Here is a 72089-nt window from a genome sequence, read left to right as displayed (position 1 = left end):
CCTATCTTGGATCTGAAATCTTAAGCACATAACATTGAACTTTGCTCAACTTTATGTTTCTTTTGTCCATGTAGGTGCCTTGTGAAGTTCCACATTGCTTTTAAGGCATAGATGTTGCTTCAGGACTAGTTTTGAATTCAGCTAATTCAGCTTATTTTCTAACAAGTTTCTTAATTTTTAAAATTTTCTTTTTCATTCAAAACCACTCAAAATGTTTGAGATCTGTGAAAACACTGCCTTTTGATGTTAAATAAGAATGTTAAAACCTGATAAATGTTTTAATTAGGTCTTTTCAGAGCTTGAAGGATTAAGCTGGCTGAATTATCCAGGGTAGATCAATTATTCCCACATATATTGCCATTTTATTTTAAAAGAAAGAAAAAAGAAAGCACTGACTTAAAACTAGCTGACTTGAAAAAGTCAAAAATCAAAACATCTCCCAAGTCTCAGCATTAAGTGCTTCTCTGTAGCATGTGGCTGTAAGGGAATTTCTTTGTGGCTGTAAGGGAATTTCCTGTGTTCAGGTTGACTCAGCCTTCATTATCACCCAAGATAACCATCTTCTTTGGGTGCTTCCATGTAAACAGAAATCACTGAGGTCATGCTGCTGCACTGTCCCCACTGACTTGGCCCCCCTGCTCTGAGCCAAAAGGCAAAGGCAAAAGGTAACTAATCCCTGTTGGGCTCAGTTCCTGTGCTCTTGTAGATGTTAAGGCAATAATAACAATATTGCTCTGAGTATGTTCACATTTAGAAATGCAGAAATGTCCAAGCTGGCTGTAAATGAACCATTGTGGATACTGGACACAGTCAAGATGAGCTAGAAGAGAACACCAAGAGGACTAATTTACCCTGCTTTTTGCCAGTGGCAGCTCCATATAGGCAAATTTATCCTGTCAGAAAGCAGGCTCATTTATGGTTAGCTCATTTACAGCTAGTCTGACTACTGGAATTTACAATATCGACATACATTCTATTAAGATGACAAGTGTGTGATTGCTTTAAACACTGTGGAGGTTGAGATTTTGGAGGTATCTAAGGGCTTCCATTGAAGTTGGTTTAAGAAGTTGCTACCACCAGTGATCTCTTTTGCAACTTCTGCTGAAGATGGTGTAGTATATGATGTAGATAATTCATGCTTTGGAGATTGTATAAAAATTATAAAGATCCAACCATGCATCTGACCCCCATGGCCAGAAGCAGGGCTTTTCATTTCCAAAAGATTTCCCAGACTCGCCCAGATAAAATCATGACCATTAATGAGTGAATGAGTCTTCTCCTGGGTGATCAGCGACCATTGCCCAAGAATGTCCAGAGCATTCACTGAACAACACCTGGGAGAGATGAAATCGAAAAAGCTGCAAGGACTGACTTTTGTCCAGGACTGCATCTGTATAGTTCCTGTTTTACATATGTAGGAACTTACAGAAATCTTAAGTCATTTCTGATCCAGGCAGAATAAACTGTATATCAGCTGGCTACTTGGGGCAGTTGGTGTGACACTCTGGGGAGACACTGACACTACGTTGGTCTGTCCCAAGTTCACCCAGTGTCAAAGTCCGGGGTTGACGCTGCCTTGGCTGTGGTGGTTTTATATTTTATTTTTTTGGTTGTTGATCTAATAAATTTATAAAATATTTTTTATAAATTTGGCTGCAGAATTGATCATTTATAACAATGTTATGCCCTACGAATCAGCGCATGAGATCACATGCCCACCTAAGAGCCTCAGGTGTTTACAACACAATATTTCAGCTTTAATCACTGAAGAGGATGTGCTTGCATTTAGAGTCTTACTCTAAATGATGAACTGAATCAGAGCAATTGTATCTCTTGATGTGGCTGAAGCAGGCAAACAGTTTTGTGATAATCCTCCATATCTCTCCTTTTAAAGAGCCCAGAGAGACCTGGGTGCCAGGGCCCATGGAAATGTCCTTCTGCTTTACAGCCCATTAGTGGTTGAGCACCTCATTCTCCTCATATCCTGTCAAGAATATTTGTCCTTTTAGGGTTGTGGCACTATCTAGTCTCCTACTGTAAAGTTTGATCCTGGTAAAGAAGGCAAAGCACAAACCCAGATTTCTAGCCTTATGACAGTGAGATTTCTCAGGGGCTTAAATCAAAACATAAAATTCCCTTATTCAAGTTATATTGCCTTTAACTTCAGAGAAGTTTATACATGTGAACATTCCTGGTACAAATGGATGTTGGCATGCAGAGGAGGATTTGACATTAAGAAAGTAAACAAGTACCAGTAGCCATTCTTCCTTCTATTGCTGCACTCATTCATGATGAACTCCAGGTATTGCTTCCCTAGTCCTGATGCTGCCCAGCTGTGATCTAGTGTGCTGACCTTAATAGCCAAGTAATGGCTTTCATGCTACCAAATCTCTTCAGGAACTTCATGTTTCTTGTGGCAGTCTTCATCTATTGCTAACTTGTATTATCATTGGCACACATAAAATTGTGATGTTATGTTTCAAAAGTTTTTAAAGTTGAAACACACAAGCTCTTTTATTTCTCTTCTGCCTCATAGGATTATTTTAGCTCTACACATGCAAAACCTCATATTAAGCAAGAAATTAATCATATCAGGATAAAGTAGCTACTGAAAAATTGCCAAGCACCATAAACATTGGTCAAAATGCAGGCCAACCATTTGCACAGCTATTGAAGATAGAGACTCACTGGAGCGGCACGTAACTTCTCATTTTGAATTAGAAAGCTTTTCAAACATTAAATGATAACTGAGAAGACTGCACTACCTAAAAGGTTTCAGTAAACACTGAAAACCATAAAATGATAACTGAGAAGACTGCACTACCTAAAAGGTTTCAGTAAACACTGAGAAAAAAAAAAGTGTTAAAATATGCTGGAGAGATCAATCATGCCTTGTGGTTACTTGCTCCATGTAGTTTCACACACATTCTCTGATAAACAATGTCCTGCATACTCTGCCTAGACTCATTTTCTTCAGCACCAAAGCGTCAAGGGCCAGATCCTCATTTGGTTTAAGTCAGCAGAGCTCTGCTGAGGTTGACTGCTTGCCATTGATTTATGCCAGCTGAAGATCTGGCCTGAAGAGTGACAAAAATATAATTTTATGTTTTATTTATGGGTGTAAAACAATAGTCCTAAAGGGAGCAGATGTTCCATGTCAAGGAAGGAGGTTTATTAAATGCAATTCCAGACACAAAAGCTAATCTTTGTGGTCAGGGAAGGCATGAGGCCTGTTTTACATGATGAACTTTAATTGAAATCTTGCTCTTTTGTGTTCATTTATTTCTTCTCTTTGGGAGCTGACAAGCATCATTTAAATTACTTAACAGCTGCCAGACACCTTAAAAAACAATAAATAGTTGTCTTAGACACCTGGAGAAGGTTAGACAGTCTTCATTTGTCTTCCAAGTACCTGCTGAAATGGTATTAATTTGGTACCACATATTTTTAATTAAGCGGTCACTTCACCAAATAAATTTCCATCTGTTTCAGATGGAGCTGTGGGGAGAAAGATCACTCAGCTTATGGTGGGTTTTGCAATTGTAAAATGTCCTTTTTTTGCAGTTTGGATTTAAACCCAAAGGATTTTGAAATAGTCTTGAAAAGAGAAGGGAGTGTCTGCCTCGAAGTCTTAGGCCTCAAACGTCTTATTGTCCCCAGCACCAAAACTATTCCCTTTGTGGATGATCTTCCCTCTGTAGGTCCTGGAGCAGGAATTCTTTGGCTGCCAAAAACTGAAGTTAGGAAACGGAAAGAAAATCAGTGGCAAAAGCCTGCTTGCAGGAATGTCACAATTTTTTTGAAGCTCTCTTCATCATGTTTTCTTTCAGTGAGCCAGCATTTTTGACTCCCATGTCACTGCACCACCCTAAAAAGGAGAGAACATCCAGTGATGTGCCTGTTCCTTGGGTTTAAACGGCCCAGAAACGTACCATGGTGAGATCTGAGCTCTTTAGAGGCACACAGCAATAGTCAGAGAAGCAGTGCTGATTCACATCAGATACGTTTTGGACTGAAATGCACAAGGATGACATTTACTCTCTGACCTTCTGTGCTCCTTCCCACACCCTCACATGGATCGCTAGAGAACAAGCTGTACTTATCAGAGGTCAACAGTGACATGTAAATTGGAGCTTCAGAAAAGACAGTAAGTAGAGGAAAACTGGAGTGAATATTCCCGTATTCTATTAAAAGAGAGGAACAAAAGTAAAGATTGAAGAAGGCTATGTATGGAAAAAGAAATGGAGAGGGAACAGACTCCAGTGTGTCAGCTTGGGTGAAAATCCCACATTTAATGTGAGATTTTGTTCTTATTCAGGCTGAGCATTACAAGTTTGAAATTGTCTATGAACCTAAATTTGAAAAAAGAAACCTGAGGCTAAGCTGACAGTGGGATGCAGGGAATGCTGAAACATTTCATTCATGTTTCAGCATATTTTTTGTTAATTCATGTTAGAAATCTGGTGCATCTTCATTGTAATACTTTTCAACACAAACAGCAGCAGCAACCACAACCTTCTATTCTATAAACATCAAAGGAGAAGCTTCCAAGGTTAAAAAAAGTCTAATACTTTTTAGCTTCCCTGAATAAGAAGTTAACAAAATAAGTTTTTCACAACAGATGTATTTTGTTTGACATAACATTTGTTTCCTTTCAAAGCCACTCTGAATAACATTTCCAGTTGCACATTTCCAAAGGCACGACTCACTTCTTGGGATGGAACATGTCTATGGTAAATGTATTCTAGAGCCACCCTGGGCCTTCTAGACTCCTTTGTAAACTTCCCGTAGAGAAACAGACCCTTTAGGACAGAGTCTCAGCTGTTTTAAACCTCTCCTTTAGGATGATGTAAATTAGAGCCTGGAGCTATCTTTTTCCCCTTATCACAAAAAAGTAGAGTAGGGTGATCAAGGATCAACCTAACTTCACCCAGATATTCTTATTCATGGGGACAATTGCTGTAGTATATTGTGGTAAAGAGTTCACGTCTCCAGATACCATATGCAAGAGAAAAGTTCAGGCATTGGAGTGAAGTCACAGAAGTATAATAAAATGCTCCAAAAATACAAAGGGCTTAGATAGAAAGAAGTATGAAAAGGCCTAAATGTACACAAATGCAAAATGCAGGATGAATATGTTATATGCTTAATGATCACTTCAAATGTGAAGACAAACTGAGGGGCAGTAAAAATTAGGGCTTTCCAGGGAAAGAAAGTAGAGGATGGGTTGTGATAACAGGGGAAACAGCTTTCTTATCAGATGATCTGTTTTGTCTGGGGACCAGCTTTCAGGAGAAGCAGTAGCTCCAGAATTTGAATAATTTCATACCAGAGCTTGGAAATGCACAATAGAGGTTGTTCCTGTCTGGCAAGAGAATGGAAAGAGGGTCTACTGATCTCATCCAACCCTCACTTCATTCAGCAGGAATCTTTTCCACTGACCGAAGCAGGATTTGGATCAGACCCTTTTTTACCTACCATGTTGATGTCTGTCTAAAAAAAAGACTTAGGAAGAGACATGAACGAGAGCCCAAGTATGACATTAAGAATGGCTTTTTTGGGCTGCTGTAAGGAAAAAGGCAAGTCTCAGAAAATTATGAAGCAGACAGCTGGCAAATAAGAGGGACTGTTTTACAGCTGCAAGCTGAGTCAATCTCTAAAATGTCTTTATGGAATTAAATGATATTAAGCTTGGTGTCAGTAATTCCCTTAAAACTGTGAGCAAACACTTCTCGAACAGCAGATCTAAGGGCAGTGTCGTCGCTTGGCAACTTTTGCCACAGCGGGCCTTTGCTCTCTAGCTTACTCTATTTTTACACACAATATTTGAGAGATGTTTTGCTGTGCTTAACAAAACATAGCTACATTTTATATCTGATTCAAAAGAAACCAATAATAGAAGTGGGGTAACATTTTTGTATATGCCTGACTGATTCCCTTTGCCTGTTTTGAACCTACCTAATGGCAAACCTCCCTTAATTCTACACTGCTCTAATTAATTTGACAGGACTAGAAACTTGCTCTTCCTGTTCACACTTATTACTCATTTCTTCAGAATGCCCTGTAGGGAGTATGAAGCACAATAAAGCAGCATTTACCCAATCCCTCAATGCTAAATACACCTTTTAAGCTGACTCTGCACAATGCCAGCTGTGAGAAGATCTGACTAAAAGGGCAGCCAAAGAAAAACAACATGAATTTTCCAGAGCATCATCTCTTTACACATGGCTAGCAGGTCTTAGGCAAGGAAACTATGTCTTTTTACCCCACTTCAAATTTATAGTAGGCCCTGGGGATCCCAGCTTAGTCCTACTGTATCTGAAAGCTTTGCTGTAGCCAAAGCAAATGACAGAGTGATCATACTCAATGAGCTCTGATGTTAGTTCACAAGAGCCACTGAGTAACTCTGTACAGGCGTATCTTATAACCTTTCATCACCCAAATTAGAAACATCATAATACAACATTGTCATGGTTTAAGCCTGGCACAATACCAGTGCCCCCACGAGAACACCTACTTCCCTGGCACCTACTGTGAGATATGATCAGAGACAGAGCAAAGCAGGCTCCAACTTAAGGTTAAAAGGAAAAAAAAAAAAGCATTTATTAACCTACAACTACAAAGGAAGACACACAAAACACAATAGAACATAAGATGAAAACCTTCCAAAATTCTTCCTCCTCCCCCCACCAAATTTCCAATTTCATTGCCACCCTTCAGACAATCGATTCTCAGTCTCTTGAGGAGAGAGAAGTCCCTCTTGCGCCACACGCCTTCCATGTCCAGTGCTCTCACCACTGCACATGGATCAGAGCTGCTTCTGGGGTTTTTCATTTTAAGGATACTTTGACCAGTTCCAAAGGGAGCACAGTCCTTCTCCTTCTGGGACACTTGTCCCCCCCAAATTTCACCCCCTGGGGCCGAGGGGTCTCTTGAACAGAGATCGTCTTCTTCTTCTTCTCTTCTTCGAAGTGGAGGGCACCACCACACCCTCCTCACCCGTCGTCTCTGTTCACTCCTCCACATCACTGCACTCTCTTGGCTCTGAGCCATCGCCTCCCCCTAGAATGCAGTCTCTGTGGCACAGAAACATCCGTGGTTCTGCTGTGGCTACACAAGAAAAGTCCAGCCCAAAGCCACTCCATCATCTCCTCCCACCTAGAATTATCTCAACATCTTCTCAATCTCAACAGCTTCTCAATCTCATCAACTTCAGAAGGACTCAGCTTTTGCAAGGTTCTCATCTTCCTCAGAGGGGTTAAAAGTCCCGAGCTCTCTCTCTCTGCCGGTTTACTTCGTCAACTCCCACACTTGGCTGCCCTGCTGGGCACCCCCCCCTTCTCCTTCACGCCGGGCCACTATCACAGCCGCCACAGGCACCGGCTCTGTCTCTCTCTCCCTCGCAGGGGGGGTGGGGGAATGGAGGACGGCTGCCCGAAGCCCTTGCAATGTTCTCCTCCACCCTTGGGCCCAGGCCTGTCCTACCTCTCTCTCTGGCCACATGGCTCCCCTCCCCCCCTGCCCAGCCAAAGGAGCTGGGCAGGGGGGTCTACTCACTCTCCAGCGGGACTCCAAAAGGAAGTTCCCCTGGGAGATCACAGCTTTTAACCCCTGTGTTCTCAGAGGCGTATCCTGCCCTCAGTGGACAAACCAGGTGCCAATATTAAATCTGAACACTGATTGGATTGCCCACACCATCACAAAAAACTTCATTTCCTTTCAAACCACGACAAACATAAAACACATCTGAAAAATCCATTGGAGACAGGAACTCAGAAAAATGCAAGTAGGAATAAGTGTTTTGAGATTTAGGTGGTTTGAGAAAACACTGACAGTGAATGTTAGATTTCCTTTTTTAAAATTCTCAGTGCAGAAAGGGATCTTTTACAAACACACAAGGTGATCAAGGAATTTAAAAAGTGAAACATGCTTATTTGCATGCACTAGGGAACTAACTCAGACATTTCATATTTTAAAAGTGAAAGATCAATGAAAGAGATTTTCAGCAATAAGTTACCATTGGGTACTTGAATCTAATCATGAGCTCCCTTTGCACTTTTATGCCTCTGTAAATCTCACTTTACATGAAGCTAAAGGTGAAGTTTTCAGAGTACCTGAGAAAATTTCTACATGGCATAGGACAGCACCTTGCACAAATACCAACATCAGCCCTAAATGAACTACTTCAAGTACCAAATGGGACAGAATCACTCTAGCAGAGAAGTTTTTCCAGCTTTCTGCTCTTAACCTCCAAACATTTCTTTTTATGGCATCCACCAGAGTTAGATGCCACAGTGTGCAAATCACTGTTTTTAATGAGGACTAACTTTCAAAGAGGTGTGGAGAAGCAGAGGGCATTCAATGGGATTTTTCAAGGCATGTGTTAAAATGGAAACAAAAGTAACTACACTTAGATGCTTCTGAAAATTAAACACTTTAAACTCCTGAAAAAAATCAGATAACTAAATACTTGACCTGCTTCTGAAAAGTTTATGTTGAGTAATTTTTCCTAGTACCTGAATTTTCTTATTCATATTTCATGGAAAAGCATGGACACAATAACACACAGGCTTTCTTTTTTCCTTTAGTCTTTGCTTTTATTCATTTATCCACTTGTTCACATATGGAAAATTTAAACACTATTCCTTTCACAGTCATCACAATTTTAAGTGGAGCTCTTACACTGATGTTACACTGTTCATCTTTAGGCAAAGCTTAATGAAGACAAACAGGAGACTCCCATCAGATCAGCTTGGTTTTGGATCAGATCCTAATAGAGAGGAGTTGGGTTTGTGTAATTGTATAGAGAATAACAGCTTAACTCCTTCAGGCATAACTCCTTTCTGAATTGTTGTAGAGGAAAACCCACTCTAAACAGATTGAATCTGGGAAAAAACCCTGGATAAGTGGGAGTAGAATGGGTCCATTGACTTCCAGAAGAGCTACTGCATGAATAAAAGGTGGGCTGGCATTGGCTTTTGCCGTGTTACATATGAAAGATGGTTCTTGAAACTAATTAATCCTTGAAAAGATCAGCTGATCCATCTCATTGTTAGCAATACATTTTTAATTATTCATTTTAGTCAAGCATCATTTGAACACAAGTCAATTTGCAATTTCATTAGAGTACAGAAAAGGCCTGGGGTCTATTTCCAGTAAAAAGGAAAAAATCTCTGGCAAAATTTCATAAAAGATGTTAATCCTCTAATTAATTTTATGTATCAAGCAAGAATTAATGTGTCCTGCTATTTAAGCAGAAGTCATCTTGCCAAGAAGTGCATTTTGTCATACCTTCCCCTCCAGGAAAACCTCTTTACAAGCTTTGTGGCAAAACACCCTGGCAACTAATGACTAGCTTTGAAGCAACATTCACAGACCATTTGCTTTGATGACATTTGGAGCTTTTTTCTCCCCCCCACTACTCATTCCAAAGTCTATTGTAAGTGTAGAGCTCTCACTGCACTGCTTTTGAAAACTAATCAATAAAGTAAGATTTGTCAGGTTGCATCTGAGGAGTATCACATCTTTTAACTCCCTTCTTGGTTGAGCTGCTGTACACATTTTTAAATGAAACCTTATGAACAGATTTGAGTATGTTATATGTACTATATTCACAGGCACACCAGTGTAACACCTTTCTTTTTCTCTCTTATATTAACTTCAAAACTTTAAACTTCTGCCAGTCAACCTTCCGTAAAACTGACATTATATGGTCATCATACATAATCAAGTGACGGATTGCATGCCAAGAAGACACAAAGAGCAAATGTTTACACTTGTTATAACTATGACAATTACAGTATTGCAAAAATGGAAAAAAAAATATTGCACTCCATTTTAAAGAACTCCAAAGAAAACATATCCATGTTAGTAAATACTAAAACGAATTTTTAATACCTCACTAGCATCAGCATAAATCCTAGAGTGAGGCAATCTGTACTCACAGAAAAGAATCAAGATCAAAATATGGGCCACAGAGTTTCATCTTTATTCTAACTTTTGACTTTTCTTAATCAATGCTAAAATCTTTAGGTCTGATTTCTCATTTCAATGGCTTTGTGTTATGTGTCTCAACCCTACCTCATCTAATTTAATAAGATTCCAGCTAAGGAAGTACTTAAGTTACTTATCAAGGGTTTCAGATGACACATTATTATTGTACTCAAAAGTCAATATTTGCTAATCATGTTAGTAGAGGAACTGATCCAGGGCTACAATTCTTGCATTACGAAAGCATTTAAGATTAATTAAACCTGTCTTCTCCTCACTCGACATATACACACACATAGCACAACACCCCCAACCCCCACCCCTTCCTCTCTTCTGAATTGGGCAAGTCAGTTTCTTCATAAGGAAAACCTGTATAGTCCACAGCTATAGGATGAAAAACTCTTAATTTTCTCAGCTTTCTACCTCCACTGTTCGGAACCTGACTTCAGGCCAGGGCAGGTCATGTTCAGCACTTTGGGGTTGTGCCCTTTCTCTTTGACACTGGTACGACATCAAACCAGGCCATTGTATTCTACTGTGATCTTTGCACAAGACTGTGGTTGAAATCAGGAGAGAGCTGCATGCTGAGCAAAAGCAGAGCCAATCTGGTAGTGTGATATAGGTTGAAAAAGCCTGAATGTTCATCTTGTTCCAGCTGGTATTGTTCATCCAATGGTCTCACATGCTAAAGGTGTGCTGTACTGAAGTGCTGGTCTCATTCCACATAGTGGAGGTCTTATTCCACATAGTGCAGGTCTTATTCCACATAGTGACAGAAGAGCAGTGAGTTTACACCTTACTTTCTATCCTAATTTTCATTTTATCACGCATAATGGGAACAGTTAAAAACTGATCTATGTCTTTCTTTCTCTCTTTCAAAGCTGTTGTTGAATTTGGTGTGTACAACATGAAAAGATTTAGTGTATTTCCTAGGGCTAGGTGCAGCGTAAGCAAGTAATGTGCAAGCTTCCACATGCAGACTTGTTAGTGCACAACCAGGCTGGATTTCCAACCCTTCTGCTGCAACAGCCTCAGTATCCTCTGAATGTACCATCAGCTGCTCAGAGGCCATGTCAGTGTCTGGACATGTGCATTTGATTAGCAATGTGGTGACTTTCTGATAGGATCATATATTTATTCAGAACCTGGCTTAGAGGGAGGTGCAGACCTGCCTTGAAGCAGGAATCTCTTAGTGGATGAAGTGTGGCTTACCTGCTACCCAGAATATATTACTGTAGTTTGTGTATTATTGTGGTTTTCTCTTGCCTGACTTTAAGCAATTATTATATTGGTCTAAACAGTGTGGATTAAATGTTTATATGAGAATAATAGAGCAGAGTGGAGATTTGCAATCAGACACATTAGGAGAGTTTCTGATCTACATAAAACTTGTGCAAACCAGGAGGACGGGTATATCTATACCAAATTAGCCCAGCTTTATGCTCATAAATGGGATAGTAGTGTTGGAAGACACAGGTATGATTCAACAGAATCACTTGTAAAACTGGTGTTTTGCAAAGACTTATAAAGGGTGAAGTGTTCACTGTTATCAGGAGATTGAACTGATATTGTGAATTAAATTGTACAGTGACTGCATGGGGTTTGATAAAGACATATAGAACATCAATATGCACATTAAAAAAGTAACTGCTTTGAGTACTGTGGTATCCAGCCTGCAAATATTTCAGATCAGCACATTATTAAGTATAATACTCAGATGGACATTTTGCCAAATCAAAACAACACATTCTGTTTAATATTCCAACTACTGTTAAGCTATTAATCTAAATGTGTTAATAGTGGCTGTCATGTAAGCTGAGCATCTGAAAGCCTCCCAACAGTAATGCCTTATCCTCAAGTAATTTCTTTTTTATATTAATTCAGTAAAAAATATAAAAATAATTTACTCTTTAAAGTGGTTCCCCCCTCCCCCATTTTTTAAATTAAACATTATTTTATGCATGCCTTTTAACTTACAGATTTATTAATTTAGCCCTGCCACGCACAGGTTGAGTTACTATTTTCTTTTATTTATTTATCTTTAGATCAAGCATGGTGCTATTTTGAGTGTGCTTTTGACATATGCAAGATCTCAGGTTTTTCTCTGTGTGCGTATCTATTTGCCTTGGGAAATTGTTAGTGAATATCATACTTACCTTTGCTGGTCTATGCAAACTCAATTTGATAATCTTTGCTCACCTTCCAGTAGAGCACATATCTGTATCACAAATATCATCTTTGAAACTGGCACTAATTAGCATTCATGTTGGAATTCTCAATGGAATGGCCACAGACACAAGGTGAAAATTTGGCTCTGTTGAAGGCAACAGGAGTTTTGTCATTGACTTTAATAGGGTCAGGACTTCATCCAGAGACTGAGCTGCCTCTCATACAGATGTTCAGACTGAGATGGGAGATTCAAATCCTCTGTGTTTTCTCATGACTAACAAAATGTCATTTTCCGCTAACCATTGTCCCCCTTCTGCCACGATCTAGTCTTTTATTTTTAAAAGGAGAAAGTGAATAAGTAAGGCTCCCAGGTTCCTTTTGTATTGTCTTCCTCAAATTCCTCTGTTTATACTTGGTATGTCTCCAGGCACAGTGCAAGTTCTCTGTCTCCTGTTATCTCTCGATTCTTCAGTTCTTGTGTATTTTTAACCACTCTGTTTTCTTAGCAACTCTACTTTCAAGGATGCTCTTGCTCTTGAAAAACTGAAATTCCTTTAATTCAGTCTATCTTTCTAACAACCCACTGTTTTCCTTGTGTCTGCCTCCATTTTCTATAAAGCTGTTGTTTCTTGCCATTACTAAGAAGCATCTCAGTCTCTGGTAAGAAAATCTACACTTCTCCAGGTTCTGTACTTGGCTTCATCTGAAGGCAATCTTTGTCCTTTTCTTTACTGATCCTTCCCTCCTAACACCTGGCTTCTGTAATCTGCTCTCATTTCAATTTGCTTTGGATATGCACCTTCACTGACAGCTCCTTTATTTTTTTCTCTCTTTGCCACTTGCTCTCCCCATTGCCTCATGTCAGAATCCTTGAGGCACTTGCCTTTCTCTGACAGTTATTCTCCTCTGTAGGTCTGCACTTTTACAGTCATTTGCCTCCGTACATCCTGCTGTCACTTACATAATGGCTTGACTTCCTAAGGTTAGTTATTTAGCACCTCCTGATTTTCAGATCCTCATCTCCTCTATCAGTCCTGTTACTCTTGCTGTTTCCTGATTTGTCTCCTAGACCATCTTTTTCTCTTATCTTGCTGCCCCTTCTGCCATTGATTGTCTTCTCTATTGCAGCGGCAATCATGATTTTTTTCATGAACACAAGCTAAAAATGTTATGATCGTCTCTGTTATTGATGGATTATATCAGCAAGATCTCCCCACTTCCTCTCCTTCCATCTAAAATACTGCTTGCTAATACTGCCTTGTCTCCACCAACCATCATCTTCCTTGATTTTATACTGCCTGCTATAAGAAATACAAGCCATTAAAAAAATCTGTGAAATCTACTGCTTGAGGTTCTACTGCCATTTATCTTCCACTCAATTTATACCACTGCTTCTCCTATTCCTCTCTTTTACAGACTTCCTCTGTCCCCTTTGTCCTTTCTGTGTTTTCTTCTGTGTTGCTCCATAGAATAGGAAGCTTTTTTTTTTTTTTTTTTTTGTCATTCCTGGGCAATTTTTTTCTTTTGCTTCCTGAAGTCTTTCATTAGAACTCATCTCTCAACTTTGAACTGTGCCTTTCAGTCAAGCAGAGGCTTTAATGCACTGGAAGACAAAAACTGTGATACTGGCCAGAGGCCTGTTACTGTAATGTCTCCTCATGCCCAGGTACTGCCCCAGTGAAGTCACTGTTCCCCACATCACCTGGAGACAGTAAAGAGCACAGATTGGCACTCATGTTTGAAATACATGAACTACATGTTCAGTACTACCTCAGTGTGTTACAATACATCTCTGTTAAGAACATAGAATAGGCAGTATGCTGAAAAATGAAATAACTGCATTTCTCACATGGTGAAAAAAAAAAAAAAAACAAATGGTGAGTGCCTTGAAGCCTAGAGCAAAGCTGAAAGATGTAAATTATACAACTGCTCTTATCTTGAATTGAAACACACTGGCTACTCTTTTGAAAGTTTTCCATTAAAAGTTAGGACAGGAGTTCTTGGTACACCCAATTACTTGTTGGCACTTGGAAAGCATTGCTACACAGAATTTCTACTGGGTGGGTTTTTACAACTAAGGCTATGTAGGAATTAGCATGAGGTTGTCTTGGTTTTACAGAGCAGGGTGATTTTTTTGCATAGGTTTTTATTTTATTCTGCAAAGTTGCCCCTGCCAACATAAAAGGAGTGTTGGAGGAGTGCAACAATTGAACTCCCGATGGCAGAATTAAAAAAATACTGCAGTGTGTGGACCATCAAGTGAAATACCAGAAATATTCCCTCTGATATAGGAAGAGAACGATGCCACATATGCAAAATATCTAATTCTTTAGGGTCATGAACTAGAAGCTCTGTAGGCCTTGACTCAAGAGTCTAGATGTACTGTGGACAAGTGAGTCATTTTCCAGTTCATACAGGGCTACCCTTGATATTATGAACTTCCGACCAATATATTCTGTGTTCTGCAAACTACTCTCTTTTTGTGTCAGGACCATGATACAGTTTGGACAAAGTCCAGAGCAGAAGGTTTTAAGTGGTGAGTTCTAGAAAAATGACTGGAAGAATCCAAAATTCAACCTCCAGATCCACAAGTCATAACCTTTGTGATACTTAAAACTCCTCCAGTATAGGAAATCAGATTAAATTAAATGTTTTGAGCCACTGCAAGACCTCTGTATTCCACCTTCCTTGTAATGCAATCCACATATTTTGCTGAACCATTTTCTTTACAGCGTGATAGGAAAGGTTTTCCTTTGGGAATACTTCAGTTCTGAGCCAGCTTTGACCTCTGACTCAGAGACCAATCCTTCTCCACAGTCTAGAAAATCTGAAGGTGACCACCATCCATTCACTGTGCCCCTGTGGCACAAAATCTTGTCTTCTCTTCCACACCTGTCTGTGTGCTGACAGCAGGACCAGCTGGCTGTCCCTTGGCAGTCAGGCCTAGGCCTGCCCTCTCCATCACAAAATTGATTTGAATACATTTACATGATTTACATGATTCAGTTCAAGTGCCCAGGATTACCTCAGTTGGTCAGAGCATGGTGTTAATAATGCCAAGGTTGTGGGTTTGATCCCTGTATGGGCCCTTCATTTAAGAGTAGGACTTGATGATCCTCATGGGTCCCTTTAAAGTCACAATATTCAGTGATTCTATGAAGGTAATTACTGCAAATTCCTGGCCTCTGAGCCAGTCAGGGCTAATCAAGCCTCATGACCCCTTCAGTGCAGCACTGGATGGCCATGCAGTACTATGCTTACCTAGGAATATTGAAAATCTGTGTGGGTTACCAAATGCTGTGTGAGTTATCCAGCTGCAAGTAAATTTTCTCAGGCATTTAGAATACACCTTAGAAAAAGGAACTTAAAAAGGCATCTCTGTTACCAAGTGAACCATTACAAACAACTATCTTGGCCAGCAAAAGGTGAAGCACACCTGTGGGGCTGGAGTAAGAAGCCACAAGTTTACCACTGAGCTCAAAAAAAGGTTTTCATGTTTCTGTAGTATAAGGACATTTTATGTATCAGAGGTTGACTTTCTGTGCACAAATCTTCTGGTTGTGTAAAGGGTCCCTAGCTCCATGGAGGAGCTGTGACAATTTACAGCGGCTGAGGTGCTGCTCAGCATTTTTGGTTATGGACCTTATTTACTCATGGCTAGATAGAGTTCCTGTGGAGCTGTTAACAGCACTGTGTGCATGTAAATCTTGCTTTAGATGACTTTGAAGCAGTTAGGAGACAGCCTGCCTATCTATAAAGTAGGAGCATCCTCGAGCATATGCCTGGCATAAGGTTAAGATAGAATGGTGCCCCAGCAATACGAAATGTAGCTATTATAACCTAAGTGAAGACCTACAAATAATGTCCACTAAAAAGTTGCCACACAGGATAATTAGGTGGTAAAAAAATCCCCTTGTGTTTTGGCATAGCCTATTTAATTTGTGTCTGTGGTTTTAAGCATTTTCATCCCAGAACACACCTAGCTCCTCATCCTTCTCAGGGTGTTGTGCTAACTTACCGACATTTTCTTCCAGAAATTGTTCAGTCAGGGAATGGCATCAGCCATTTTATTGAATTAAGTTTGCTAAACAGTCAAAGAGCAGCCTAAGGTAGGCAAGGCCTGAGGTACTGACAGGGACTGCAGTTATTACTCTTTGCAGTAAAAAAGGTCAGTGTAAATGAGAATTTAGTTGTCTGGCTAGCTACTTTCTGTGTATTCACACAGGTAATTCACATGTCCCTGTGGTGGGACGCAGCTATGCTGCAAAGGTCAGGTGCAGCTTTGACCTCTGACTCAGAGACCAATCCTTCTCCACAGTCTAGAAAATCTGAAGGTGACCACCATCCCTTCACTGTGTCCCTGTGGCACAAAATCTTGTCTTCTCTTCCACACCTGTCTGTGTGCTGACAGCAGGACCAGCTGTCAGTTCAACTGCCCAGGATTTTCACACCAAGGCCCTGAAACACAGACATTTCAGAACACATTCCTCTCCCTGTAACATTGTGAGTGGTAGCAGCAGAAGAGCCAAGGTAACAGTGAACAAGGAAACCATTACTTTGTAAACCTTCCTTGAGCTCAGTATGCACAAAGCCAGCAGTGAGCAGGAGGAAGGAAAAAGCTCAGTCTTGTGAATCCTTATCAGCTGTCCATTTCTCGGGGGAAGCTGGTTCTGCAGAGCACATGGCATTTCACTGTATTTTCCTGATATTGTGTGTGAATGTAGGGATATAAAACATGTATATCTAAGTAACACCAAAGTGGGAATGTAGGTCCCCTGAAAAAATATTTCCGTAGATTTTTTTAGCTTTAATGATACTAAATTACAGAAAAACTTCTCAAGACTGTTCTTGCAAGTCATTTATACCATAAAACATAAAATTACAGTAAGTCTTCATTTGTACTGTGGCTACTATTGTAATCAGTTTTATAGAATGTTCTCTATTAGTGGAAATATTTTGATTTAAGTTCCAGTTGAGGAGCAGTCTAAAACATACTTTAAATTACACTTTAAAATAAGTCCCGTGATACCTTCCTACAATGTATATAGTACACGGGCTCCGTGTAATAAATTCTTGTCCAATGTTGTAATTAAGGTGCAGTAAATATTGAAGCTACTTCATTTTACAATAATTTACTTCTTGATTTTAGCTGATAGATATTCTTGTATAGAAAATTAATAAAAAACCACATGTGTAAAACAGGGCAGCTGTTATTATCAGCTGTTACTATCAAGCATCCTGGCTTCTATCAGCAGTATGGCAGCTACTGACAACAACATGGAGAAAACAGTCATACAGAGAACTTCTCAGGGTGAGAATGAAAGGAATGAATGTCCCTGGCCCTCTCCTATCTTCTGTCATTTCTAGAACCAAATTAACTATTAATTAATTGAAAGACTTCCTGTGAATAACAAAAAATCAGATCTGAAGGGTAGAAGCAACCATTTCTCATATATGGTCAGGCCATCTTCTGCACAACACCACTATGAAATGAAAAGGATGGAGAAATTCCACTGAGTAGGCTGGGTGAGAAAAAAGTCAGCTCTTTGGAGTCTAAAAAATAATGGTATTTTTCAGAAGTTTGATGAAACTGAGTGTGATGATAGAGAAAAAAGTCTCAAAAAACCCTTGAATCTGCCGAAGAACTCACGTAGGCAATCACTCTTACTAGAGAATCCATGGTAGATTCTCATAATATGGGACTCACCCAGAAAAGGTACAGTTTGAACTTACATCTTTTAGAAACTCCATTAATTAGTCTGTAGGAAATCCAGCTTGATTGCTTTCAGTGCTCACAAAGTACTTGTGTTTTTTCTGGAACACAGGCAAATTGCTGAGATGACAAATACATGTTTTCCAAGAATCTCTCTCTCCCTTTCATGAATGTCTGAATATTTTCATTTCCCAAATGTACAGTTGTTTGACAGTTTTATACCTAACAGATGTTTTATGTAGATTTATTGGTACCTCAGACTTTTCAAGAACATGAAAAAATGGTCTGTCTTTGCCAGGACTACACCGATTGACATTATCTTAAACCATTGTCAAATTTCTTTCCATTCACCTCCATAAGTCGTTCCACCAGCTGTCCTCCAAGTTTTCTTCATATCTCTCTTGTTATCTATTACAGAACTGCCATTTGGTCAGATCGTTTTTATGTGTTACATTATCAAGATTTGAATCTCTGGTGGAGTGTATTCAAAGTTTGCTTTGATTTCTACAAATTTTTCATCTGTGATGTGGAGCTTTTAAAAAATTTCAGGTCTGTGGATTTCTATCTAGTATATATGAACTTGTTCTGACTCCACACACATCCTTTGGAAGCAGTGCAACTGCTCCTCCTCTCCATATCCAGTGATTACAGACTGCACAGTTTTAGCACATCAAACCTGGGATCCCGAAATGTTAGGAGTACATAACTTACGAAGTAGAAAATATCTGAGTTACAGATCTAACTGAAAATAAATGTAAATTTGAAATAGTAGATTGCTCTAGTCTCCCACAAAGGAGCAGGAGTCTGGTTGTTGTGGAAGCCTTAATAGGACAAGATTCCTAGTTAGAACTACACAGCACATCACATCAGATATTTTGGCATTACAGTTACAAAAGGGAAAGAGAAGAAAAGAGCCCCGAGGAGTTTCAAAATAGTCCATATGAGATATGGATAGCAGGCTTCTGTGAAGAGCCTCTGTTGGCCTGGAGAGAAATTGTACAGAAAATAGGTCTGTGAGACTCCACTCCCAGCCCATAAACAAGCAGTTTTCTTCTCCTTTCTTACTATAAATTGGCAATTTGATGTTGCAAAAAAGGAGAAAATCTTGAAATCTTTTGACATTGTATGTTGGATATTAAGGTCTTTGTTGGTTTGACTGTCACTTCTGATATGTGGTGTACATTGAAGTTACAGGTACAAGTAAGCATGCTGCAATTCCAGCAAGATGGAAAATAGAGTAAAATCCAGGGTCATTTATTCATTGTTAACACCTATTCAAGTTCAATAAAGAAATGGCTATTCCAGTTAATGTTGTCTTCTTTTACAGCATTAGAGTTTATAAAAACATCTATCCCTAATGTCCCTACAGTATAGCCTAAAAGAAGCAACCAAAAAGTCAGGAATTCAAATTTGTGAATTTCTAAGCATATTTCAGGATTTTGATGTAGAACATGAGAGAGAAGTTTTTCTAAAAATGATCCTTTGCAAGTCATTATTGGTGAAGCAAGTTGTGCTGCTTTTGGCTGGGGCAGTGGCTGATGTGAGGCTGTTTTGGATTTGTGCTAAACAGAAATGTTTTTGTTTATGCTGAGCAGGGCTTACCTACAGCCAAGGACTTTTCTGCTTCTTGTGCTGCCATGCTGGCAAGGAAGTCGGGGATGCATGAGGAGACACAGCCAGGACAGGTAACCACAACTGACCAAAGGGATATTCCAGGCAATATTGACATCGTGCTCAGTATATAAAGCTGGGGGAAGAAGGAGGAAGTGGTGGAGCATTTGCAGTGATAGCTTTGTCTTCAAAAGTCACTGCTAGGTGTAATGGGAGCCTGCTCTCCTGGAGATGCTGAACACCTGCCTGCCCATGGGAAGTAGTGAATTAATTCTTTGTTTTGCTTTCCTCTCCCTATTAAACTGTCTTTATCTCAACTCAGTTTTCCAGCCTTTACCTTTGTGATTATCTCCCTAACCCTGCTGGTAGGGCAGTGAGGGAGTGGCTGTCTGGGTCCTGGCTGCTGGCTGGGGTGAAACCATGACAGAGGTGTTAACACTTCATTTACTGTTTCTGAACTCTTACTCATGGCTTGGAGAACACATTTTTCTATCCCTCATTATGTCCAATTTTTTTTGCTGTCATACTTCACCTTTCTGAAGGCCTCTAACACCCAAAGTTGCAGCTAAGTAGATATAGTGAATATCTACTGGGATACCCGAAACCAACTGTTCATTGGGCTCTTTATCATACTGCTCTGAACCACCAATGTGACTCCCCATGAGTAACTTCCTAAGGTGCTTAAATATCCTTTGACACTTGGCCCTAGAGCTACAAAACTTGCCTGATGTACGCTCAGCTTGAGGCACGTAAGCAATCCCCCCTGCTCAGCCAAAAGAAAGAATAATACCTCAAACCTAACTTGCTATGATCGGTTAGAATATAATATTTTATTTGGATCTCTTCTGTTCATGGAGTGTGGCAGTATATGCAAAACTTCATTTCCATGTCTAGACAGATCCTAATTTCCCAGGGTTAAAACTTAAATCAAGATTTTCCTTTAGGGAGTACAAGCTGCAAAGAGCAGACAACCTTCATTTAAATATAAATCTACAAATCCTTTAGTCTTCACCTCTTTTAACCACATTGTTTAAAGTGAAAGCTGTTAATTGCGGTCTTTAGAATGTATGTATAAATGCAACCTTTTCCCCAAAAAGCTTTGAAAATGTGCATAATCAATAATATTTTTGATAAATGCTAGTGCTAAAGACAAGAAATACTTGTAATAATGAAATGCATGGGCTTCATTCTTTATTCAACTGAGACACCCCCTTATGTCCACTGCTTTAAGGAATTCACTGCAAGAGCAGGATCAGGCCCTTAATGGTCTGCCAGCTCCATACTGACATTATACCCAGACAACTGTCACTGAAATTTATATTTAGTTCCATAAGAACAGTACATTAGATATCCTTAAATGTTTTAGGACACAGGACTTTTCTGAGTATACTGACAAAGCCACCAGTACATGTAGAAACCAGAGCTGTGAACAAATACTGTAAATCATAACTGCAGTTATGATTTACAGCACAATTGCCAGTCTTCCCAGCTTCATCTCTGATGGCTACTTACTCAGGCTGTCATTTTTAGCTCCACAGATTATATCTGCCTTGGCCTCTTCCACAAACACCGGATTCACTGGAGTGTGTTGCAGACAATACAGCACTCAAACAATGAAGCATTTGTGTTCATTTTCTTCTATTTTATCTTAGGAATTCTACTATTTAGGTCACTATCTGTGGCTGCCAGCTATTCTTTGCTGAAAAATTGTAGCTCTTTTTAGGCTTAAGAAGATAAAATCAATGAATTCATCTATGTTATTCCTCTGGGTATAAAGGTCTAGATGTAATAAGTGGTACACACAGTATAAGATTACATTGCTGTTCCTGAACTGCAGCCCCAATATTAATTGTTTCTTATAGGCCAAAATTTGAAGAGCTGCTAGATGCGGGCCTCTCTGAAAATATGATACAACTAACACAATAAAACCCCAGTATTACCAAATTTCTCAAATGCTTTAAATGTGATCCCTCCCTAGCATGAAGAGGAAAGGTGTGAATGTATGTCTGTGTAGAATTTTAGATACAGATACGGAGAATAATGGAGAATGGATTCTCTTCCTGATTGTATCTGCCTTTCCTAAAAGAAATGAAAAAATCCACTACAAGTTTTACTTGAGAAAGATAATGCTTGGATTTTAGCAAGCAACATCAACTCATCCATCAATATTTGTGGAATCCATCAATATCTGTGGAATAAAAATTATACTTAAATATGGCGGCATACAGGAATTCCATTTACATTACATTTGAGCTCACTGATAGCTCTACTAACATAAATAATTGGTATGCTCTGAATGAAAAGATGAGTGCTTAAGAAAACAGTCATAAATTAATTTATAATGAAACCTGACAGTCATAATTTCATTTAGAATGTATTTAAGATTGTTGTTACTATTTGTATAGGATTTTTTTTGCCTGGAGGAAGATGTGGCTTCATAATGAAATGCCAGCTATTGAAATACTAAACTTCCTAACTATTCTAACTTACTAAGTTTAGTATAAACACGTAATTTTAATATCTACATAGCAAAATTATGTAGATACTTTCCTAATGAAGATCTGTTGTCTACTACAAGCAGTCAAAAGACTCCATGATTGAGGCATACCAGTGGGCCACCAGGAACTCACCAGGAAGCATGAAGGATGCTGAGCACAACCTGTAAAATCTGTGGGGTGATGAGCCTGCTGTTCAACTTTCTTTCTCAGTGGTGAGGGGAGGAAGCAAGTCAAGTGACAAAAAGAAGCAATTCTATTCAGTTTGTTGACTGAGAGATGGTATAGCAGGGCATTTGGGTATAGTCAGGCCATGACCAAAAAACCTTGGCAGTTTGTCTCACCATCAAAAAATAGGCACTTATGAAAAGTAAAATAAATAACAAATGAATAAGAAAGTGTCCATCATGATTAGTTTAAAAGCAGAGGGCAATAAATTGTATTTGCCTCACTATCAAAATTGGTATGTGTCACACTGATCAGCAGATTCTTTAAATATGGTTTAAATAAGCAGCACATAGGAAGTACTTGAGTGAGTAAGAAGTGACAATTGGTTAAAATGGAGTTTGTGTCTTCATTGCATTGTAAAGTTTGCAAGGGGTCTTGCCACACACCCCACGGAAAGAGCATTGCCCTTGTCATACACTGAACTATTATTTTACAGCACTGATGCTCATGATAAAGGATGAGCCAGTATATTCTGGCCAGCATATTCAAGGACAGGTGGCATTTTAGGTGGGCAGCCCCAGGGCCTTTCTATTGTGGATGCTGAGAAAACCAGTTAGCTGGTTTTAAACTTTCTGAGTATGCTCAACAACACACAGTGACAGCATTCAGGCTGTGTCATTTCCATGCAGACCTTGGGGAGCGATAAGGTGGTTAGCCTATATTATTTATCCGTCATTTACCCCAATTTCAAACCTGATTAAAAGTTAGTCCTTTCACATCACAGAATGAAACCTTTCTAAAAAAAATACTCCACATCTACAATAGCTCCTTCCTTTCATCTTCTCAAATCGTAATTAACAAAATTATTCCTGAAAACAAAATTTACCCTGGTTTCTTCACAGAATTGTATCTAGGAAAACATACTGGGAAGGGAATGATGGCTGAGCTGAACACTGTTGTAGCAAAAGCCTCTCTTTTATCTTTTTCAATAATATTTAACACTCATGCATCAGTACCTTAAAAGCCATTTTTATAACTCTCATATTTAATACTGACGGCAGTAGCCTTTTCTCATTGCCTTTTGCTTGGCATCTGGCCTGTTACCTGATTGTGGTGCTCTAGGAGAGTCTAAACCAAGAAAAGCATACCTCAGATACACAGAGAAAATTATATTGTCTGGAAAAATCAAATTTCTCCTATAGCTGCTGTTTAGGGTTTACACTTATTTGTCATATGGACATGCAAATCTTCTTTTAAACAGAAAATTGCAGCAGAGGCTTGAAGATACAAAAAAATCTTGCTATTTCATGGTATGTTAGCTGTTGAGTATATTATTATGATGAACTTTGAAAAGCTGAAAATGTTTTTCTGGGTTAATTTTCAGTCAGATCAGTAAACGAATCCAACTCACTATATATTGTGCTGCAGCCACAGACTCTAACGCTTACTGGGCACCTGCATGGGCTTTGGTGGCCTTAATCTACTGACACTGATCCTACGGTGGTTAATACAAGCAAAAAGACCCCAGTTAAATACTTTAGGACTGCACTGCAGCTGCTTGTGTTTTGGAACAATTTGTCCATCAAGGATTGTTAGCTTAAATGGATCAAAGATCAAAGGAAGCACTTTGTCACCACTATGGGTAGAAAATTGAGGTATCAAGTAATTAGGGAAATTACCAAGTGAGGGCTTCAGGTAAAGCCCATATGGAATCCCCATTTCACTCCCTTTTACCAGTTTCTGTAGTAGAGTATTTTAAAAAACAGACTAGAGAAATGTGAAAAACAGTTTAATGATGACTTACAAATATACAGTACTTACATTTTCAAGAGTTGCAAGAATAGCATACTACAGAAATCAAAAGCTTTCTCCAACCTTTGGAGGAACATTTCCTAGTTATTTATTTACAAAGAAAAATTACAGTCACTTTTCAGAGTGTCACATGTTTACATATAAACATTTCTCAGTTGAAAAATATCTTGCAGCTTACCCAGAGGCAGTTTTTCAGTCTGAGACCTACACCCATCTATCCGATCAAAAATTCTATCAGACCCTTAAGATGACATGACACAGCATTTTTATAATTTAACAGCCTTTGTTTGAAAATATTCACAACGCAGATGGCTAAACTGATGCATAGTTGTTGAGATTTCACCTGGTGTATTATGTTTTGATCACGATTTGGTAAAATTGCATAGGCTACCTTTTTTAATTAGGTTGGTAATGTGCCTTTAGAAAAAGGTGGTCTCATTTCCTTAGGGTATTTCCAATTCTTCCTGAAAGGAATTAAAAATAATATAACATATCCTCTGAAGGACACCTTTTCACATAATGAAACTTCCGTAACAAATTCTTCTATGTACAATTCTTACCCCAGGTAAGAGACAAACTGAGCATACTTTCTGAAGTCTGTTCATTTTCTTCTATTTTATCTTAGGAATTCTACTATTTAGGTCACTATCTGTGGCTGCCAGCTATTCTTTGCTGAAAAATTGTAGCTCTTTTTAGGCTTAAGAAGATAAAATCAATGAATTCATCTATGTTATTCCTCTGGGTATAAAGGTCTAGATGTAATAAGTGGTACACACAGTATAAGATTACATTGCTGTTCCTGAACTGCAGCCCCAATATTAATTGTTTCTTATAGGCCAAAATTTGAAGAGCTGCTAGATGCGGGCCTCTCTGAAAATATGATACAACTAACACAATAAAACCCCAGTATTACCAAATTTCTCAAATGCTTTAAATGTGATCCCTCCCTAGCATGAAGAGGAAAGGTGTGAATGTATGTCTGTGTAGAATTTTAGATACAGATACGGAGAATAATGGAGAATGGATTCTCTTCCTGATTGTATCTGCCTTTCCTAAAAGAAATGAAAAAATCCACTACAAGTTTTACTTGAGAAAGATAATGCTTGGATTTTAGCAAGCAACATCAACTCATCCATCAATATTTGTGGAATCCATCAATATCTGTGGAATAAAAATTATACTTAAATATGGCGGCATACAGGAATTCCATTTACATTACATTTGAGCTCACTGATAGCTCTACTAACATAAATAATTGGTATGCTCTGAATGAAAAGATGAGTGCTTAAGAAAACAGTCATAAATTAATTTATAATGAAACCTGACAGTCATAATTTCATTTAGAATGTATTTAAGATTGTTGTTACTATTTGTATAGGATTTTTTTTGCCTGGAGGAAGATGTGGCTTCATAATGAAATGCCAGCTATTGAAATACTAAACTTCCTAACTATTCTAACTTACTAAGTTTAGTATAAACACGTAATTTTAATATCTACATAGCAAAATTATGTAGATACTTTCCTAATGAAGATCTGTTGTCTACTACAAGCAGTCAAAAGACTCCATGATTGAGGCATACCAGTGGGCCACCAGGAACTCACCAGGAAGCATGAAGGATGCTGAGCACAACCTGTAAAATCTGTGGGGTGATGAGCCTGCTGTTCAACTTTCTTTCTCAGTGGTGAGGGGAGGAAGCAAGTCAAGTGACAAAAAGAAGCAATTCTATTCAGTTTGTTGACTGAGAGATGGTATAGCAGGGCATTTGGGTATAGTCAGGCCATGACCAAAAAACCTTGGCAGTTTGTCTCACCATCAAAAAATAGGCACTTATGAAAAGTAAAATAAATAACAAATGAATAAGAAAGTGTCCATCATGATTAGTTTAAAAGCAGAGGGCAATAAATTGTATTTGCCTCACTATCAAAATTGGTATGTGTCACACTGATCAGCAGATTCTTTAAATATGGTTTAAATAAGCAGCACATAGGAAGTACTTGAGTGAGTAAGAAGTGACAATTGGTTAAAATGGAGTTTGTGTCTTCATTGCATTGTAAAGTTTGCAAGGGGTTCTTGCCACACACCCCACGGAAAGAGCATTGCCCTTGTCATACACTGAACTATTATTTTACAGCACTGATGCTCATGATAAAGGATGAGCCAGTATATTCTGGCCAGCATATTCAAGGACAGGTGGCATTTTAGGTGGGCAGCCCCAGGGCCTTTCTATTGTGGATGCTGAGAAAACCAGTTAGCTGGTTTTAAACTTTCTGAGTATGCTCAACAACACACAGTGACAGCATTCAGGCTGTGTCATTTCCATGCAGACCTTGGGGAGCGATAAGGTGGTTAGCCTATATTATTTATCCGTCATTTACCCCAATTTCAAACCTGATTAAAAGTTAGTCCTTTCACATCACAGAATGAAACCTTTCTAAAAAAAATACTCCACATCTACAATAGCTCCTTCCTTTCATCTTCTCAAATCGTAATTAACAAAATTATTCCTGAAAACAAAATTTACCCTGGTTTCTTCACAGAATTGTATCTAGGAAAACATACTGGGAAGGGAATGATGGCTGAGCTGAACACTGTTGTAGCAAAAGCCTCTCTTTTATCTTTTTCAATAATATTTAACACTCATGCATCAGTACCTTAAAAGCCATTTTTATAACTCTCATATTTAATACTGACGGCAGTAGCCTTTTCTCATTGCCTTTTGCTTGGCATCTGGCCTGTTACCTGATTGTGGTGCTCTAGGAGAGTCTAAACCAAGAAAAGCATACCTCAGATACACAGAGAAAATTATATTGTCTGGAAAAATCAAATTTCTCCTATAGCTGCTGTTTAGGGTTTACACTTATTTGTCATATGGACATGCAAATCTTCTTTTAAACAGAAAATTGCAGCAGAGGCTTGAAGATACAAAAAAATCTTGCTATTTCATGGTATGTTAGCTGTTGAGTATATTATTATGATGAACTTTGAAAAGCTGAAAATGTTTTTCTGGGTTAATTTTCAGTCAGATCAGTAAACGAATCCAACTCACTATATATTGTGCTGCAGCCACAGACTCTAACGCTTACTGGGCACCTGCATGGGCTTTGGTGGCCTTAATCTACTGACACTGATCCTACGGTGGTTAATACAAGCAAAAAGACCCCAGTTAAATACTTTAGGACTGCACTGCAGCTGCTTGTGTTTTGGAACAATTTGTCCATCAAGGATTGTTAGCTTAAATGGATCAAAGATCAAAGGAAGCACTTTGTCACCACTATGGGTAGAAAATTGAGGTATCAAGTAATTAGGGAAATTACCAAGTGAGGGCTTCAGGTAAAGCCCATATGGAATCCCCATTTCACTCCCTTTTACCAGTTTCTGTAGTAGAGTATTTTAAAAAACAGACTAGAGAAATGTGAAAAACAGTTTAATGATGACTTACAAATATACAGTACTTACATTTTCAAGAGTTGCAAGAATAGCATACTACAGAAATCAAAAGCTTTCTCCAACCTTTGGAGGAACATTTCCTAGTTATTTATTTACAAAGAAAAATTACAGTCACTTTTCAGAGTGTCACATGTTTACATATAAACATTTCTCAGTTGAAAAATATCTTGCAGCTTACCCAGAGGCAGTTTTTCAGTCTGAGACCTACACCCATCTATCCGATCAAAAATTCTATCAGACCCTTAAGATGACATGACACAGCATTTTTATAATTTAACAGCCTTTGTTTGAAAATATTCACAACGCAGATGGCTAAACTGATGCATAGTTGTTGAGATTTCACCTGGTGTATTATGTTTTGATCACGATTTGGTAAAATTGCATAGGCTACCTTTTTTAATTAGGTTGGTAATGTGCCTTTAGAAAAAGGTGGTCTCATTTCCTTAGGGTATTTCCAATTCTTCCTGAAAGGAATTAAAAATAATATAACATATCCTCTGAAGGACACCTTTTCACATAATGAAACTTCCGTAACAAATTCTTCTATGTACAATTCTTACCCCAGGTAAGAGACAAACTGAGCATACTTTCTGAAGTCTGTTCATTTCCATCAGTTTTCTGATGTTGGATGTTTCTTAGATTGTAGTTTATTTAATCCAAAATTTTAAAACTTTCTTTTACCTGAGAGCAAACATTAGTATTTCTTAGCCTGTGTGTATTTGAGAGTCTTCTTATAGATTAGAATACTTGAAGTAATACAGCCAAAACACATCCAGGCTGTTTTTGACACCTTCATTATGTGTTTATACCAATACTTTCATGATTTTCAGGCCATATAGTTTCAACATGTGAACTCAACAGAATCTTCATCTAGCTGGTGTAGTTTGGGACTACACATTTATAACTGATTGTTTTTAATTAAAAGTACCTCCCAAGTATTATTCAGTTCCTGATCTTGTTATATTCAAAACCAGAAAATATGTGCCATCAATAGCTGTGAACAGAGTTCAAAAAGTGTCTTCTAGCATGACAGTATTTCCCTACCAAAAGCTTACTCCAGAGACAAAATACACTCCAAGATCAAGCATCATTAAAGAATGCTTGTGTTCTGGACTTTCTTCGTGCAAGAGCTTCTTGTTTTTTTCTTTCAATCTCCTCTTGAGAACATTTTCTATTTTTTTGTTCTACCACAGACACTGTAAATAAAAAAACATGTATTAGGAGCTTCAGGTTTGTTCAGTACATATTTTAACTTAGCCATTTCGAGTGTTTGAAGATCTATGGCAGGATCATTTTATTCTGACACACTGGGCACCCAAGTAAAAAATGGCTCATCTATCCTGTCCCCTAGGCAGGAAGGGGGCAAGATGCATGACCTTTGCAGTGCTACTGATTACTACCTCCCAATGAAAACACTGGGATGCACACATTTGCTTCAAGGAAACTTGGGTGCCCTTCAAATGAACCTTATGACATCAGAGTCAACATAGGAGATGGTGATGGGTTAAGAAAGTTAAGGCTATCAGAGTGAAAAGGGCTCTACAATTTAGTGAGTTAGGCAGAGATTTGAACGTGGAGATAGTATAGACACAGGGGTCAGATACAGTACAGGTGTCACACAAATAAAACAAGATAGGTTGAAAAAAGGTCAAAAGTAGCAATAAAAATTGACAAAGGAGACAAGAACATGATAGCTAAGCATAGCATTTTATATGGTGTGTTACAGAACTATAAATTCCCATACTATAAAATCCTGACCTCACTGGAACCAACAGGAACACTTCCTGGCACATATCAATAATTTTACCATTTTTTATACACCAATTTCCAATTAATGTATTTTTAATAAGTATTCAAAGTGAATAAATAGAACAAAGGGTATATTTGCTTCTCACAAAAAAGTGTCAATGAAAAATTAAATATCAATTTTTGAAAGGATCATTTAATATCCATTTTTTGGTTAACATCCTTTCCCTCAAAATTTAAGATGAAGAAAGCTATGGTTTATCTGTACAGAAAATCTATGCTATTTTCTTTCATTCCTTTACTCTCTAGAACATTCCACAGAATAACTAGTTATCTCCCTTTTTCCCCCTTATAATCAAAAATTGCTACTTTCCATTTGCACACTTCTCTGGCAGGAAAGAAACAGATAAAATATTCATTTTTCAATAATTAATTGTTTTGTTGCTTTTGCAACAGTGCTTCTTTATAATGGAGGTTAATACAGGACACTCTTTAAGGCATGTTTTATCAGAATGAATATTGATTAAAACTTTGCCAAGCTGCGAGATAAGTAAAAATAAGACTGATTAGCACTTGACTGGTTCTCCATTTCCCCAGTAAATAACACTGAGCATGGAATATTATTGATGGTCTCTTGGCAATAAAGAAGTGACTGATCTCTCTTCTGGATGAAGCGGCATCTTAGTGTTTAGACTGATAACACAATATTTCACTGGTAATTTCAGTCACAGGGCAAACAACAATAGAGGCTGAGCTCTGAAAAGTATCAAGTGATTTGAGGTTCCAAATTCCAGTGTACAGTAATATAAAGAAACTGGCATTCTGTATCACCTGGTGTCTTCTTCCCCATCATTAACTAGGGTTTTACTATGCATCAAAATACCAGTATTTTTAAGTAACGGTTTAAGAAGCTAGTATTCTGAGGGCTGCATCAGCCTATAATTGACCCCAGGGAACCTGAGTGTCTATGGAGAGAGGGTGTGAGGTATTTAGAAAAGTGGAAGGGAAACAGGTGTCCTGAATGACAAGAATTCAAGATATGCATCAAGACAATTTAATTTTTGAGAAAATAACCTCCAGATTCTCCTTAGAACATCTGCTAACACCTTAACTGAATGGAGGAATACTGAAGCCTATTTTAAGTTGCAATACAGTATGAATTTCTCTGACATTCTGACTACAGTAAGGAGACAAACAGTGATACAATAAAGACAAATACCTGATGTAGTCTGTGCAAAAGACTCTGAAAGATGCCTCTTGAAAGGTGATTTCTTATTGTCAAGCTTGCGATGCAAAGTGACATTCACCTGATTCTTGCTTCCTTCCAAACCCTGCAGAGTAATTCCAATGCCAGAATGATTCCCTGAACTTTCAGACCCTACAAGATGACCACCCTGAGAATTGTTAATCTTTCGGAACTTAAATTTTGAAGGCACGAGTGAAGTTTTGTTACCAGAGGTGCTACCTGGAATCTTTTCCAAATTATACAAGAAATGTGAGCTGTCGAGTGCTTTTCTACTAAAAATATTTACTGCATTAACAGGACTTACTTCAGAACCGGTCTCTCCTGCTGGCACAGAATTTGACCTGTGCCATTTCCCTGAAACAGTCTTTGCAGTATCTTCAGAAGCATCTTGATGACAGTTTTTAGGGAGTGTGTATTTACACGCCACAGAAGGACCTGAGATCTCAGTCAGAGGATTTGAGATGTTCTTACAGTTCACATGACCTGTTGAGGCCAGCCCATCCACTGTCTTTGATGAATTCCTACAGGCATCATTTAGTGAGAGAGCCTCCTGTTTTGCATTTGTTTTTTGCACCAAGAGGAGATCAGGTAGCCCTTGTTTAGATGCTGGGAAGCTATTATCAGCATTTGATCTGGAATTAATACTGGCTCCTTGAATGGTTTTAATGTTTTCATTTCCTTGTTTAACATCCTGGCTCTGAGTTTGCCTTTCTATATCATCACACACCTGATATAACAATTCATCATCCTCATAGTTTGCATCCCAAAGACTATCGGATCCACAAAACATACCTAGTATCTCATCAGAGTATTTTGGTTCATTCCAGTCACCAAATGACAGAGGACATTTCTTTGGTATTTCAACTTGATTTGAGTGACCTGTATTAGCTTGATTATTCCCTTTGGTTAGATCATTAGGTTTCATGTTGGTAGAAACACTGGATGACTGACAGGAAACAGTATGAATGTTATTCCCAGGTTTTCCTGCTGATTGTCTATGAGGATTAAATCTTGAAGGAAAAAGAGGAAGAGCATCGCTTTTAGGCTTAGTAGATTCATTACCATTCTTCATTTCTGTTTGCACTGAAACAGGAACATAGTTCAAATCACTATTTTGGGTACTCTTCCAAACAGATTTAGTTTTATCTGGTTTAAAATCACATTTACCATACAAGGCCTTGGTCTCTGTCCTGGCATTTTCTGTCTTATATGGCTTTTGTAAAGACAACGATTTTATATGTTGTGAGTTTTTACTAGAATGTTTCAAAGGTGAATACTGCAAACTGTTAGATTTGTTTATAGTCCCCAAAAGAGTTACTGAATTGCCACTACTTCTTTGCTTTGTTCTGCTAGCATCACTGAAATCATGCACAAATGGATTTGCAGGAATTTGTGGTGATTCTTCAGTACTTATCAGCTCAGGATTTTGGGTTATTTGCATCACAAAAGAGTCATCTGCCAAAAGATCTGTATCCCAGTCATCAAAGTCATCATTAGCTACTCCAGCAAGCTTAGCAGAGACTACCAATTGTGTCTTCAAAGAAGGATTTTTTTTTGTCAGGGTGTCAGTATCAGCTTTTGGTACAGTCTGGTCCATGCTTCCTACTGCAAACAGAGTATCTTTTTGATATGCCTCTGAATTACCATGCTGTGTCTCTTCAACTTTTTCAGGAAGATTCTCCTCTTCTAACGTACTTTTATGAAAACTATTATTTAAAGAAATACCTGACAGTCCTTGGCTCAACTGTCCGCTGCACTTCTGGGTAGAAGAGTCAAAAAGAGCATGAAGGGCTACTTCAGCCTCAAGGTCTACGGACTTTTGACTGCTGGACTGACAGGGCTCTGCCACCTGGATGCCAGTGCTCTGTCCAACTGGTTTCAGGGACGCAGCAGGATCTGTTTCAGATCCTTCACCAAGGAGTGATTTCTGGTTCTTTGTATTTATTTCATCTTTAGAATTACTTGAAGGCTCTGAAGTGCTCTGGATGAAGTTGTGACCAAGATTCTCCTGCTCCTGAACAGCATCTAACTCTACTAGATTTTTATCAAACTCCTTAGCCAATTTCATGAGTTCCTCTTCAGGATTTTTTATTTTAAGATCTCTGGATTAAAAAGAAAATACAGAAAATAAAGTCAGAGCTATTGAGAAAGTTTGGCCAAGTTCAGTTACATGACCTATGAGCTGCTCATTATCTAGTTTAACAACTACAAAGGTATGACTAAATCCCACTACTTCCAATATGCAGTCAACATACACCCCCCTGCAAGAAGACATAACAAGCTCACAGATAAAAGCTATATGCTAATGTACAATTATATAGTTCACTATACACAGAAGAGCACATGGCCTTCTTCATGAAAGCCCAGCTATGATGAGCAAGAGAAAACTGTAACTTACCTTGTACAACTTAACTTCGTCCTAGCTCGCCCTTTTACTACTATAGGTGTACAGGGAATAGCATCCTCACCAATCCATGTTCCTAACAGGGAGTCTTCATTACAGGCTGCTTTTTCATCCTGTATAATTAGATTTATAATATCTGCTAACACCTTAACTGAATGGAGGAATACTGAAGCCTATTTTAAGTTGCAATACAGTATGAATTTCTCTGACATTCTGACTACAGTAAGGAGACAAACAGTGATACAATAAAGACAAATACCTGATGTAGTCTGTGCAAAAGACTCTGAAAGATGCCTCTTGAAAGGTGATTTCTTATTGTCAAGCTTGCGATGCAAAGTGACATTCACCTGATTCTTGCTTCCTTCCAAACCCTGCAGAGTAATTCCAATGCCAGAATGATTCCCTGAACTTTCAGACCCTACAAGATGACCACCCTGAGAATTGTTAATCTTTCGGAACTTAAATTTTGAAGGCACGAGTGAAGTTTTGTTACCAGAGGTGCTACCTGGAATCTTTTCCAAATTATACAAGAAATGTGAGCTGTCGAGTGCTTTTCTACTAAAAATATTTACTGCATTAACAGGACTTACTTCAGAACCGGTCTCTCCTGCTGGCACAGAATTTGACCTGTGCCATTTCCCTGAAACAGTCTTTGCAGTATCTTCAGAAGCATCTTGATGACAGTTTTTAGGGAGTGTGTATTTACACGCCACAGAAGGACCTGAGATCTCAGTCAGAGGATTTGAGATGTTCTTACAGTTCACATGACCTGTTGAGGCCAGCCCATCCACTGTCTTTGATGAATTCCTACAGGCATCATTTAGTGAGAGAGCCTCCTGTTTTGCATTTGTTTTTTGCACCAAGAGGAGATCAGGTAGCCCTTGTTTAGATGCTGGGAAGCTATTATCAGCATTTGATCTGGAATTAATACTGGCTCCTTGAATGGTTTTAATGTTTTCATTTCCTTGTTTAACATCCTGGCTCTGAGTTTGCCTTTCTATATCATCACACACCTGATATAACAATTCATCATCCTCATAGTTTGCATCCCAAAGACTATCGGATCCACAAAACATACCTAGTATCTCATCAGAGTATTTTGGTTCATTCCAGTCACCAAATGACAGAGGACATTTCTTTGGTATTTCAACTTGATTTGAGTGACCTGTATTAGCTTGATTAATCCCTTTGGTTAGATCATTAGGTTTCATGTTGGTAGAAACACTGGATGACTGACAGGAAACAGTATGAATGTTATTCCCAGGTTTTCCTGCTGATTGTCTATGAGGATTAAATCTTGAAGGAAAAAGAGGAAGAGCATCGCTTTTAGGCTTAGTAGATTCATTACCATTCTTCATTTCTGTTTGCACTGAAACAGGAACATAGTTCAAATCACTATTTTGGGTACTCTTCCAAACAGATTTAGTTTTATCTGGTTTAAAATCACATTTACCATACAAGGCCTTGGTCTCTGTCCTGGCATTTTCTGTCTTATATGGCTTTTGTAAAGACAACGATTTTATATGTTGTGAGTTTTTACTAGAATGTTTCAAAGGTGAATACTGCAAACTGTTAGATTTGTTTATAGTCCCCAAAAGAGTTACTGAATTGCCACTACTTCTTTGCTTTGTTCTGCTAGCATCACTGAAATCATGCACAAATGGATTTGCAGGAATTTGTGGTGATTCTTCAGTACTTATCAGCTCAGGATTTTGGGTTATTTGCATCACAAAAGAGTCATCTGCCAAAAGATCTGTATCCCAGTCATCAAAGTCATCATTAGCTACTCCAGCAAGCTTAGCAGAGACTACCAATTGTGTCTTCAAAGAAGGATTTTTTTTTGTCAGGGTGTCAGTATCAGCTTTTGGTACAGTCTGGTCCATGCTTCCTACTGCAAACAGAGTATCTTTTTGATATGCCTCTGAATTACCATGCTGTGTCTCTTCAACTTTTTCAGGAAGATTCTCCTCTTCTAACGTACTTTTATGAAAACTATTATTTAAAGAAATACCTGACAGTCCTTGGCTCAACTGTCCGCTGCACTTCTGGGTAGAAGAGTCAAAAAGAGCATGAAGGGCTACTTCAGCCTCAAGGTCTACGGACTTTTGACTGCTGGACTGACAGGGCTCTGCCACCTGGATGCCAGTGCTCTGTCCAACTGGTTTCAGGGACGCAGCAGGATCTGTTTCAGATCCTTCACCAAGGAGTGATTTCTGGTTCTTTGTATTTATTTCATCTTTAGAATTACTTGAAGGCTCTGAAGTGCTCTGGATGAAGTTGTGACCAAGATTCTCCTGCTCCTGAACAGCATCTAACTCTACTAGATTTTTATCAAACTCCTTAGCCAATTTCATGAGTTCCTCTTCAGGATTTTTTATTTTAAGATCTCTGGATTAAAAAGAAAATACAGAAAATAAAGTCAGAGCTATTGAGAAAGTTTGGCCAAGTTCAGTTACATGACCTATGAGCTGCTCATTATCTAGTTTAACAACTACAAAGGTATGACTAAATCCCACTACTTCCAATATGCAGTCAACATACACCCCCCTGCAAGAAGACATAACAAGCTCACAGATAAAAGCTATATGCTAATGTACAATTATATAGTTCACTATACACAGAAGAGCACATGGCCTTCTTCATGAAAGCCCAGCTATGATGAGCAAGAGAAAACTGTAACTTACCTTGTACAACTTAACTTCGTCCTAGCTCGCCCTTTTACTACTATAGGTGTACAGGGAATAGCATCCTCACCAATCCATGTTCCTAACAGGGAGTCTTCATTACAGGCTGCTTTTTCATCCTGTATAATTAGATTTATAATGCTTAGAAATTTGATTTCAGATAAAGACTGGATTAGACACACATTTTTCATGAGTTAAAAGTTGCTAAACTAAATAAACTGGATGAAACCTGTTGAAAGCCACAGATAAGAGCAAAACCAAGTGAGATTATTGCAACATTGTCCACGGATAGTTGTATCACTTAAATTATATCAATTTAAAGCAGAACTAAAATTAAAATAACTGAATTATACTTTTGGCATGCAAGTCTAGTAGTCTAATTCAGGTTTACATTCACGTTACAAGCTGCCATCTAGTTTACTTCAGTATACTACTAGGGAGCTGGCTGAGAGGCCAGCAGCACCAACAAATTAGAGACTTTAAAATAAATTACATTCTGTATGCTAACAAAAAAAAAATCTGACTTCTCCCACTACAACTAATTTAAAAAAAGAGCTTTTAAACAGAATTAAGTGACATTTAGAAACTAAATGAAATTGTTTCAGAGCTTTCAAGCTTTCAGGCTTGAATTTGAATTCTGAAATGAAGGAGATACAATACTGTGATGAATTGTTTAGAGGGGCAGAGCAATAGGACATAGGAAATTACAGTGTGTAAGCCAGCAAAAGTAATTTGAACTTTACTATCTACTAGGATAGTTTTAAATAGGTTCTCTTATTTTAATTTAAGATAATTTAAGAAATTTAAGATAATTTAAGAAATTTAAGATAATTTAAGATAATTTAAGGTTTTTTAAAATTTATTTTTGCTTAAAGAAAAATAGAAGCAGCAGATTACATTTACGGAAGAACTGTAATTATTTAAAAGGTATGATTTTCCATTCTTCTAGTAAAATTCCTCACAAATATGCTAAACAGTAAATATATTTTAAATAGCCCCGTCAAAAAAGCAGGCAAATTTTGCAAGCTAAATACTACAGATCTATTTTAGGAATTACATTTTTCTTCTTGTAATTAAAACGCAACAGCACTTCAGTTTTGACTTTCTGGGCTGTGGACATCAGGTTCATGGCAAGAGGGAAAGGGCAAGAGATACTGAGGTAAAGAGGAAAATTATTTATAATATTGAAGCAAGGTTACTATGTTTATATTATTGCAAAATATCTCATCTCGGTCATGTTCTTGTAAATCAGCAGTCAATCAAGACTGTTCAAAATGCTTAAAAACAACTGCCAAGTAAATCCAGTATTTGAAAAAACTCTTACCTTTTAACAGATGAGTAAATAAGGATAAATAAACAGTATTCTTAAGACCAAGGGCAGTAACTCATATCCTGAAAGCAAAGCTTTCTAAAATAGAACTGCTGAAAGTTTCTTCATGTGTCCTTTTCTACAGCATCTGTGACTCACACAACAAACAGTAAATGCTATGCTTACTATTTTAATTCAATCCTGTTCTATAAACTAGTTTTCTACATGCCCAACTCTTACCATGACACTACTGTAACTAAAACCAAGGCTAAGGCTGAAACACTACTCTCTTTTGATTACTGCACATGCACAGCACTGTTTTAGAAAGTTACAATTACCTGAGGAGCAATACGATTAACAATTTCCGAAATTTCTACTGCGCATCTACTGGTAGACTGCTTGCTTTTTCCATTGCCTATGAAAACAAACAAACTTCTTAAAATTCTGAACAATCTATCCAGTTTATGAAGTGCAGTACATCTCAAATAATTCCAATAAACCTGTAGACATAGGAGCTTGATTCAGTGCTGTATTGAAGAATTTATGGGTTTTTAATGAAAGTAAAATCAAACAACCTTTATAAGAGAAAAGAACCTTCTTCCAAAAAATCATTTATAACTTTTGCTACACTCCCACTGCATGCCTCAAACAGATGTCCTGAAGTCTGGATTTTGGTATTACCTAATCTGTGTGTAACTGGTGAATGAGAATCCCAAAAGATTTCTTGCTGTGTCTCAGTGTCATTAATAGGAGAGCTGAAAGTAGGTATTCGAGATTTTCTACTCAATGATCTCTTTGGTGTTTTATGTAAGCATGGCTCTGTGTAAAAAGAAAGAGGATATTTATTAAAAAACAACAAATAAGAGGTAAAAATCACTTAAAACACAGAACAGGTCAAGGCAAAAGAAGATGCATGAGGAACATCTAGAATAAAAATCAAGTTCACACTCACCAGGATTCCTTTACTCACAACAGGAATACTGTACATAACTAGACATTAAATACAGGACTCTTAGCTTTGCCAATTATATCCCCACTTTATCCTTAGCTTTGGCAATTATATCTCTTATAGAGGTAAGAGAAAATTACAAGATACTGACACCTTTGCACCCAGGATCTGATTGCAAGGATGTCAGTTCTTACACTTGAGAGAACACTGACTTAATCATATATTAAGTGAAAAATTATGTATACCTCTATGAGAGAATATTTTGTGTTCTTGCTTGCTTTGTGTCTTTCCCCCAGAGTCTGAGCTGAGCTACTATTTTAATGGGCCTATTCTGGGTCATACCTACATTTGTCTATATTTCCTCCCCTGGGCCCTTCCAGCTAGGACTATTAAAAGCAAGAATATAGGTATACAAAACCTGCTTGCAGCTGCCTTTGATCAGTAAGTTAACTAAACACCCTGAGTGAAACTCATCTAGTCACCCCTACCCTTTAGAAATGATGCTGTAGATGTGAAAGCCTACAGAAATAATTTAGAAGATGCTATTACTATGGGAGGAACATCTTAGAGGATGTTTTGCCCTGAAGTGCCTAGCATGGCCATAGAGGTTTTATCCTCTCAGTTAGCTCTCAGTATTTGCTGTGGGAGACACAGAATAGGTCAGGTTGGAAGGCACCACAGTGCACACCTTGTCCAATCTCCCCCTCAAGCAGGGTCATCCCAGAGCACATACCACAGGATTGTGACCAGGAGGTTCTGGAATACCTCCAGTGAGGGAAACTCCACACTCTCTCTGGGAAACCTGTTCCAGTGCACGGTCACCAGTGCATGGTTACGTACAGTACAGAAGTTCCTCCTCATGTTCAGGTGGAACTTCCTGTGCATCAGTTTCTGCCTGTTTCTTATGCTACTGCTCAGCACCACTGAGCAGTCCATCCTCTTTGCACCCTACCTTTAGCTATTTACACACACTGACGATGTGCCCTCTGTTTTCTCTTCACAAGGCTAAAGAGGCCCAACTTCCTCAGCTTCTCCTCGAAAAATACATTCTTCAAACCACTAACCAACTTTGTAGCTCTCTGATGGCCCTGTTCCAGGAGCTCTATGTCCCTCTTGTCCTGAGGAGCTCAGAAATGGTCACAGTATTCCAAATGTGGCATCATCAGGGCTGAACAGAGGAGCAGGCATACCTGCCTTAACCTGCTGACAATGCTCTTCTTAACGCACACCAGATACCACTGGTTTAGCTGGCCCCCGGGGCACACTGGCTCAGCCTGCCCTTGATAGTAACAGCCCCTTCCCAGGGCACGCGAGCCGGGCGAGCGGATATTTACACCGCACCAGCCCCTCCTCACGGCTCAGCCGCGCCTCCCCCGCGGTTCGAGAGACGGCGGGCAGGGCCGGAGCCCCCAGGGGCCGCTCCCGCCGTACCTGCAGCGCGGGGCGAGCACGCCGCCGCCTCCCCGGCGGGCAGGCCTCGGCCCGCGCCGCGTTCCACCGGCCCCTCCTCCACGGGGAGCTCCACCCGCCGCCGCGGCAGCTGCTCTTCGCCGCCGCTGCGCCTCCTCAGGGCGGCGGGCCCGAGGGACAGCCCCCTCCGCCGGTTACTGGGCATGGCGGCCACTACGGCGACACCGCACCCATCCCGCAACCGGCGGCGCCACCATTTTGCCGGGCGGGTCGCGAAACCGCCGCCAATTGGCCGCCGCCGTGCCGCCTCAAGCGGCCATTGGCCCCGCGCTGTGGGGGCGGGCGAACGGGCTTTCCGGCGCGGCGGAGAACTGAGGCCCCGCCTCCCCCGCCCCACCAGCCGTGAGGCGCTGCCGGGTCCTCCTGCCCGGCGCTGCCGTCGCCGTGTGGCGATGAAACCCTGCTGCCCCTCTAGCTGGTGGGAGGAATAGCCCAGCCGTGGGCAGAGGGGCAGGATGTGCCCTCTTGCGGGCTCTTGCCATTGGCTTGGCCTGAGTTGCCTCGAATCTACCGTTAGCAATTTCTGGGCTGATATCATGGCGGGTGGGAATGTTTTTCTGCTGGAGGGCCGGAAGGCTCTGCAGAAGGATCTCAGACGGATTGGATTGATGGGCCAAGACCAATAGTATGAGGTTCAGCAAGGCCACGTGGGGGGTTCTACACTTAGGCCAGAGCAGCCCCTTCATACAAGATGGGGGATGAGTGGCTGGAAATTGGCTCCAGCAAAAGGACCTGGCCGTGGTGATCACTGGCAGCTGGACGTGAGCCAGCATGTGCCCAGGTGGCTGAGGAGGCCTGTGGCATCCTGGCCTTTAACAGGAACAGTGTGGCCAGCAGGACTACAAGGGAAGGGGACCAGGGGAAGTGATTCTCCCCCTGTACTTGGCACTGATGAAGCTGCACCCGGACTGCTGTGTCCAGTTCCAGTTGGAGCCCCCAATTCAGGAAGGACATGGAGGTGCTGCAGCGAGTCCAGAGTGGGGAACAGAAACTGGTGTAAGAGTCGAGGAAACCATTCTTGCAAGGAGTGGCTGATGGAGCTGGGGGTGTTTAGCCTGGAGAAGAGGATGCTCGGGGTGACCTACTTACCTACTTACCCTCTACAGCTCCTTGAAAGGACATTTGTAGCCCGGTGGTGGTCCGTCTGTTCTTCCAGCCAACCAGCAGCAAGATGAGAGGAAATTGCATGAAGCTGTGCCAGGGGAGGTTTAGGTTGGACATCACTCTTAACCGGAAGAGTGGTTCTGCATTAGAATGGGCTGCCCAGGGAGTCACAGTCCCTGTAGATGTTTAAGAAAAGTCTGGTGGTGGCTCTTAGTGTTGTGGTCTAGTTGACATGTTGGTCATAGGTTGGACTCAATGATCTCAGAGGACTTTTCCAATCTAATTGAGTCTGTGATTCTGTGAAACCCAGCAGGCATAAATCATTTAATCCCAGTGAGGCAGTTGATGCTGGTGAAGAGAGGCTTGCAGAACCTAAATTTGGTAGATAAGAAATTAACTTGGGGTTCCTGAGGGACTGTGATATTACATCATTATTTTAAGCAACATAAATGCAAACATATGTATATGTTATGTAATGACATTAATATTTCCTCCCTGAGCCTCTAAAAATAAATATAAAAACATATCTATTGAGCATATAGGGTCAAGGAGTGAACTACTGGTTTTCATTTAATTGACTGGGAGCACTTTGGGATAATTCTTAATTTGTAACATGTAAGCAGTGGGTTTCAGTGTGGGTCAGGAGTAAGAAGCTTTGAAGTCACTAAATGTTGATTCCCTGAGCCATGAAACCTTTTCTTTTCACCTGAGGCCTGAGGTGAACAATTTGTTTTTTCAATTCTCCATTCTCATGAGTGTAATTAAAGCAAATAAAGCACTTTTTAACAAGGAAAAAATTAGGTGCTATGTATTAAATAGAGAAACTGTATCATATGTATGGCAAATTTATAGCAAACACAGAAAGTTGTGAGGTTTGAGTAGTTAACTTGTTCGTGCCAAACCTGTAAAATATCAAGCAGACTAAAATATAAAGAGGACTGAAAAAATGAGTCAATAATTAGGCTTCAAAATCCATCATAGATATCGGAACATTGCTACTGCCTTGTAATCATACCAATGTGGGTAGATCTCTTCATCAGCATGAAGTGTGGCAAAGTTGTGCAGGATATTTTCATTGTCAGTTTGCAATATAGTAATTAAAAAATGGCTTCCCAGGACTCCATGCAGTAGGCACTATGTAAGGTATCTGCTGCTTATTTATGGTTGGAATAGATACTGAGAAGAAATTTTGTACAGTAGATTCATCTTAAGGGAATGTAGAACACTGAAACTGACACACTTACTAGAAAGTGCTACTTCATCTTGATGTCTCCTACCACTTTCCGGCAGCCTCTTAGCAGCTGGGTACTGTGCAGTGGTCTGCCTTTGTATTTCTTTCTGTTAACAAGCATAATCTGAAATACTGTCATCAGTAATTAAAATTAAGTAACATCTGTCATATTCACTGAGTGTTACAAATTTTGCAGTGCCTTCTTTGATTTCTTTCTTTCTCAGAGCTCATTGTTCACTAACCCCATTCATAAAATGTGAATATTTGCCACAGGTCTTTCACACATTTGTGAGGTTTTACTCATGCAGTAAAAGCATTTTGGGCTAAAAATAGAAGCATATTTAACATGCGTTTCGTTCTGCATGGGAGATTTTTTGCATCAATTTAAGCCTGTGTAAAGTTGTGTTACCAAAAGATGGCAAAACCAAAAATAATCTGCATGTATAGATAAGATAAACAGATTTATAATTGGAAAGAAATCCCACTTTCCTAATGAATAAAAGTGTGTGCATGTATGTCACTGCAGCTTAAGAACTCAACTCTGAGCTGATATTGTTTATTAAGTTCAGGAATGTAGTGTTAGAAGCCTGTGATGTTAGAGGGTTTCCCTGTGGAGTTGTAGCCTCAAGGAGGGAGTTTGCATTCCCTTGGTGTGGCATGAGCAGCTGGATCAATGGCTAATTGTGGTGAGGCTGTGTTCCAGGGGCTTGCAGCAAACTCGTAGTGTTGCAGTTGTGAGTCCTTCTTTCAAATCAAAAGGGATAAATAATGCGGGAGATTGAATGAATAATAAGGTTAGTTCAGTTTTTAATAGTAGTATAAACTGCCTGAGAACTTTTCACTTTATTTTGTGAGACAAAATCTAAAATGAAATTAAATAAATGTGGCAGATCTGAGAAGTTTTCTAAGAATTTACAACTGGTGTAATGAATTGATTGAAAATAGTACTGAGAAAGGCTAATTTTTAAAGTCCTTTGAACACAGAACTTTTAAATGAGGATTTTTTAGTGAATTTTTCAAAATATCTAATGTATAACAAAGAAAGGGAAGTGACTATGTTGTTGTTAATCTTTCATTCTTGTTAGGGCTGGGGAAAAAGGAAAATCAAAAATAATGATTTCTATGAAAATATCAAGAATTATGAGAGCATGGAAGTTATTAAAAATAATGAAATTAATTTGAAAAATACTGATTTTTTTCTAGTATGTTTTAAAATGCTCCATGATGTTTTCAAAGTGAGCCATCTTTCATTTTGAAATTAATTTCTTTTTAACCACTAGAAATGAAAGAAGGAAAACACACACATGCTCATACTTCATCTCCAATGAAAACATGTGTCTATGCATTTTGATCACCTGAGACCAGGTGAAGAATTTGCTTAAATACGCCAAGCCATATTTTCCTTGGTTAATCTGTTTTTAAAATGGTGTGGGTACAAACTCGAAAACTCAAGACAATTATATGGTACTTTAAAACATGTTTTCTCCTAAGGAAGGAGCAGTTAAGTAATGTCTATGTACCTATATGTCTCGTTGTGTGTTTCTACATAGGGAGGCTCAGCAAAGCTCAGGGATTGCAGAAGGGCACTGAGGGGTGTAACTCAGGGAACCTGATCTCTTCTAGCCAGCTCTTTCCCTTCAGAGCCAGCGTGGGGGTTTCTCTGCTGCACTGCGTCACCTGCTGTGTCTGGTTTCATAGAAGATAGTAGTACACTGCAGCATGGATTGTCCTGGGGAAAACTATGGAGTCATGGTACAGCAGAGAGGGGAACTATATGAACAGAGGAGAGAATTTAGATGCTTAATGTGAGATGCATTTATAAATACATCTTTGGCCCTGTGACCCCAAACAAAAATAAACCTAGACACCTTTATAACATTTAACTATGAAAGTACAATATTTTTCTACCTTTTCTCATCCCAGAAATCCTGCTTATCCACATATTCTCTTAAGAAGCCTTGGAACGTTTGCTAAAATGGAGCACTGTGTGATAGCAGATTACACGAGTTAACAATAAGATATTTGTGGTTTTTTGCTGGTTTTGGAACCTTAGGAAAAACTGAGAGAATATCTGAAATGTTAACATAATGGATAATATTTTTTTCCATCCATAGGGGAAGGCAGGCATCATGTGTATATTTTTGCTTTTATTAATAGCATTTTTATAGTACAGTTATAAAGCTGGTCCTTGGCTTGCCTTGAAATATCATACTGACTTCACTTATTATATAATGTTGCTTTAATTTTCCAAGATGAAGTGCTTGCAGAGCAGAAAGTGGGGAGAAAAAAATATGGCCAAAACAGTTACATATACCTTTAATTTTTAGGTGCTGTGCAGAAAGGTTTGCAGCAATTTTTGCTGATGCATAAATTGACCTAGACAGTAAATGATATATGACCTTAAAATACCTGAAGTAGCCTTGCTTGGAAATTTTTAATAGAGAGTTATATGTCAGAGTAATTTACACAAGCTTAGTTTATGCTTTTGCATTCTCTTTTCCTCTCTCTCTCTCTTTCATGCCATTCTAAGAACCATAGAAGCATTAAAAATATTTCTTTCTTTTTCCCCCCTCTTCTTATCATAGAACTTCGTCTTAATTTATTTATCACACTCAGAACATCTCATCAAATATGGGACTAAAATGTAGCTCACAAAGACCTGATCCAGCAGAGCACTTAAGTACCTGCATAACTTCATTGCAATGCCATTTTCCATTGCTCATTAACTGGAATTTAAAGAAAGTTTTCCATTGTTTGGTGTCTGGGCATTTAGAGGAAATTGTCAGCCAAAATTGCTGAGCTATTTAGAAGAATTAGGTCAGGCAATGAACAGACTACAAGTTGCAGAGGTCTGTAGGGAGCACTGGAGGTTCAGACCCCTGGCAGAAAACTGGAGATAGCCATTGGGAGGACCTTCCAGGTATTTATTGTAATGTAGACTTAATTTCACAGCTCTTGTCCGGGGATCAGTGTGAACTCCATTGAGGAGAAGAGTCAGGGTTGTGCAAGACAGAGGAGACTTATGCCTTAAACCTTAGCTGGGCCAGTCAGTTTCAGTACACTGCTGCTTAGGTACATCTCAACAGCTTCTTCTCAAACAGGTATGATCACCTGGACACATCAGTGTTGTGCTGGCTGGCACTGAGGAATGGTCAGGAGGAGTCTTGAGACAGTCATCACCCATCCACTCAGTTATTTGCTGTGTCTCTGCTTATGCCAAGTAGTTTTCAGAGTGTCTCTCTGTTTTTCATTCGTGTCCATACTATATTGTTTGCTGTGGCATGGAGGATGTGCTCTCCCAGCTGAGATGCATCCTCTGCTACCTTATTGTTAGCATATGAAGAGAAGATATAAACAAGGATCAAAAGCTGTTCATAAAAATTATGGCAGCAAGATTTTCTTTTGTTTTGTTTTACTTAAATCTGTTGATCCTGCTGTATTACAGCTCCAGGCTATCAAGTGGTGACAAATAGGTTTTCTGCTCTGTTCTCTTAGTTTCTGGATTTTTTTTTTTATCCTTTCTAGGAAAACAAGTTAGAGAGTTCTTTAAAGAACAGGAAAGAACAGGTTTCCAGCTTATTTGGAAAGCCTGGCAAATATTGATCTGCTATATATCCTGTAGATGTTTTCTTTTTTTTCATCAGTGACAAAATCTGAGCTGTATTTCAGACCTCAACTTGCTAAAACTCTCACATGCTACATTGTAAATTAGTGAAGTATTTTGTCAGCTACCAAACACAAAGCAGTGGATGGTCAGAGAGGAGAGCTTTTTGATCATGAATTCTGGAGAAGAAAATATGCACTGCTTATTTATTTAAAGCAGGTTTAGCTTTTGATGATACATCTGTTCCAGGAGAATGTTTAGCCTAAATGGCTTACTAAAAAATCAATGATCAAATTAGTATGAAGTTCTCCAAACACAGTCATTCTCTGTGTTTCTCCAATATAGTCAGTAATTTCTGCATAGACTATTTTTTGTGTTGAGGGAATATTGCTTGCGATTGAAAAAACAATTTCTGTTACCAAATGGCCTTTTTTGAGGCTTTCATTTTATAAGTTCTGTGCATTATCCTTTGAGCCTGTATTCCATTAACTATAAGTCACAGTTTACATGGAAATGCTTAACAGTGAAGTCTCCCTATTCCATGTGTGTGTGTGTGTTACTCTTATTATGCAACATAAACTGCATCTGATTTTATTGTTGGAGTGATTAGTTACCCTCTCCCAATAGCTGTTTTGTAATCACTATATAATGATTTGAAGTCTAGGAATGGTTCCTCATGGCTCTACAGTTGCCCTAACTGCCATTATTAGTTGTTTTGGTGACAAAATCAAGCTTCAACTAGATATGAAGGTTTGACTTGGGATTTTAGAGCTCTGGTTTCAGGAATGAAGCAAGAGAAAAAAATTATGTTTCTGATGCCTCACTTGTTTGCTGGTGGAAGAATTTCTTTCTCTGGAATGATTTCTTCATCAAGCATTCCTTGAGGAATGGCACCTTCCTTAAAGCAGGATTGAGTTCTGGGCCCAGTGTCCCTTCCAGCTTTATATGCCATGACTTGGTCATCTGAATTCATAGAGTGAGCAAACAAGTGCCTAGATAAGAATTAGACACCCTTTTGATTATTAATTTTTTCATTTATTTTCAGATGGCTTTCCTTTTGTCGTGTTGTTCACACATAATGCCTCTGACTTTTCCTATGTCACACTACATCTTTGCAGTAATTTTCTGTGCTGTTCTGTCCCTCTGGATTTTACAGCCATGGATCAGAAAGGAAGTGCAAGCCTTAGCAGAAATAATAAATCCACTGCAGGTCTTGAAGGTACTAATTTCTGCAAAACAAAATATGGCCTCAATTTTGTTACGGGCTAGAAGGGGTAATCAAAGTGAAATACATTCATTGTGGAATTGGTTTGCAAAGCCTGCTTCTAAACCATTACACACACTTTCTAGATTTCTTCCCCCTCACCAAAAAAAAAGTAAATAATGCAGCTGTGTCCTGCCTGGCCTGTAACACTGCATCCCATGCAGCTCTTGTGCAAGGATTCTTCCCAAACCCGGCCTGTCTCATGAGATGGACAGGGAAGCTATGTTTGCTTGGAAAGGGGTCACTGGATTTTATGAATCTGGATAACACATTAACATCTGTGAAGGGCTGCACAATGCTCTACCTGTGGGTAATGCAGGGATACATCCGCATGTTTGCTGCACTGGATTGCTGGGAGTCATGGTCATCTCCCAGCAGCCAAATTGCCTGGTGTGCCCAGAAATCTGTGGCATATGTCCTGTGACTCCAACCGGAAGGTTGAGGTAGTCGGTCTTGGCTGAATTAGTGTGACATTTGAAAAAATATTTTATGAACTGTCCTATAATAGCAGGTATTTTTAATCTGTGCAATCTATCTAATTAGGTTCAACCATGCCCCATTCCTTGTCTAATTGCCTGAGCATTTCCGCTTAACCAGTGAGGTTTATTCAATAAGGTGTCCTATAATGCTATTTCTGTCCTTGAGATAGATGTTATCATCCCCAACAGAGACTTAAGAATCCCTCTACTTTTTCTCTTATTTTGACATCCTCTGTCTCCACAGTAAAGCCCTGTGCTTTAGCTAGGAGTCACCTAGCTAAGGAGAAACCTAAGTGAGACTTTTGATCACGTAAGTTTTGTTTTTAATAACCTAGAGGATTCTTAACAGACACAGCAAGTACAGAGCAAGCACAATACAGGTAGAATCCCCATAAATTTAATACAAACTGGTTAAATTATGGCTTCAAATAGTTAACAAGATTAGAAATTATAAGAAATTAATGCAGTTGCACAGGCAGTTGACTCATATTACCATCATTTCCTTTTGGCTTTGGTCATGGGGATAATAAGGTAAGAAATAACTGTTTCCTTTTATTGATTGGTTTGATATTTGAAATAAAGACAATTTTTTTATGCCTGAAAAAGTCTTTTGTAACTTAATATTATGTTAATCAGAATGGATGTCTTTCTCAGCCTTATTTTCTTGTTCATCTGATCTAATTTGCTGATTAATTTTTAATTGCCTACTGAGAGATCTTTACCATGTTGTGATTTGGGTTTTACGTTTACATTTGGAAAACAAAGGCATGCCTAAAATGACTCAAAAGTATTGTACTGAGGAATTTCTGCAAGGGATAATTGCAAATTATGATTTCTTCCTGCCTTCCTCATTTTAGCGCAATCCATTTTGAGTTAGTACTCTGTAATCAAAAAGGTTTGCACAGTGGGGAGTAATAAGAGGGTGTTTCAGTTAGGGAAGCTTCATGGTAGAGGGTCTGTCGGTGGTCAAATAGAAAATAAATCTCTTGGCTGTTTATGAATTGCTAATTTATAAATTGCTAATTGCTAAGAATTCACTAATTTATGAATTAGGGAACACTTCCCAACTTACAACATGTGTTCTTTTTCTCCATAGTAATGTTCTGAGATTCTTAGAATTAATGTATTAATAAGCTTAGAAATAGAAGTATAAAGTTCTAATAAGAACAAGTGTTTTAATCAACTTATTTTCTGGTGACAGAAAAATCATCGTTCTTGGCAAGTTATTTCAAGTTATTCCCTAAATGTTTAAAATTTGCACCTTATTTTTAGACTGAATTAGTCTTGCTATAACTTCTAGCCCTTTGATCTTGTTCTATCTCTGCCTGCTAGATTGAAGAGCCCTCTATTATAAATTTTTTGTTCCCTGTGGGAGGCACTTGTAGCCTGTGTTTAAGTAATTATTTAACTTTTACTTTGATAAGTTAATTGATTGAGTGCCTTGAATCTCTTTTAGTAAGACATGTTTCCTAATACTGTAATTGTTCCCCTGGCTTCCTCATAATCTATGGAAATTTTCATAGTCTTTCTTAAAACAACACCAGGAACGCAGTGAAACTACGAGTCATTTCACTGATGCAAAATAAGATAATAAAACCTTCCTACTCCTATTTATTATTATTCATACATCTGATGAGTATGGTAGCTTTTTGTTACTCTAAAAATTCAGTACTTACTCTTAGCGGTACTCTAGCAGTACTCTAAAAATTCATAGTAATCTGGTTACTTTTCATAGCTTGTGTTCCCAAAACCTTGCCTCCTCTGTGGATCTCTTTTTTCCAGAGTTGAGTCTTTCCTCATTAAATTGAGTTTTCCAGAGTTAAGTCAGTCCTCATTTCCTGTTAGCTATACTAAAGTCCATAATGTCTGGTTATGGTCACCTAATCCAACTGTCTTCTTCATTATTTTCTATTTTTTAGTCATCTTCCCATATTGTGAAAATGTGATTTTTTTTTAAAAAAGTGAAAAGTAGTCTAGGAGGCAAGAGCCAATTCCAGTACTAGTGCCTTGTTCCCAAGTCACATAATGGGTTAGATATATCTGCTACCTAGGTTGTAAGTAGTTTAGGATGCTATTCTGATTCACTGTATCTCATTTTAGCCATCCAAAAATTAGTTTCTAATGATTGCTGGTTTTCTAAGCTCTTAATAGCCAACAGAGAGAGATGGAGATCTTTGCAGAAAGATGTAGTGGAAAACCATAAATCACTTTTTGAAAGTGTCTTTTTCTTTTCATAGACTATAATGGGAACATAGAGAAGTTAAGACAAGCTGCCAAACTTTTAGACAGCTATAATTAATGTGGATGGATCCCATCTCTTATGCTTTTTAGCTTTTCAGTCAAACTATGGTGTGATGCAAAGCCAGTTCTCTTACAGGCATTTATCAAAATGGTTGCCTTTAGCAGTCCCATTTGTAATCACATCAGAAAATGGTATCAATTTAGCTTGACAAAATCTGCTTTCCAGAAACCCATGTGGATCAACTTTAATTTGATTACCCCTTTTAGTTCTCTATCAGGTTAGTTATCCCTTATATGCCTCTTTTGCTTTTTTATCAGATCCTTTTATCAAATCCCTACTTTTTTTTTTTTTTTTTTTACTTTAATATTGACACACATCCAAACTGTGAAAAATCTGAGGCTCTGATGTCTTAGATTTTTTTTTATTTGTTTCCACCCCATCTCTATCAGATGGACTTTTCTCTCAGGTACTCCTTCAATCCTTGATCAGACACCAGGAGGTCTCTGGATGACTTGGAGACATTTCTGATAAGATGGCCTTTCCATGCAGCTTGTCCATATGGTTAAGTCCTGCAACCTGCACAATGGAGGTAATGGTTTTGAGGTTTTTAATTATTTTTTGGTTTGGTTTAGTAGTTTTTGTTTGTTTTTAGTTTTTTGTTGTTGTTGTTGTTGTATTTTTTAAGGCTTAAAGTAAAACATTTCATAAATATATTAGATTGTGTGTTTCTCTTTCCAAGCATGCATGGCTTTAAACTTTTTGTGTTTTAATATCTGAGGAAAAGTTACCGCATTTTTGATTTTTTTTCATCTTTCTTGTTTCTTTTTTTTTGTAAAATAGAAATGTCTGGTAGAAAACAGACAGACCAAGGTAGTATGTTGCCCTCTGACTGCAGAAAGGCTTACAGGGCTGAAGGGAAAGCTGTGACCTTGTAATACTTGCATGGTAAGAGATGAAAACCTGATCTTTTTTATTTAATATTGTTGCATAAGCAGAATGCTCCATCTTATTAGATGTTTTGCCTTCAAATTAAAAGAATGCTCGCAGAACAAAAGCAATAGGAGAAAATATACACAATGGTGTTTTCCTGATATAGAGATTCCCCAAAACTCAAAACTACCTGACAAAGAAGTACTCTTGCAAGACTGTTCAAATCTATGTCATCTTAGAAACTACTGGTGGCAATTGTAATACTGAAAGGCTAATTTACTTGGTACCAAAGTGATGAACTGTGAAGGCAAGTCATTACCATCATGTCCTGCCTGATCCCTCTGTCAGATTTTGAGCAGCACCTCAAAGGACAGAGGGTCTTATATTTCATTCCAGCCACTTCTGATCATCTGTTGGAGGGATGTGTTGCCACTGTAGAAGTGTATCCTTTCACAAGATACATCAGGATTTCTTGTATTTAACAAATGGTGGACTGAAATGTCAACAATTATAGGAATAATTTATTTCCTGTAACGATGGATTAGAGAAGTAGTTCAATGATATGTCCTTCTTTCTGGGTAGTCCAAGGACAGATTTTGATGGGAGGGCAAGGTGGTGTCACCTGGCAATGATATTTCACACTGCCTAATTCTGAGCCTTCTGATAAGTATCAGGGATCAAGTTAATGTCTAGTGAAACCACCCACTGTTGGAAGTTAATTCACCTCAGTGGGAAGTGTCTGGAATTTTATTTCTTCTCTTTCCTTAGTCTTATAACTTCCTTTATTTTTTGCTATTATCTGCTCTTTCTTTCTCTGCATCAGAAGTAAAGGTAATAGTTTTGCCGGGGCCAGACTACCAAATGGGCCAGTTGGAGAGTTTAAGTTCATTAGGGTTCTGAGGGTGTTGTTTTTTTTAAATTCCTACTTTGCCAGACTAGTGTCATGTAGGACATTTTGAGAGAATATTTTGCAAAACTCAGTTTTGTAGTCCAGAACTAATATCTTGCAACACAGCATGTGTTTCACAGCACTACGTGGTTACATCTCCAACATCTCCTACATCATATTAAAAGAATATTTGCACTGAAGCCATTTCAGATCTTTGGAACAGATCACACTTAGGCTCATTATAGGAGTTATCTAACCAGCAATGAGTTGCATTTCATTGTGAAGGTATTTACATGATTATTTCTTGGGAGGTGTTCATCCAAGTGTAAATTACTTTGCCTCAGAACAGATTTTAGCTGGTGCTGACAGCTTGAATGACTGGCACATTGTCATTTTCATAACACACCTAAAAGGAAGGTGTCAAAAGAACCTAAGTGGCATTGGTGCAGTGAAAAATTTCCAGTAAAAATTTGTCTCAAGGTATATGGTTGGTTTCAGTTAGTATCTGGGATAAAACAGAATAAAAACTATTATTTTTCTTTCACACTGTATAGGGAGGAAGGATCTCCATTCATGTGAAAGCAGTGTATGGTGATAATGCCATGGTAGCACAAAATTATGTAGTTTATGCTTCTTCTAATGCATACTCATCCTCTTTTCAGGTGTCCCTGAACTACTCCAGCTGTGGTAATGTCAGGAAAACAGTTTATTTTCTCTCCTAGCTATTTTGTCAGAGGTTTTGTGGGGTGAAACCTCTGTGTTCTTGTGGATGTTTTGCCCTGATTTCCCAAAGAATAGAAGGGATATGCAGTCACTCCATGTGCCAGACATTCAGTTGTGTTCCTCTCTCTGTTGACCAGTTACAACAAAATTTGATGTAAAAAATTATTTCTGAAATTAAATTCCTACTAGTATTAGGAAAAGTGGTGGTTAAAAAGAGCAGACAGACTCAATTTACTACTGCCATTCCTCTGGACAAGAGAATCACCGCACTAGAGTGATGGTACATGTGCTCCAGGGTTCACACATTACTAAGCACATCTCACATGCACTTTATTAGGCAGAGTATAATCCAGACATGGAATGCAAATCAAAGTGAACTACACTTTTTGAGTTTACAGCTCAGGAAATGGAGAGAAGCTGCTTTCCTTCTGCTCACTGCAACAGAAATCCTTTTGAAAAGAACACTAGTTCCAACCTCTGCTTTGGAAGTGTGCTGCATATGATTTCATCCCATTAGCTGTGATGGTCACCATTTGGTCCTGTAAGTGATGACATGATATAATGGGGAGAGGTTTGTTTCCAGTGTTATCAGTATAAATCTTCCTGTGAACACTTGACCGAGAACACACGTTTCACAATTATATCAGTTTAAAGAAAACAGCTATTTCCCTACAGTACTGTAGAATGATTTTGTTATTTCTTTTTTTTTCTTTTTTTTTCTGGCAAGAGATGTGAGGAATTTGCTATTTCTATATATTACCATAATTTTTAATGCTGGAATGGTTCACATCCAGGATTTTAAAACAAGAGGCATGTAGTCCAGAATTTTGTTTGTTTCATTTATTTAGCATGGCATGGCTAGGTCCTGGAACTAGCTTATATGAGGTCATTACCCTATTGATTAAATAGTGTGATGAAAAGGGCATGATAATACACTGCTGGGAGATTATTGCCAGACACTTTGCAAACAAAGCTGCTGAAAAGAGAGCAGTTTTGAGACCTTCAGTGTGGTGTGTAATTAGCGAGTAGGAATTAAAATAAAGGATACATGGCGTGATACAGTGATTATATGCAGATAAATAATGTTTTGAATACTCCCTTTTGGTAACTTGAATGAGAATACATCTTACTACAGGAAATGTCTGCTGGGACTACACTCTCCAGAATCCTTAAACAAGCTGTGCAGAAAGTTGTCTCCAACAGTGAAAAAAAAAAGCATGGATGCAATGCTGTGGATCTGCCTCTCTCTTCAAAAGTTTTTCTCCATGTCTTTTCTTTGAAAAATCTCATACTGGTATAACAATTGTAGAGAAAAACAGTACATCTGTGTTTTTTCTTTGGGATGGAGCACCATTTCTTTAAAAAACTCCAGACAGTCTTCTGGGGGACAGCAACTGGATTTGAACAACAAACTACCTTTCGAGTGGGAAGCATCAGCCACTACAACATGAAAGAGTTGTCTAAACCTGGGATGTACAGGCAGTACCAAACTTGTGATTCTTGCACTCAGCCTTCCCTCTGTCTCTCTGAGGAGCCCAAATACATGTTCCTGAAATAAATCAGGGCATCTGATTTATCCTGTGGCATGTGTTTCACCTTGGCAACCCTTTCACACCTACAAATCCCAACAGATCAGAGGCTTTTTAGGCAGCATCTCAGTTGCCTAAAGGGGAATTAAATGGAAATTTCCAGAATAAGGCATAGACCGACTTTAGGGAGAGAGAGATGGATAGACATTTGCAGACATCTTTCTGGCCATTTCTTTGCCCAGTTTCAAGATCCCTCCAGTCATGAAATTCCTCACAAGACAAAGAAAATTTCCAAAATAATATCAATAAAATCTTCAGAGCTGTTACCCACGGTTTAATAGATATGGGAGAGATAGCTCCTGTATTAGTGTCTATCAAAAATTAGAGAAACTTAAACAGCCACAGCAGCAGTAATAGAGGGAGAGAAGAGCGCACCAGGGGAAAAAAAGAAGGGAAAGGAGAAGAGAGGAAAAGAGAAAAACAGTGCTTTTATGGGGAAAACATCCACTCAAGGCAGAAGGGTTGAAGCAGCCATGGTGAGGGCAAAGTACATGGGGAATACTCTGTCTGGCTCTATTAACTTTAATTTTAATTCCTCTTTTCCATTTTTCAGCTTAAGTAAGCAAGCATATAGCCATGTTTATATAATAGCTGGAGTAATGAAGATGGAATATACCAAGTGGGACTAATTCTGGCCCTCAGGAGAACACAGGCACTGCAGCGGTGGCCAGCACCTACCAAAAAGGAGTGGTGAGGAGAACAGCTCCTTGTGTCTGATTTCACATTACATCCTCACCAGGGACCACCAGAGTCTAGCCCTTAGAATAAATAGATTTAGTTAATTTTTCCATCTGTAGAGTTGGTTTAGCAGCTCTCAGCACTGGCTCAATTGTGCTCCCACTGAAGCTAATGAAGTGATTTCCTTGAGAGCAGTTGGACCCAAAAAACCCATTTATAACCTTTCTCAGATATTGGAGTTTGTGTCTTGGGACTGTCTTTTATTCTCTTCCTATTTGATATCTTCACCTCCCAGATCATAACAGGCAGGGTTTTCCTCAATTTTATCACAATGCTGTTATATACTTATAGCCATAATATCCCTTGATTTGAGGGTGTGGGAGAAACATGCAGCATGCCACATTTGACCACATCCTCTGAAACTGAGGTTGTGGTTGAGCTAATTATTTTCACGCCTGGAAGAGAACAGACAATGCTGTCCAAAGAGTGGGAAGATATGTGTCTGTGTGAGCCTGTGTTTGTGTGGTTATACCATCTGGGAAGAGCAGAGCCAGATATATTTCCCCTTGGCTTTTTTTTTTAATGTGCAAATCCTCAGTAAACATGCAAATGGTGAACTCACATTTCTCTGCTGAAGTCCTGTGTTTGTCTGAGTATTAGAGTGCTGGGTACTGCAGAAGCCCTGCCCTCTGGAATTCCTGTTTTTTATTCCCCAACTGACTCTTTTTGCTTCTGTGGACAGGGGGGAAGTTGTCCTTCCTCTGCATTTCTAGTTTCTGTTACACAAGCAGTATGAGGTACCCTTTATTTATAATCTGAACATTAGGGATGTTGGGCCAATCTGGTGCTTCCAGCTGGCTGAACACTTCCTAGAGCTTTGGATGCCAGATAGAACGCAATTTATTGTGGAAAACAGTAGGGGAAATAGACTTCTCGCTATCAAAGGTTAATGTAGAATATCAGCAGCTCTTCAGCAAGGATACATGTATTGTTGGATACTCTGTGATTATGTGTCTTTTAATAAAATAGAAAAACAAATTGCTTTTCTTTTTGATGCTGCTGTTTAGCCCCTTCTATTTTCCCTCCTTCCCCTCAGTTATTTTAACTCCTTCATTGCATTTTGCAGTTTTCCCAAGTTACCTCAGAGAGAAAAAGATAATTGTACTTTGTTTGTTTGGCATGAAACTGAGCAAAGTAAGGGAAATTTTTTTCTTTTCTTTTGCCTTCATTTTAACTAAAACACCCATTTCTGTGCCAAGACAGAGCAAAACTGCTGAGTTAGCCAAGGCTATAAATTGAAGTGGTCCTTTTACCTCTAGAAAATATTAAAGTATCCTTCTGCCACTGAGCTGGCACTCATTGCTGGATCAAGTGCTACTATTAACAGGAAATCAAGAAAGTACATTATCACTCCAGTACTGTCATTGCCAGAGGGTTTCACTCAGCTATTGTGTCAGGAAAGTGACACTGGGAAGACCAGAGAAAAATTGCATACTTTGAGCAAGGGAAGGGGATCTTCAGACAAAACACTTGGAAACACATTAAGAGTTTGTGAAGGTACCCAACATGGAGGCAATTGACTGCTTTTAAAGGGGATATATTAGGTAAAGTGTCCCATTATTCTTCAGGTTTAGAGATAAACTCATGTAGACTTTTATAATGGGCTCATTTAATCAATTCTGGAAGATCTGAAATCTGCCAAGGCAAGACTGAGTCAGGCTGGAATCTTATGAGGCTCATTCTGCACCAAGGAAAACCCCAAAGAGAGATTTGATTGGCAACTTTTTTCCTTGCCACTAAAGTAAGTTCCCTCTGCTTAAGTTCTGCTTGAGAGAGGTTTTTTAAATCATCAGAAATACACAGTGAACTGCACTGATAGTTCAATTAAAAATATAAAGGAAATGTATAGAATAATAATAATTAAGTAAATATTGTGGTCATTTAAGACATAAACTTATTACTTACTCCGAGTGTTGCCAGGTCAGTAGGTGGGAAAGCTGCTTTCTTCCTGGAAAGCCATGCCCATGCTGAATTTATCTTTTTTTTTTTTTTTTTTTTTTTTTTTTTTTTTTTTTTTTTTGTCATTAGAGCCATAAGGAAGACTTAGTTTAAGATTTTGTTATAGTTCACAGTCTGGGCTGCATCTGACTTCCATTTTATGGGATAAAAAAATGACAAATAATACATAAATTCAGTTTGGTTTGCTTTTCCTTTTCAAAGTTCTCTAGAGACCTGAAATAATCTTCCTGACACCCATGCAAGGTAAGCATAGCTATCAAGTTTTACAGATGTGGAAACTGAGGCAGAGAGGTTAAATAGTGCCATTTGAAAATATAGGTGCCTAAAATGAAGCAACTTGAGTCCATGATCCAAACAGCAGAAGCTCCAAGCTCCTGATTTCACTAGGAAACAAGGATGGTCAGACTATCCATTCAGCAGGCCCTGAATGGATGTGCTGGAATCTGCTGCAGAGCGTCTCCCTAGTATGGCTCCCAGCTTGTAGTCAGACCACTAGACCAGAGCACTCCTTTGTGATTGTCAGGACCTGCATGTGGTTTCTAGCCCCGTTTAGGATTTGGGAATCTGACATTTTTTTTACTGATATTTGCTCCACACTCACCTGCTTTTAGTCAATTCTCTTAATTCTGTACCTGCATTTTTTTTTTTCTGTGTGAGAAATCTCCTTAATAGGCATGATCAACTTCATGGTTAAAGGTTTTCAAGAAAACCTTTATAGCAACATAAAATATATTTTTGTTTCTTGGGATAGGTTTCCCTCTGAGAATTACTCACCAAGCCACATATTTGCTTTGCTCAGCATTATTCTATTAGAAATATTTCATGTTTATTTAGTCTTATGCACTGGTCTGACATTCCCTTGTTGCTACAACGCATCTGAGTAAGAGATTGAAGCACCCAGGGAATCCAAGATTATGCCCAGAAGTTAAAAATAAGCACCGATTTTAACTGTGATTTTTGGGGGCTCTGGTTGGAGTATCAGCACATTCAATTTTTCAGCATATCCTGAGCTCTCTGACTCTGTGTAAAGCTGGGATTGTTCTGATTGTCTGAAGGCAGCAGCTCCTGTAGTTCACAACAAATGTTTCCAGCCTGGGACTCCCAGATGTACCTTTGAAACATTGGTTATTTTCACAGAGAACTTATTAGTTTGACTAATACAATTTATGTCAATTCATAGTTGCAGTAAATTAAACAATATTGAGCTACTATTTCACAAGTCTTCCAAAGTCATCTATTCCCTAAGCTACAGCAGAAAAGAATAATTCCTTGTCCCTCCCCCTAAGTTGTTTTCAAAGAGTTTCAAAAATCATTCAGATAATGAGACTTTAGTGCTGTGAAATTTTATCAAAGGGCACTCTTTCCCTGGACTCAGATATGAACATATTTTGCCAATCAGATAAAACTTCTCCAGATTTTTCTAGCAGTGTCAGTGGTTAACTTTATCTTATTGCACTGTAAACAATTTTGTGCTACAAATAATTTTTCATAGAATCTTTTTATTATTTTGGGTGAACTCTGGAAAGATTATTTGTAAAAACATTTCCAAGAACTTTACAGCACAGTGTAGTCTTCAATGAAATTAATGTTATTTAAAAAGGTTTTTCTTTAGATGTATAAAAGAGAGAATATATAACGAAAAGGACTGATAGGGAAATGTTTTGGTACCGTAATAGGCAGAAGAAATACCTATTAAGCAGAAAAATATCTGTATACCAACTCCCTCTCCATTTTAAATTGTATATATTATTTTAGCTGTTAGGAATCCATCCTTCCACCTTGTGAAAGCTGACAATTTTTACATTTAGCCTGAAGCTAAATACTGCAGTGCCTCAAAATGGAAGATGAAACAGGTCAACAGGTTTTCTTTGTCTTTTGAAAAAAATAGAGTGTCATTTCTTCTCTCTCCCCCTTGCATGTTCCTTCCCCCCCTGCTACATCCCTACTGGTATTAGCAGCTTTTCCTCCAAAAAAGCACTAGATGGTGCCCCTTTTCTTTGAGAGTGACAGAGCTGGATTCCCAAGGGATGTGCTGCCCTGCCGGGAAAAGCATAGGACACAAAAACTTGGGAGTGTCTCCTTGTTCTTTAACATAATTGTTCCAATTCCTTGTTCCAATATAAGTCTCTTTTATGTCTTTCAAGTCTTCAAACCTGAACTTGATCCATCTTTAGGAGACCCTCTTGTTCCTGCTGGGAAATGAGTCATGACTTCAAAGATTCATGGGCAGTAAAATAATTTTTTAAAAAGTGATTTTAAATCAAAAAGAAGAAGGAAGAGTATATGTACCTTCCTCCCTGTTGTCAGGAGCCCAGCACTGCAACATCAAAGAACATTTCCATTCTTTGCCGAAAAGAAAACTTTTCAAGTCAGCAATCTTTAATTAGATGCTAGCTGGTCATCTGACTGATATTAATTTGTTAATTTTGTTATGAACCTAAGCCTTTAAACTGACTGAGCAGCTGTTTGTAAACAGAATTGATATTACACTTCAGTATTTCTTTCAAATAAAGTGCCAAACAGGGAATCTGGCCTAGCCTTTTATTCTGTGTGTTCTGTCAACTTATTCTGTCTTTATAAAAAAATGTTAGTGGTTATGTTCATAAGATTGTTACCTAGCCTTTGAAATAGGAATGAATAATTGCCTAAAAGGATATTACCTACCTGCATCTGTATTTCTTTCTGCAAAGTAATTCTGTTTACCTGGTACATGTCATCTTTGTATTTAGGCAGTCATTCTTTTCTAGACCCTTAACAGATGAAACTTATAACATGACACTGAAACAAATTTAAAGTCAACAACAAATAAAATGTTTGCTTGTTAAGAATGAAAGTTGAGGAGGATATCTAATCTCTCATTGTGAAAACCCTAAAAATTAACTAAAAAAAAAGCTGCTTCCTTTAATCTGTTTATTTAAGCATTTGAAATGGCATAAAAATAATCGTTCTTTGAAATGACCCGAGATAAATTAGTCCAGGTTTGGAATTTCTTACTATTTTTCTAAATGGTCCTTAGAAAATTAGGTCCATTGGCATCTGGAACAAAAATTCAACTGGGAAAAGAAGCTCTAATATGAAACAGAAAGAATTATTCCCATGCTCTGGCTGCCCTGTCATATGTCATGACATGTGGCAGGTTGACTGCTCATTAATTCTATTTATATCAGTATGATAATACACCCCACTGAGTACACATGTGTTAAAATATTCATAAATTATGTTTAGTGCAAGCAGATATACATTACATGCCAAAAGAAGACTATTATTTAAAGACAAAACTGGTAAACAGTGAAACATGGCAAAGTCTTTTTAATGTTAGTCCAGTACATTGTGTATCATCAAACTCACATTTAATTGCCTTTACTTGCAGACTCTGTCTCCAGCAATGCAGTATCTAATGCACCTTTATATTTTTACAGCTTGCAAAAGAAGCAGCTTTTACTGAAAGTAATTGGAATTTCACCAATTACTGTAAATGTCATATTATCTCAAAGCAGTAACTATAACCATTTGAAATATTTAAAATGAAGCTTTACTTTGACCTGCACATATTTCAAGGTACTTTTACATAGCTTAAACCTCTACTCTCAATATTAAACAATTCAAATGTGAACTATTTTTGAAGGGAAATGCAGTTTAGCTCCCAAAATAGTTAATAGTAAACTTTAGGTAAAAATAGTTAATCATCCTTGCTTAGGATATTTTATATTACATATATCTCTGTCTCTATCAATATTTATATCTGTATCTATATATGCTAAACTTTTAAAAGGCCTGTTAAAACAGTAATATGAAAAGCATGTTTTACAGGTAGCTAATTTTCCATAGAATGTGAAAACTATTTCAGAATATGAAACCGGATATATCTGTGTCTTAAAATCAGTTTGTTCAACATCAAAATGCTCTTATATGTGCAATCAGATTTGAATTTCTCTTAGCATTGGATTAGAATTATTAGAATATTTGGGCATTCTTTTTTTCTGGCAAGAAATCATTATAGATTATGTTGAATTCCTTTTTTAAAAAATTTCTTTGAAATGATATTTTAAATTTAAAAATGCATTTCACAACTTTAGAAATCATCACAAATTATCATGGAATAATGGCACAGGTATTAAAATCCCTACAAGTTTGAAAATTATCAAGAGAAGATATGAAATAGTACACATTTATTTGCAGTTATTGTGATCGCAGTTTTCCTACTAAGTAAGCACAAACCAAGCTTATTGTAAATCAAAGACGACTCCAACAAAGGGGAGAGAGAATGATGCATCTGACTCCATCATCAGAAGGCTAATGAATTACTTTATTATACTACACTATGTACATTTCATCTAAACTGAATCTGCCAGGCACTCACTCTTGCTCACAACTGCACAGAACTGCAGTCATCTCTGATTCTCTCGTGACTGTCCCGTGACACACACACACACTTCTTGGCCATGATAGGCCAAGGGAACAAAACATCTTCACTTTGGGTAAACAATCTCCATATTGCATTCGACTTTAGCACAACACAGGCACAGCAAGTGAGATAAGAATTGTGTTTTCCTTCTTCTCTGCTTGTTTCACAGCATGTCTCTGTTCAGAGGACATGTGAATATTACACAAGCTGATTTTGATATCCTGTCAGTGCTTCACATTTGGAAAACAATTTCAAAACTTTTAAAAATATCAAATGTTGTAATGGGCACAGAGAAGGGAGAAGGTTACTTCATGGTGAAATTTTGAGAAGATATATGACGAGATTTGGAATTTATATATATCACAAAGGGAAAATAATTAACCTGTTTCTACTCAGTTTTAAGAGACCTGAACAAGGGCAGTATGACGTGACTGACTCCAAAGTGTACATAAATGTTCTAATCACAAAACCATGCTAATGTTTCTAGCAGCAGTGAAGCATAGTGACTTCTGATAAAGGATGAAAAGGGGGCACAGGAGCACAATGTTACAGAGTCATCTCTTCAGCAGATTTGGTGGGAAAGATGATTTGCTCAGGTGTTTGTGGGCAAAAATGTCACCCCTTGATTTTGGCTGCATTGCAAAACTCACCAGCCCAGTTGACGCTTGCCCAGCTAAACTAGTGGCTCAATTTTAGCCATCAGTGAAATGGTTAGAATGGGTTGGGAATTTTCTCTTTCTTTGATTGAAAAGGCTGGCTTGAGGAAACTGAAACTTTTTTTTTTTTTGCAGGCAAGTATCGATTTCAAAGAAACTCATCAGAAGAGATTTGTCAGCCGTCGGATGGAATTTCTGGTCGAGACCAGAAAGAGATGGCAAAGTTGGAGTATCAGGTAGCACCGCAATTGGTCAGAGCACTCACCTGGAATGTGGAAAATCGAGGTTCGGGCCTGGGGACTTGAACGTGAGATTTACAGAGTGCCCTGAATGAGGCTTTTGAGTTGTTTGCTTGCTGTGCATTTAACTGTTTATGTAAAGTGGAGTCCTGCTAGTGAGCAGCAGGTCTTGAGACCTGATGTGCTGGACTAGACTAGGATCTGAAGCAATTTCTGGAAAATGGGAGAGAGTGGCAAAGCAGGCAGCACTGAGTGCTTTACCTACCCACCTTTTAAATACTCTGCTCATCTCTCATTCTTGTGTATAAAATTCAAAAAGTCTTGGTCCTGGAGAGGAATGGGAATATTTCTGAAGTCATGTAATAGCTTTGTAAAATGCAAAACCTGCTTCTCCCATCCCACCACTATCCTCTTTGCCATAGAAACAAATTGCAAAAATGCACTGAATTCCTGGGAGCAAAGTGTGACTCATGTAAAATGATTTGTTAATTGCTAGGAAATTTACTGGATGTAAGGTTCATTGTAAGTATAAAAATTGCAGTCTCTTAATAAGACAGCTTTTAAAAATAAAATGCTTTCTGAGTTTTAGGAAACTTTGTAATAACATAAACAAGGCTTTTAATCTTGGTAATGTTAGTAGTAAATTATATACAACATCTAATTTTATCAGACAATAACAGTTGTAGTTTTTATCTTCAAAAACAGGTTGTGAATGCTTGAGGGGAGTAACTCTTCATAGCAAAATCTAAGTTAATTTTGTGTTGTCTTATGTTGCTGGCAGAGAAGCCTTTCTTTATTTAGTTCATCTCTTTTTTCTGTTTTTTTTTTCTCCAAAAAAGGAGTAATTTCATGCAGCAGTTTATTTAAATACAGAAAAAAAATCATATTAGAAAGATCTCTTTCTAATTATAAATTATAAGCTTTCTGAAAGTTTGTTATGCACTTTCATGTAAAACTTGGCCTCAGTACAGAACTGCTGTACAATCATTTTCATCTGAGATTTGAACATATTGGATGAACTAGAGCAGTTCTTTCTTCTATTCTGTCATTTTTTTCCCTTGGAAATGATGAGCATATGGCAACCACCCTTACTGGATTCTCAAACAACAGGAGGGACCTTATTTCGATTCCTACATCCTGTCATCAGTGAATCCCATGATATTTTGTTCTTTCAAGGCTAAAGATGTGATTCGCATTTGCCATAAGGACAGAGCTTAATGTGATGCCATTTTACCACAGGAGCCCTCAATCAGTTAATTAAACATGATATAAATCACTTCATGTATTTGTAAAGTAAGATTAATATGGCAAAGTCAGAGTAATGAGGAATCCTCACCACTGTTTGAGTATGAATCACTGATACGAAGATTACCCTTTTGAAACTAGATATCTTTGAGTGGGTTTTGTTGGCTTAATCCCTCAGACCGCTTTGTGCAACTTGAAACCCAGACCTGTCATCTTTAGCCAAAATTTCAGCCATAACTTCCTCAGCTTTCACCCAATCATTTAAATCAGCATTCATAATACTTAGAAAGATCAAGCCTTTCAGCATACCACAAGGCTTCTTCATACACCTGGGACACTGGCAACAAGTTTAATAAATATTTCATTTAATTTCATCATGGAGATTCTTCTTTTGGGTTTTTTTTCTAGGGGATTTACAGGGTACCCACAGCAGCACATTCCATTACTATAGTCACTTAGGTTTACATACTTAATAAAAGGGTTTTTTTCTTTCTTGAAATGTTAGGGAGCCTTGTTAAACTAGGGCAATTACAGACACACAAGATAGGTGCTCTAGAAAGATCAAAGCCTCCTAAAGACAGATTTCTAGGGTTCTGGAGCTTTATTTGAAAAGCACTCAATTTACAAAGTAGACGTTTATAAACCTACACTTTGAAAATCCTGTGTTCAAGTAGTGCTAAAGGCCTGATTTTATTTAATATGGAATCTACTTTAGCCACTCTCTTTTGACATCAAAGTTTGGACCAGTCTGAAGGAAATCTGATAGATGGGCATGCCATGACACTATGTGCATCCTGTGGCATGGTGTCTTTCATGGAACACTATTCCTTTGTTACAGAGCACCAGGCCTGTATTTTGCTGTTTTAAAAAACAGGCAGATCCTGCATATAGTAGGCAGCCTTGACTTTTCGGATTTCAGTTAGGAATGTGAAGAAAAGGAAAGACAGAAGGAAGAAATGATGCTGTCCTTGTTCTTGGACTGAATTCTGTGTTCATCAGGGCAGTGAGGACAGGGGTCAGGCTAGAGGCAGATCCAATGAAAGGAAAAGGTGCCTCCTCAAACAGAACCCTATGTTGGAGGTCCTACAGTGTCTGAAGAGAGTCTCAGAAGCATTATGCAATCAAAGGAGCTGGCAAGAGGATAAGATACAGGCAGAATTCTTAAGTGCTTTCCAGAATTCATAGTCTTTACTCAGAAGATGCTTCCATCAGCTTGAGATAGATCTTGATAGCCTCACTATGAGTGAACAACACAGGTGGTATTGCTTGAAAATGTTGGAGGGTGTCCCAGCTGGGATTGGGATGTCTGGGAGGTAATTCAGTAAAGAAGTAAATTTCCGTTTCCCAGGTCACAGGAGAATATGTTGCCATTGTGCCATCTGCTCCTTCACCAGAAAAAGAAGAAAAGTGAGAAAAAATATGGGTGCTTTCTGCTTCTCCCAGTGCAGTTGTGATGCTGGAGATCAAAAATCATGAGCAGAGAGTGCAGAAGTGACTCCAGGAGCCAAAGGGGAAAGAGTTCTTGGACACTGATACCTTTTCCCCATGTCACCAGCAGGAAATTGTCCGAGCAGACCAAGCAGTGGCTTCGTCTGAGTGCTGCATGCTCACAAACTCTGTGGTGTGCAACTGATTGAGTCCATGTACCTCCAGAAATGGGTGATTTGCGGGGGGGCCTTTCAGGTTGCTATTCTCTGCTCTGGAGCCTCTGCTTATTTTTCATTGATACCACATATAAGGGTTTGACTCTGTGAGCTCTAAGCCAGAGCTTAGGAGCACATAGAGCTGGGCCCTAAAGCTTGTATGGCTGTTAAAGAAGCCTTTGGCTGACTTTTTTTGTCTGTCCTGATGGCCTTCAGAAAACCAGTAGATCCTGTGCAGCTGGAAGTACTATCATTGCTGTTGGAGTTTTGAAAGGTCTGTATTGCAATTGCATGAATGATGAAAGTAAAAAGCGTAACAGGAGAATCTCTGTTGTATTAATAACTTTTCTAAGCTGCAGGTGCATAAACATAAACACTTGAGATGTGATGATCTCCTTTCTGAGCTCTTCATTAGGTTAACATAGTATAAATTGAAACTGAAGTGAAAAACTGTTAACAGAATTGAATTCATTTCTGCTACTGTTTTTTTCTCTCATTCATGTTCTTTTTAAGTTCACAAATTCAGATTTGCTTTTGATGCAGCAGTTAGTTAACATCATTTTGATACTGATTTGTGGATAGCTATTTGAGATTTTGCCTAAAACTATGCAGAAATTACCTGACAATACCTTGGAAAACGGCTTGGTTAAAGAACTTCACTCTTCCATGATCACTGTCAATACAATTTTCATGATAACAAATGTTACTATACCTAAATGGCTACACTGAAAGGCTGTCAGGAAAAAGATGTGTCCTTTGAAGTCTTACAAGTATCCCTATTTTGTTATGATAGAGGATTTTTGTCATCAATGGGTCAATTACATAGAATGACTGAAAAAGAACAGAAATAAATAAGGCAAGCTAACCTTAGAAAGAAGACTTTATAATGTGTGAGAAAAACCTCTGGGGCTGGGTTATATTTGTGGATATGCTGAGCATTTTTGTGACCATTTGTGAGTATTGCCTCTCCCCTCCCCTCCCCTCCCCTCCAATGTCCTAAAGCATCATGAAACTCTCCTGTGTTTTTTACCGTTTTCTGGTTAGAGTTGCTTCTTTTTCTACTTTTGGAATCCATCACTCTCATATAACTCCAATTACAGCTGCATTTGCTTACTGTGTGACTTGCTTTTATGGCTCTTCCAAACCTATATTGCATTTTACAAAACCTGCAACATATAGTCCCATGTTCATTCTTGTTCTTATTTTTGCCCTATGGGTGATATTGCTTGCTTATCCAGTGCTGTCAGACCCTGAATAGCTTCGCTTTAATCATTCCTTTCTTATATTGTTGTGTTTTGGCTGATAGCTAACCTAAAATTCCTTGTCATTTATGATGAAAACTTGCAAAATGCAAACAGTTTACTGAGAGGATTAGAGTTGATGTGAAGGATTAATGCAGAGCTAAGGAATCTCCCTGCAAGATATTTGGATCAAATCCAGCCTGCACAAGTTACCACAAGTTGTAGTGGGCAGATAGTATGTACATCTTCATTGGTTTGAGGTACTTTTGTGTATAATCATTCAAATATTGAGAAGCTTCTGTTTTAGGCAGGTTTGTATGATTTTTGGGTTGAATCACTGCAGTGCTTTATTTCAAGATATTCATCAAAATGAATTTTACAATTGGTGCCTGAGCATTCATAGGAAAGGCACATGGAGCTGATAAGAAGTTAATGTACAATGTAGAAATGTCTGTGTGCATGTCCAGTTAGGAAGGGGAAACAAGGCCACAGGACTTTTTTCCTCTGAATTGGCACAGCTTAGCACACAAATTGAAATTTCTTTTTAGTTTTCTTTTTTTTTTTTTGGAATTGAAATACTACACTCCCAATCTTTTTGAAAATTGTCAAAAACAATTGTTAAAAAATAGTGAAGCATCATGTCCTGCTCATATTCTTTGTAGAAAAGTTAACCAGAGTGAAAATCCTCAAAGGCCACATGTAAGATTATTGCCTGTAGACTTCCACTTATATTCAGCAATGCTGTCTGGAGAGATGCTTCCTGTGTGTAGCTGGAAACAGACTAGCTCAGAATACTTGACAAACTTTCTGTCAGGGAGTGAGAAGACTGGATAGAAGAGTGGTGTGAGTTCCTTAAAGTTAATTTGCAGGTGAGAAAGTAGTGTCAAGTTTTTTGTATTAATCCCTCATGCTCCCCAAATACTAGTTCTAAATAGTACATTAAATACTATTAGCAAATATTGGGGTAGTTTCAGGTTAAAAATTCCAGGGCATAGAGCTCAAGGGTTAAACCCTCTTGAAGGGCTACTTGTAAACCAGCATATGATGCTGGGATCTTTGTTGATTCAAGTTTTTGATATTTTAAAAAACCCATAACAACATCAACAACAACAAGAACAAACCAAAACAACCCCCCATCCCCCCCCAAAAAAAAAAAACCTAACAAAAGCCCAAAATCAACAACAACAGCAACAAAACAACAACAAAAAAATCAAGCCAAAACCCACCCAGAAAACCCCAAAAAACTGACCAAAAACCCCAAAAAACCAACAAAAACCTGAGCTTGAAAGTCATCAGGATCTCTGTTTATATGTTTTACATGTAATGTAATTTCCTGTCATGTTTTTTGTAGATTTGAAATCCTCCTTGATATAAGATTAAGGTAGACTACAGAGACATGTACCTGAATTTTCCCTGAAAAGTCAGTGAGTGCAGTCAAGACTACTTCATTTCACTGGCTGAAGGATCAGACCCAACTTTCATATTTGGTGGTAATGCTCTAGTAGTCTTTAGTGGCTTTTGCTCTGCATTGTAATTTCTTTGCAGCATAATAAAAAGCTTTTTAGAACATTGCTACATAGATTAATATAGAAAGTGCTGGTGATACTTTTATACACAAGGAGTTTAATACTAGGATGCAAGAGCAAATTGATTGCAGGCAATCCTTTGCTTGAGTACCCAGGAGTGAAAGGAATGATAACAATAACCTCTGCGATTTCTTCTCAGATGTGGTTCCTGAAAACACCCACACCCAAAAAGTATTGGGCACAACAGAGTTTTGTTTCCTTCTGATGTGGAATCACAAAAACATATTTTACTTCAGGAGGTGGGAGGGTTGAGGGGGAGAGGAAACTCAAGAGACATTAATGTTTAATGTTTTTAATTTTGTAAAATGAGCAAAAAGGATATGGTTTTTGAGTGCTGCCGAGATTGTTTAAACTCTGTCAGCTTGCTGTCAGATGAGATGCTAAAAGCCGGGAAGGAAGAAGAAACTGAAGGGCAAACTGACTAAACTGCTGGCATGACATCTTTGGCACCCTGATCTGATGGAAGAGTGAAATAATGTATGCCATTATTTGTGGCATACATTGCTGTGGTTGCCACAAAATGACTTGCACCGCCTTGTATCAGACAGGCAGGTATATTTCTCTTCTTTGTGGAAGGTTCTAGCTGTTATAGAGCTCATTTTCCAGACCAGCCCCTGGGTTGAGGACTATATTACTGTGGCTTTGCTTCTCTTAGCCCTTCCAGATTGCACTCTTCAACCCTGACAGAGAACATGACTCTGACTGGGGGCTTCCAGGCAGACAATGCAAAATCTCTCAGGAATGGGGAGGAGTTCTCTGAGGACTTTAACTCCTCAGCTTACCAAGGGTGTTTTAACCCCTGATAAACGCTGAAGAGAGTAATTCAAGTTATACAAGTTAGAGCAGTGTCTGTATATACTCTGCACAAAGGAGCTCAGGAAACAGCATTGCTTTTCTGTGGCAGGGTCTGAAACTTTAGGGTGGGGAAAAGATAGGTTCAAGGGGAAAATAAATTCAGAAAAAAAATTCAGTCTGGAATCTGAAAATAAATTTGTTTCAACAAAATAAAGATAGGCCTCTGGTATTTTAAAATTGTAAATAGACAATGTCAGTGTTAGTAGTTTACCATGCCACAAAAAACCCAAAAAACACCCCAAAACAAAACAAAAGAAAACAAAAAAAAAGTCAGAAAATAAAAATACTAATTAATCCTCTTAAAGAAATTAAACAATTTTTACCTTTTGAAAGTGAAGCATTGCAGCTTTTATTGTGAAGCCGAATTTTTTGGCAGGAAAAAACCCTTTCTTATATTTCTTTCTCCTCTTTGAGGCTGACTGATTGCTTTAATTTGTAGGGTGTATGTGCTTAAAGTGCTCTGGTTGGTTGTATCCATCTGGTGTATACAACTCTCAGTGGTCAGGGCATTATAATACTGTGCCTCACTGGAGATTTTCCTGGAAGGGTATGTAGAAGTTGCTCCAGCACAGCTCTGACACTGGTGAGACTGTGGCAAAGGAACAGATGTTACTGTAGGTGAATAATAATCTGCTGTTACAGGGGTGGGGGGATGAGCACACGACAAATTAACAACACTGAGCCCATTTAGGTGTATGCTGGTTTATACTGTGCCTTCATTTGTGCCATCTTTTTTAGGAGACACCTTTGTTGTTTCTGTTCTGCTGGAGCCCAGACCGAGATCAGGTCTCTCTGTGAGCCATTAAAACCTGCAAGAGACATGGGAGGAAGGAACCTGTCTAGTTATGACTATTTGCTGTGTGGAGGAGAAGAGCTTTCTGTGGGGTGGCAGTCAGTAGCTTGGTGAGCCTCCAACCCATTGACTCCCCAGAAACTATGACAATGGGAAGAGTTTTAATTAGTATGACTCAGACCATAGTCAGTTTTTCATATGCCTCTGCTTTTGCTCTGGGCCCTATGTCTGGGTTCAGAAGTTGCTGGGACATTGATTTCTAGGGGACAGAGTGGTACAGCAAATACTTGTTATCCAGGACAGATTAATACAAGTATTCATGTCATTCCTGCTGCAAGTGCCCTGGAACATATAGATGTAATGCTTGGATTTGTTTTACAGTGGGCTAAGGATGGAAAGGCTCCAGAAAGTTGCCTACAATGATGTAGGGAAAATTTACTGTGAAGAACTAATTTTATCTCTTCTTTTCAAGGTTACTGACTATTTGGTTTTTTTTGTCCCACATGCAGCAGGGTCATTACCTGCACAGCCTAACTCAGGAAAAGCACTGTCCTCAGCTGGGCCAAACCCAGCTTGCAGGAATAAAAACATTTCATTGGTTTTCTCATTTATTTCTGCTATACCAATCTCTCCAGTCACTGTATTTGATGACTGTTAAAGATCTTTCATTTTATTTGGGTGATCTAGGTACCCTGTATTGACAACTGCTCTGGCTTCAGCTCACTGAAGAGCTACTGTGTGGTAGGACAGGCCTTAATCAATAGGTGTATGTTTTTCAAGCAATGGGAGAATAGCTTAGAAGTTGAGTTTTAAAAAATGCAGCATGCTTTTATGAATCAGCTTAGTTCTAACTAGTTTAATTTAGGAAAGAGCCTCTTCAGCAAATGAAATTTTATGGCACCATTCCCAGTTGGTCTTACAGATTCTAGATTGCAATGCAGGTCAGGAGGAAACCTGAACTCCTCGGTATGAGGGTGGCTGGCATTCAGCTGCTGCAGTGACAGGCAACTTAGGAGGAAATGATAGAATAGATGAAGAATCCAGGGTTTTGGTTTGAAACTGTATGTCTAGTCCTTTCAAATGATAATTTAAAGTGAAGCTAAAGATGTGATAAAAAAGGAACTTGTTAGCAATCATTAAACCTAAAATTAAACCCGCTCCTCTACTCAGTTTACAGGCAGCTTGTTAGACTGCTGCTCTGCTCTGTACCAACAGAGTAGAGCAGGCTGAATACCAAAATGCTTTAATACTGATTCTAATTCTTTGGCGATTTTGCCACTAAAGTTCTTAAGACCTTTACATGCCTAGTCCTGTCAGCCATGTCACCATTCCTGCAACACAAAGTCCAGGTACTGTGCACTGCAAAACTTGCCTGATGGTTACAGCTTCCTCTTCTCAGTAAACCGTGGCTGTTTAATGACTATTTGGAACATGACCAAAAATCGAAGACAAACTTTGAAAAGTCCAGTTTATTGCCAAACTTGTTTCCTTTTGAACTGACAGCTCTGAAGGGAAGAAAAAACTGGTGTAGACAGTGAAAGCCTAAAGGAGCAGCTCTGTTCAAAGTGTGTGACAGATTGAAGAAGTCAGGAGCTGAGTGACATCAGAGCTCTCCAGGAAAAAGATCTTTCCCAGGCTGAAGAAACTAGTTCCATATCTCCTGTGCTTGCCTGAAGACATGAGGCTTGTCAGTCCAGATAGCTCTGATTTATGTAAACATTTTTGTTCCCTTGCTTTGGAGGGGGCATTGCCTTTCCGGAATGACAATCCATCCATGAAATGCTTTCAAACCGGTAGATCTCCCTCAAAGGATCTTGCAAGCAGTCCTTATCTGCCAGCTCTGGTTTCCCTTCTCGCAATAACCTATTCAGATCTCCAGAATTAATCCCATAAGTATAGAAGTGGTTTAAGGCACAAATACTCTCTGTTGATTTCACAAGTCTCGTGGTTGTTTTAGCCTAATCATGCTGTTGTTTTGATGGGTTTACCTTGGCCTCTGTTGTGTTTCCATTGTGGCCGGCTAAACTTGCTTTGCTTTCCATTGATGTTGTCCTATATTTAGTGTTTTGTCTTTACATGACCCTGACACCGTGTAGGGGGAGGAGGAGGAAAAATTGTATTGCTGATGGCTAATCCTATGCATTGCTCAGAGACTTCATCCACTCTAGCAACCTTTTTTCATGGTAATATTTTTTGTTAGCAATAAAAATATTAATTCTAGAAATCAAGCTCTTTGATTATGATAAGCATAATAAATATCTTAGACAAATTGCTATCCTTTTAAGAATATTAGTAAATGAAGACCTTTGCTCTTTTTGGCTGGGCTTGAGGCTGCTGGTACATGTATTAATACCATCTGCACTGTGTGCTAGTACAACTCCTTGTTGTCTGGTCTTCCTGAGAATGCATTATATAGATTGCAGCTGGTTCAGGATGCAGCTGCCAGGGTAATGACTCACACTAAGATTAATCATTACTCCTGAATTAGTTTCATTTCTTCGACTACCCATTACATTTAGCAGAGATTATGAGATGTTTCTTTTAATTTACAAGGCTTGGACTAACACCTACTCACCTCAGCAATGTAGCTTTTATAGTATGCTTCTCTTGGTAAATCTCCTAGAGAAGTAAAGTCTTTTGAGATGTTGTACTTTCAGCTTGAGGAGCAAAACCTCCAGTGTTCTGTGTGTGAAATGGCACATGGTGAGATTCTCACATCTTTGTGTTCGCTCCTCTGATGAGGACTTATTTCTGCCCAGTGAAGACTGTCAATGCAGAACTTCTTGCTGGAGGAAACAGTGTGACAAAGAGGTGGATGAAAACTTCACCACCACTTCTTTCATAATTAACCTTGCAATTTAGCTAGTTATCTGGATTTAGTGCCAAGTGTTTTGAGTGATAGCCATCCAAAGAAATGCAGTTTCCTTGGAAAGGAAAAACCTTTGTGAGTACTACCACTTCACATGCAACAATATGACACTTCCCAACAGAAGCCTACAACATAAATTCAGCTAACAGAAATGAACAGGAGTCTAACTTGACTGCATTCCCTGAAGCTGAGTCTCTGAGATCTTCTCAAGCATGAAGGGGAAAAAACCCAATGCACAGAAGACATTTGAAGGACAATTGACTAAATGTGCCTGTGGTATTCCACATCAGAGCTATGAAGAGGAAACTTGAGGTTACCTTTTTTATGTACATATGGTTTAGGTTTCCACCCCAGGGTTGTGGCAAAAGCTATTGTTGCTAAAGAAAACCTGATTGTTCATGTATGGGGTAGAAAATAATAAATAAATTATTTAAATTATTTTATTTGCTACAGTTACTTCTGAGTGTTGTACAGGCTTTTACCCCACCAAGTTGCTCAGCCCTGAGTACAGTGAGAAAAAATATCTGTATCAGAGAGCCAGAGGGTGTGATAGCTACTGAGTGAAAAAATACCATTGTTTAGAAGGAGAA

At 38.6% G+C, this 72089-nt stretch overlaps 1 protein-coding gene across 8 annotated transcripts; it reads right to left on the bottom strand.

The window, feature by feature from the left end:
* Positions 1-27368: 27368 nt before the first annotated feature.
* Positions 27369-39414, bottom strand: ETAA1 (ETAA1 activator of ATR kinase). Of its 8 annotated transcripts, none has more exons than XM_050972652.1 (7): positions 39177-39414; positions 37478-37615; positions 37135-37211; positions 35488-35606; positions 33394-35191; positions 33063-33174; positions 27369-28603 (listed from the first exon to the last, which is right to left on the bottom strand). In XM_050972652.1, exons 1-7 carry the CDS (start codon positions 39358-39360, stop codon positions 28488-28490), a joined length of 2544 nt encoding a protein of 847 aa, XP_050828609.1. In that variant the 5' UTR covers positions 39361-39414; the 3' UTR covers positions 27369-28487. The 8 variants fall into 8 exon arrangements, with proteins under 8 accessions (XP_050828609.1, XP_018776653.1, XP_050828608.1 ...); XM_018921108.3 differs by lacking the exon at positions 33063-33174 and adding an exon at positions 30373-30484; XM_050972651.1 differs by lacking the exons at positions 33063-33174; positions 33394-35191 and adding exons at positions 30373-30484; positions 30704-32501.
* Between the last annotated feature and the right edge of the window lie 32675 nt (positions 39415-72089).

This window comes from Serinus canaria, chromosome 3 (genome assembly GCF_022539315.1).
Source record: "Serinus canaria isolate serCan28SL12 chromosome 3, serCan2020, whole genome shotgun sequence".
NCBI lineage: Eukaryota > Metazoa > Chordata > Aves > Passeriformes > Fringillidae > Serinus > Serinus canaria.
The sequence above is the reverse complement of the archived record's forward strand: the minus strand, read 5'-3'. Positions and strand labels throughout refer to the sequence as shown.

Excerpts from the sequence above, each read along its gene's own strand:
- ETAA1 (XM_009096276.4), bottom strand. The coding sequence starts at position 39,360 with ATGCCCAGTAACCGGCGGAGGGGGCTGTCCCTCGGGCCCGCCGCCCTG. Across the intron at positions 37,616-39,176 it reads GTGCTCGCCCCGCGCTGCAG|AGCCATGCTTACATAAAACA; the intron begins GTACGGCGGGAG and ends CTTTTTACACAG. Across the intron at positions 35,192-35,487 it reads ACGAAGTTAAGTTGTACAAG|AGATCTTAAAATAAAAAATC; the intron begins GTAAGTTACAGT and ends TTTTTAATCCAG.